The sequence below is a fragment of the Spea bombifrons genome, chromosome 9 (assembly GCF_027358695.1).
Source record: "Spea bombifrons isolate aSpeBom1 chromosome 9, aSpeBom1.2.pri, whole genome shotgun sequence".
In the NCBI taxonomy this organism is placed as follows: Eukaryota; Metazoa; Chordata; class Amphibia; order Anura; family Pelobatidae; genus Spea; species Spea bombifrons.
In genome coordinates this window covers 23,314,502-23,386,204 of record NC_071095.1, presented here as the reverse complement: position 1 = coordinate 23,386,204, position 71,703 = coordinate 23,314,502, and the positions used below count along the sequence as shown (strand labels likewise).

Sequence of the window (71,703 nt, the reverse complement as noted above, 5' to 3'; positions counted from 1 at the left end):
CAATCAATAATCTACTCTGACGTCGCGCATCATGTACACTGCAATAGGAAATACGCGTGGAACACGCAACCCCGGCACGCTTCTCCTGCATTGAGGGGCCAAGCTGGCCACGGATAATGCGTAAGAAACCCTGGTGCTCGGTTACATGAACATCTGTGCCGGTAAATACACGCGTGTGAGAGTCATGTGTGTAAAGTATCGTACCTGTAACACGCCAACACTCCTGGGAGCCTCGAAGCACTCGGCGGCTGCCGGCAGATTAACCAAAGAAGCTAAGTACTTACCGGTTCCACGCTGAAAAAGAACATTTACAACCCAAACAACGCCAGAAAAGGCTTTATTCACTAAACAAGTCGCATCAAGACCAAGCAAGAAGAAACGTCACGGAGACAGAGCGGGATTTTATTGGACACGGTAAGAAAAGAAGCACAGCGGAGATCAAATCTTTATTAGAACCCTAAAAGAGAGACCTCAGAACGCCCCCCCCAATGATTAAAGGTTATATGGAACATTAGTGCACATACAGGTGCCCCCCCCGTTACAATGTTATTCCTAACCCCCCTCCCTGAAGCCAGATCAGATACAACTACAAACATTAATGTATCCTGACAGATTTTATTAACCCCTTCAGCTATCATCGTTTCCTCTCAGAGACCAAGCAGATTTAATATTTGGAGCCCATTTCCCGGGTAAGAAATAACGGGTTACACTCGAGGATCAGCGGCACTTCTGCGCGGCCCCCGTGACAATCGCTGTCCGCGCCGGGCTGCATTCACTTACTGTTTCTTCTGTATTGTACAGGGGCGCGCACGCACTGAGCGGCCACCAGGAGGCAGCAGAGCAACGCCCGAGAATCCAGCTGTTCCCGAGGAAACCCCGCGACTCATTTAACATGCCGAGTGTCTGAGGCAAGTACCGCGTGTAAACACCACACTACATGTATGTAAAATGTTCAACAGCAGCATACAACACACCCTCAAAACCGCTTTTACTTTACCCTTTAAAGCATTTCGTTATAAACTGGGGGTTAAGAAAGAGAGAGAAAGGCATTCTTAAAAATCTCGTCTATATCTTTAGGCAGAGGGTGAAGTCTGTTACATGCGGAGAATCCAGAATCATCAGAATAAAATCACGGAAATGTCATATGAAGCTTCGGTAACACGTCCCGAATCCGGTGCGCATGTTTAGTCCGTGTCCTCCATGCTGAAATGGTTAATTGATGACAATCCTACACTAGAGGGAACTGGCAAATATAAGCCAAGACCGATGCACACGGGTACATCTGCAAGTGGCGTGTATACGATCCTGTGTGATCAACGGACAGACAGCCTGAAACCCAGACGGACCACGAGAACAACAACAACAACAACTGCCCCCAGAAGCCGCTCTATTGGGATCTCAGAAAAAAAACACACAAACCACAAAAACCACTAAACCATGTAAAATAAAGATGATTAACCATTTCAGCACGGAGGACAAAATGACTTACACAACATATACATTCTTGCCTTTATTGGCTTTATCAGCAGAGTACACCTAATACCACCCTCAACTCAAAAGAGCAAGGAGGTCCATGTCTGGACTCACCTTTTCAGTTGAGGAGAATCCCAAGAGATTCCCATAGGGTGAAACGCCAAACAAAAGAGTAAAAGATCCTCACCAAGAACAGAAAGCTGCTTCATAGACTGTCCTAAGGTGCGTCCCCACTTGGGAGCGTCTCAATTTGTAGATGTACAAGGCAGAAGGCCTTTACAGAGAAAAAGGCAGTCCAAAACCCAAACGTGAGGCAAATTTCCTCTGCATGAGGGAAGCAACAACAGTTGTTGGCAGTTCTCCTACGCCATAGATATTTTTGTTATATTTGAGCAGAACTCCCCTCTTTTGACATTCCCTCAGAATGAGGAAACACAGCACCTACAGCAGATGCACTTTGACTTTGTTGATCTCATCATCAAAACACAACCAGCACACCACTAAGTACAAGAGATCAATGAGGTCCCCGTCTGGACTCACCTTTACAGTTGTAGTGACTCTCAAGTGATCCACAAAAGTTGAAACGCCAAACAAATAGAGTATGAGCTGTTCCCTAAGGACAGACAGCCACTTCATAGACTGTCCTAAGAGGCATCCCGCTTGGGAGCATCTCAAATTTTATATTTTCTGCCATTAAAAATAAAAATTTCCATCTCTTCTTGGTGAGGATCTCATTTTGTTGGTTTTCTTGGGCAGAGGAAATGTGCTTGGCGTTTTGGTTCTGGGCTGCCCCTTTGGGTGGGATCAGAGCGATATGTAGATTGTGATCTGTTTCATCTGTAATGGCAGGAGAGAGCTAGGACAGGCCATGAAGCTGCTGTATGTTCTTCAAGAGAATCTCATATGCTTTCTGTTTGGCGTTTCACCCTCTGTGATCATTTGGGGGGTTCACCCCAAGTGTAAAGGTTAGACCAGGTGTGGACCACCTTGCTCTCGATGGTCTTTAGAATTCCAGCTCTATGTAGGAACACTGGGCCCTGATCTTCTGGCAGGGAGTAGTTATAGCACCGCTACAATAGTTTAAGAGGTATTGCTGGCTGTGTCCTCACATATCAAGTGTGTGGAATGAGTATGAGATGCCTGTGAGTGTGATTAATATTTGGTGTATGTTTGAGTTGCCTGTGAGTGTGATTTGATGTTTGGCGAGTGTATGTTGTTATTGTGTGGTATTTTTGATTGATGTTTCAGTCCAAATAATATATGAAACAAGCTATTAAACAGTTGCGTGTTCTTAGTGTAGCATCCTGATATGGATCTTCGCACGTTATTGTTTCAAGAGAAACATCAACTGTGTCCTACTGATGAGGCTAATATAAGTTAAAACCAAGCCGGATTTAGTTGCTTCCATTGTGCAGAGGAAGTTTGGACACAAGATGCTCCCAAGCATGGAAACACCATAGGAGAAGCTCTGTTCTTGGGGAGGATCTCATACGCTTTACGTTTGCTATAACTGGATACTCCGCACAAAATGACTTACACAACATATACATTCTTGCCTTTATTGGCTTTATCAGCAGAGCACACCTAATACTAACCTCAACTCAAAAGAGCAAGGAGGTCCACGTCTGGACTCACTTTTTCAGTTGAGGAGAATCCCAAGAGATTCCCATAGGGTGAAACGCCAAACAAAAGAGTAAAAGATCTTCACCAAGAACAGAAACCTGCTTCATAGACTGCCCTAAGGTGCGTCCCCACTTGGGAGCGTCTCAATTTGTAGATGTACAAGGCAGAAGGCCTTTACAGAGAAAAAGGCAGTCCAAAACCCAAACGTGAGGCAAATTTCCTCTGCATGAGGGAAGCAACAACGGTTGTTGGCGGTTGTCTTGTGCCATATATATATTTTTGTTTTGTTTGGCATTTTGGGCGAGAACAGACTGATATGTAGATGGTGATTTTTTCTCTGTAATAACACAAAAGAGCATACATTTAGGATACTCCCAAGCAGGAGGACAGGCTATGAAGTGGCTGTTGGCTCTTCTTGAGCATCTCATGCTCTTGTTGTATCGCATAGTAGAACCCCCCCCATCTTTCTAGAAATAGATATATGCAATTTTTTTCACTACTTTTGCGTGTTTTTAAGCTTTATGTGATTTATAATGTATGTCAGAAGTTGCAGACAGACAAGTAGAGATACTCCAGTATGGAAGCAGCTAAGGGCATATTAAGTATAAGTCTCATGCCAGGACGGTGAGGTTAAAGGGGACATCCCGCCAGACCTTTATATCCTTTTGTTAATGTCCAAGGATTCTAAATAATACGTATGTAATATCTGACGCAGAGTCTAATAAATAATTACTTTATCGTGTATTTGAAATCTTAACCTGCCTTTGATCCTCTGCCGTTGGAGACCTGGAAGCCTCTTGGAGATCGAACGATTTTAAGATGAAAGTTGTAAGGCCCGGGGCTGCAGAATTTGTAGCAATACGTCATTCCTTTGAAAAAGTTGCATGATGCGCTGACCAATTCCTCATCCTACTTCTTCGTTAAAAGGAAAACATCATCGATGTTACCTGCGCCTGTGACATTCTCTTTTTAGAACCTGTCTGTTGCCTCTGCAGAGAGTCTGCATGTTTTTTTGGGTCACCTGTCCAGACGTCTCTTTTATCCGATAGTAATTGAGCTTTAACCAGTCTCATAATCAACAGACGGATAAAAGCTCGTACCCTCAAGATTACGGATACCAGGCCAGAGCAAATTTTATCCAGATCATAGCGAGATAAAAGGGAAAAGACAATCCATCTGCAGAGTGTAAAGCTCCTTTAGATGGAGAGGGGGCAGCAGACACACAGAACAGATGTGTTTAACCCTTCATTTTAGCTGCACTTTATAGCACTCAACCTGTGCCAATCCCTAGCACGGCACCACCATTCAATTTTGCTTAAATTTGTTTTGTATTTTTTTGATGATATACAATTGATAACTCTGAGCGCAAGAGAGCAAGGAGGTCCATGTCTGGACTCACCTTTACCCCTGAAGGGTGAGATGCCAAACAAAAAGAAGATGAGTTCCTCACCGAGAATATATAGCAGCTTCATAGCTTGTCCTCTACCTTTCCATCCCCTTTTTTTCAATGTCTAAAAATCATCCTCGTATTTTTATTTCCATTGGTCTGAGAATGAAATCCTCGATCAACCGCAGATGTAAAGCCGTTAACCTAGGAGATTGTTTGCTAAACCCTGACCTTTAGGACCTTAGTTTCCTAAAACTCAAAAGGGAAAACAAGATGTAAAGTTTCAAGAACTTTCAGGACCTCCAAGGTCTCTTCTTCAGATGGAGGTCTCAAAAGCTTGAGTGTCGCGATCTCCTCCGAGGTCGACTGATCAGCGTCTTTGTCTTCTTGACCTATTTGCCTTTGTTCATGCAACCCAACTGCGGAGTGCTGGCTTTAGCCGAACTTGATACTTTTTTTTTTTTTATTGATAAACATAGAAGAACATGTCATATTTCATAAGCTTTTGGGACCTCCAACGTCTCTTCTTCAGATGTTTATCCAACCCACAACCTTAGGATCAAACCATCCCTTCCCATGGGTACTTTCTGAGTTCATATACATCCTGTAGACAGCCTGGTTCTTAATCATTGTTTGCCCAGATCAGTCTCCTAAAATAACCCAGCACGTCACAACGACCCCTTTTTCAACATTTCTTTTAGAAAAACAACTTCCTCTTTTTGTGTCTGTCAATGTCCCTTCAGTGTCACTGCAGAGGAACTCACGCGGCTTTCAGGATTTCTCAATAATCGCGCATCTGGTGACCGCAAGCCTGCAGACTCTTTATTTAGACATTCACGCCTCCATCTCCCCTCTGCATTGAAATTCAGGAAGCCCTTCATTATGGAAGTGTATCCTCCGTCACTCCTACGCCCCGCTGAGTCAGGAGCTGGATTCTGTGCTTGGAAAGAGGACAGCTTTGTTGCTGAGGCTAAGAAAGATACCAAAGGGGGAAACTTTTACCCAGAGGGGGGGGCTAAAAATAAATAATAAAAAGAATGGTATCATCTATTTACGTTACTGGGGGGTAGTAGATAAGTGGAACAGCCTCCCAGCAGAAGTGGTAGAAGGAAATACATTGAGGGAATTTAAACATGCATGGGATGGACATACGGCTCCTGAAGTGAGGCCAACCACTCGATTTAGGTTCGAGAGTCTTTACAGAAGGAGAAACAGACAGACTAGACGGAGGGCAGGGGCTGATCTGCCGGCAGATTCTATAAACAATGGGGGAGAGGGTTACTGAATGTCCATTTTAATAGCAAATCCAGGCGGATAGGGGGCAATATTAAGACAAAAGGTGACAAAAATTAGGGAACTGTACAAAACATTTTAGGAAAGATGGCATGGATGGGGCACAAAAGCGAGCGTTTGTCTTGGGTAACACAGGTTAATAATGAGACAGAAGGCGTGCATTTAGGCACAGATTCACTAAATGGCAGCAATTTAAGGGGATTCTTTTCCAACGAAACTGTATATTCGTGGAGTGGTGGGATCCCCCCCCTAAACAGGGGTACCTATGTTATATTTATGCTGCTTCCCGGCTCGATCCTTAAGGGGCATCTGGTTACCTTCCTGCCATTAGTATAAAAACACTTTTTAAAAAATACTTGTTTTTCCTACTGAAGGAAAATAAATTGCCCACCCCGTGCAAATATCTAACGACTATTTGAAATATACCAAATAAGAATAAGGATGGGGGGGTTGAAGTCGTTAAGCTGCGATACGAAGGAGTTAAGCTCCCTGTGGCCCCACAAGATGCCGGGGGAGCCCCTGTGTATCATATTAATGAGGGAGAGGTAACATTATCCCAGGGCTGACATCAGCTCCCAGACTCAGCGCAAGCGACTACTTCCAGCCCTTATATGGAGAAGAAACGGAGGCGGCCAGCGATTGGCTCCCTGGGCACTCAGACTAGGGGGGGGGGGGCTGGCTGAACAAGGGGAGGAGGAGAGCTCAGCACACAGCTGAGGGGGAGCTCATTTGATCTGCACCTTCATTGTGTGGCTTTCTCTTAACCCTTGGGAATCCAGAGAAGTGAGTTGTCCAATGGTTAAAAGATTTTACCCCACCCCCCGATTTTTTTTCAGTTTTTTTGTAACCCCCCCCAGGTTTTGAAATGTTGATCTGCTTCCCCTTTAAAATAATCACAGTTTTCATTTAATACAATGTTTTGTAGAGAGCAATGTAACAATTGCCCAGAGGGACCGCCAGACTAGTAGAAGTCTATGGAGGGAGTGACTTAATGAACTAAACAGGACTTCGTTAGCATTGCCATAAACTGGTTTATTGTGGCACTTGAGTAACAAAACATGGCTCAATATGATGGTGACTTATAGATAAAGGAGGTTTATTGGAACAATATGCATCACTGTACAACACTGTATTTAAAGGGACACTCCGGCCATCGTATGCGCTTTAATGCATATGGTAGCCGTGTGGTCTCTTTAATTTGCCCCATCCACCATCCCCCAATTATTCCTGTATGTGTAAATCTGTATCTGTTCGATAACAGATTTGTTAACCGCCCCATATGTGAATTGTAAAGCTCTTTGCGCTTAATAGAGTAATACTAATAAAAATTATACGGGTGTCAGGGACATTAAACTGTCCCTTTAATACTCAAAACAGAAAAATTAGGGAAATCTGAAAACACAAAGAGTCACATAAAGTAGCAGATCCAAAATATGTGATTTATGCCGACAAGGTTTGGGAACATTGTAGTTCTACGTTCATTAATATAGATTATAGTTTTAAATTTAGAATAGGTTCACACGGTCACTGCGTATCTGTGATCCCAGCTACGCCCCCGTGCGACGTGTGACTTAATAGTGATTTAAAATCCCGCATGTGACCTTGAGAGAGTCCAGGCTATCGACTGCAGTCCTTCATCAGTCCGATGTCTAATAATAGCCAGTGACCAGTCTTTGTTCCCGGAGTCCTTATTGGCTAAATTAGAATGTATTACGGTCACGCTAAATAGGTTTTTTTTGGGGGGGGGTGAATGAGAGTGCATTAAAAAAAATGTACTTAGCCTTTGGTATCTCTATACATTTAATTGAGTGAACATAGAATAAAAACGCTGCACAGGTTTTTCAGATCTCAGAGGTCTCTTCTTCAGACGGAATGGCACGCTAAGTAGGGTTGCCTTATCAACCATTTTCCCTATAGAGCTGTCCCGGGCAGTCCAATAACGCATTCATTAGACGTGAAGAAAAAAAAAAGATTTGCCTTAAGGAGAAGCTGCAGCTCAACATGGTCCTATAAAACACACTCTTGATTGGCTGCTAGTGTATATACAATTCCCACTGTGTGAAAAGCTCAAATGGCCAATAAAGCTCAAATGGCCAACAGTCCCAAATTTCGTAGAATAGTCCAGTCAACTCCATGATTTTCAAGCCAGTTGCACGCGCACAATGCCTAAATGGGGCACCAAGCAGGAACACGATATGAGAGATAATGTAGATAAAAGTGGAATTATTTTCACCACACGCTACCACCGATGTAAAATTGGTGGCTGAACCCCAATGTCGGTAATTAAGTATGTTTTCTGATTATATGAAAATCAAGTGGCCGTGTTAATTAATACCCTTCACGGGGAGATTTCCTGTACCATGCAGGAAACACAGGCACAGATTTAACCAAATCTTTGACAAATTGCCCCCGTTCTTTGGTTTTGCATAGAGCAACAATAGCGCATTCTAGAACTGTGCCCCGAGGTGTGTATTGTTCTATAACACAGACTGTACTTCGGGGGAAGGAACGGGATTAAAGGTCCCTCACTTTGGGGCGCATCTCATATGATAAGCGGGCAGCCATATTACTTGTAGAGACCTGAGATTTATTTGGAGGTGACGCAAGAGGGGTGTAAGAGCTATCTATACATATATATATATATATCTATATATCTATATATATCTATATATCTATATATATCTATATCTATATCTATATACCTCAGTTAACCCCTAAACTCTGGTGGCCAGAGTGCCCGGACTGCCGTCTGGCACACTGGCCAATGGCTGTGCGTCTCCAGATGGCCGCGCTTACATCATTTGTCGGCCGCCGGCCTTAAAGTGTCCGAGTTGCTTGGTCTTTCCCAACTGTTCACCCAACAACGACCAGAGTTGGGTGAACTACAAGTCTATTTGTTTACCGCCTGTTCTTTTGCCTACAAATTGCTGGATTTGTAGATTGTAAATAAAGTCATAAAAAATGTCCCCGTATTTCATTTAAAACAATCTGTCCATCCGAGGTCAGGCACGTTCTGCTTAATGAGCAGACTCCATACAGACACAGACATTAAAATACACAAAACGGATCATTCTGTAAAATCCCCATAGCTTTTATTTATTTTTTTAATCACAGTTTTCTTTATATCATTTCTGCTATCGGCGGAGGTACAAGGGCAATTAATCCAAAAAGCCAAAAAATGAAATTCAGTGCAGAGATCTTCCCAAGCGGAAGAAGAAGAAGAAAGTTTGACACATCGTACCAACTCTTAAACAGAAGAGAAATAATATACAGAAGAAAAAAGTCAATACGATGTCACCGAGTCCATTACATTAGCAAAATTTCCATCGGATCCGAAGGTAAGCACCAAATGTCAGAAGGATCTTGTGTCACTGATCACCTTACAGGAGCATCAGAAAGACCGGGGCACGGGAAACACATGAAGCCGCACACGGATGTCGCACGTCAACCCAAAATTTCCAAGAAGACACAATAAATATATTTCACCGATCACCAGCGAGTGAAAACATTAATATTTTGTTTCATAGAACTTCTTTTATCATCTTTACAACGGCAATCAACTTCCAGTCTAAAAGCTCTTTATTGAAAATTATCAGCAGTGAGTATGAATGCGAAATGAGTAGGAACAGCCATTTCTGAACGTCAATTGAAACACCGGGATGTTTGGCCAGTATGAAATAAACATGGCCCCTCTTAGAGTCATAGTTCAAAACGGACTTTGACTGCTTAGCGGGTGCGAAATGACTCAGGTCCAGTATAAAATTCCCTTTGCTGAGACATCAGAATGTAAAACAAGTAGGTCCATGGAATCTTCAGGGACAAAATATCCGTTGAAATGAACAATGCATGCTGACATGAAATGGGTAGGAATTGTTGCAATGGGTCTTAATACCTTTTCAAACCCTACACTCCTTTGCTGTGTCTTTTCAGAGCGAACAAACTAACGATGAAAGAAAAGGTCTAATTTTAAAACGATAATAACGTTATATCTGCAGAATTCAACTTTTTTCAAGAATTGTAATGCCTCTTGATACATAGAAAATATCAAAATCAGATAATAAGTAATTGCCACTCTTCGATGGTGGTGGGGCTTGTTTACTAAGCCCACTTTGCAACATATCCAACACTTTTTGAATATAAATGTTTTTTGTATTTAGGATTATGGGTCCTCAGTCCTATCAGAGATCACAGTTTAAGTCTCTGTGGAACTCCCAAGGAACCTTCCTCTGATGGACACACACCTGGCTTTGTGGTACTTGGTGCATAATGAATGAATTAAGTTTTCCAACGTCCTCCCACCAAATCCAGGTGCCCACTGTATATTTTTGGGGGGTTGCAGCCATCTAAACTATGTTATAAAGAAAGGAGGAAGAACACGGCATATTTAAACATATATGATATCGTTTCCGTATACCATAACAGGATGTAGGGTCTCGATGCCCCATAGCCCCCTCTCTCACACTTTTTGTATAACATAGGAAGTGAGAACACGATTGTTGTTGTCTGCCAGATGCATATTATTATTTAACAGATACCATCTTCCAGTTAATATTTTTTACAGACAAACTGCAGGAAAAAAAGGTTTTTAGGGAAATACGTACATTCCATTGTCAACAAAACTCCCTTTTCCTGGCTCTTCCAATAATTCTTACCTCTTCTAACCATGCATCCCATTAATGTCAGGGAGAAAAGGCAGCATTTGAGGGGATAAGTAGTCCTTTAAAATGTGTTTTTTACATTATCCTTTCAAAAAAAATTATATATAATTTTTCATATGCCAGAAATCACAATTGAAAGACGTTAAAAAAAATAAAATAATAAACACATTTCCTTGGCAAATTATTTTTTGTCTATATTTTCACTTTTTTAAAATTTTAACCATGGGTTAATGTACAAAAAAAAGTATGGATGGGTTAACATGGAGGGTTTGTGGTGGCCATAAAATTCTCGCTGGATATGAGAAACAAACAGAGAATCGCGTCCATTCTCGAGAGGAACGAAACGCGTTGGCACATACCTTCTGCCTCTAGAACTGCAAAGACCTATAATGGGTTAAACCAAAGGTTTCTGTCTAATGCTCTGGTTCTACATCATTGACTGAAGAGGGTTGGGCCATTCATCATGTAATTCTTGAAGGCCCTCCAATTGAAACGTGAAAAAGTACACAGCACCAGGGACACCATCAGTTTAAAGAGGTCTGAAGGCGACAATGTTCGCCACTTAAAGATCTCAGCATTCATTGTACAGCTCTCTCTAGAGAGAACCAAGATGATTTCACCTGGTTCAATGACTGATTCACTTTAAGCCTCGTCTTTTGTGTTAACTCTTTTCCATCTAGAGGACTCAAACAGCGTATTTTTGCATTGTTTGGTTTTAGTTTTCAAGCAAAAAAGGCCTAATAGTCAAACAAAAATCCTGGGAATCTAGATTTTTTTTTAATAGCTTGATTTTTTGTAATAGTGGAGATCAGTCTGAAAAAGGATAGACGTCGAATGTCTACACCTAATCCCACCTCAGAAGCTCACATGAAAACTGTCACCATCAGCATTCTAGAACGCAAGAACTTGCCACGTATTTCCTCAACAAATAAGAGACGAGGTATTATATAAAATGCACGCGAATGCCACCTTAACTAAAAACAGGAATATTCTTGGAAGACAACAATAGTCTCGATTAAGACCTTGGTAAGAATGCAACTTCTCTATGAGTTACTTCCAGTATCCAGGAGAAACAGAAATACTACTTTCTCAAGAAAGAATTTTCATGTCGATAATGCAATATAGGTTTATGGGGAAAAATGTGTTTCCAGTTTTTACACCAGTACAATAATCAGCCATTATTTAACCTAAAAAGGCTATGGGGGACCTAATGAGTCGCGACTTTAAGGAGACCCAACTCAAAACCTTCATTCAGATTGTGTGCCCATGGCAAACCAGTTATCTTAATAAACCCTTTCTCTCTTAACAAACCATGACTACAGTGTATATTCGTCAAAGCAACAGTTAGATATAGTGTAGAAACTCTATGGAACGACATAGTCCTTTCTGTTGGACAACCACTTCTTTATTGACACATGCAGAGTGACTTCTGAAGGATCGAACAGTATATAAGACCTTTACTGAGCTGTAGAATGTTCAGTTCAGTGCATTCCAAGCCATTGGGCTTTGGTGAATCACATTAGGAAACAATAGGCTTTCCGACTGTATAGTTCATAGCCTGAGGTTTTTTTTTTAAGGAGAGATGGTGCACAATTTTTATATTCCATGAACAAGAACCACCTTACAACAAAGTCTAAAGGCTCTTGTTTTACGAGATCCCTGTACTTTTCTACAGTACGTATCACCAGTATACAACACCCTAAGGATGTAAGGTTGACCTCAATTAGATGAGGCTCACTTTGTTGAAAAGTCTTTGAGATCTGACGGGGTTTCTTTGATTAGACTATACATATCTCTTGAAGAACAATGTCCCTCAGAGTTAGTGGACCTAGAGAGATTTCTAGGTAACCCATCAAGAGCTCAGCCAAAGCTCATTGGACAGCTGATGGCTCAGATGAGTGAACAAATTAACAATATATTCAAGGAATTCCAATACACAGAATTCTACTCCTCGTAACACACAGAAGACCATCTTTTGACTATGTTTAATATTTCCCTGTGTAGCAACCAAAAAAGAAGGTTCACGTCAGCAGTATTTGGAGTTTGAGAATATTTCTAACTGTGGCCCACAAGCGGGGTGGGGCCCAGTAAAAATCATAAATCAGTTCATGAGGTCAACACTTGTCCCATTAGCTTACAATTTTCACATTGACTCTGAACTTAGAACCACATTGTTGAACTAGTCAGGTTAACTTAGAGGCCACATATAGTAGAAAGTCATCCAACTTGACAGTGCAAGAAGAATAATTAATTGGGGGGAAACAACCAAAAAAATTCAATAACCGAGTCAAGTCTTACACTAAATGTACAAGCTGCTCCCGATAGCTTCAAATGCTCCAGAGAGTTTATTGATGTATAATTACTGAAGTTCTAGAATGGATCAATGTATTGTCAATGTTTGGGTTTTAAAATACTAGTAATCTTGGGGGGGGCGTAAATGTTCTTAGTTATGTTCTAAAAGAATTTAAATTACCTTTCTAGAACAGGACAATACCAATGTCTAAAGAGGTCCACCTTAAACCCCAATATATAACCATTATAAAAAGTAAAATCACTAGAAGAGGTTTCAAGCACCTTGATTAAAGATTGTTATGGAAAACCGTGGTCTCCCCATTTTCTTGTTCTTGATGTGCAACCAAAGAATGTTAAAATAAAAGATGGAATATTACGGTAATTAGTGTAACCAACCAGGCTCAGTAGATGGTTCTTCCCCATTTGTCTTCCTAATTTAGCCTTTTCTATTTGTGGCAGATAACATACAAAACTACAGCTGGGTTTGTGTGTACAGAGAGATCAAGCGGCTGAAGGAAGCACCAAATGTGTGGGTCAAGCCAAGGAAGGAGATATTTTTGGAATAACTTCCACTCCTTAAAGGGGTTAGCGATTATTTAATCTAAAAGTTATATAGAACAAGACAAATTTAACTTGCCTATGTTTCATTGCATCAAGGCATTCTACGTTTAGGTAATCAGGGTGGCTTAATTGAAAATTAAAACTGGAGTCATGGCGTTTTACCGAGGGACCTGTCCATGGACCAGACAGTACACAGATGGGAATAAACTGACAGCTCTCATATGTAACCGAGCAATCAAACCAAAAATACCCAGTACCATTAACATTTACATATAATTTGGGACTTTGATGTTCATGTAACGAACTTGGAAACTCTTTGACCCTTTTACTCTCACCCATGGCATTTCAAAAAGGTTGTCATATGATGTGGCTGGATTTGGGAACATAACCAAAGGAATTTGTGTTTTTTTTCTTTTTGATTTTTTAATAAAATGGATCGGAAGACACACATTTGACAATAAACCTAATCCCGCCATGAACGAGGCAGACCACGGCTGGATTTTGCACCCTTGCAGCCCTTTTCCTCCAAAACTAGCTCGCCGTACTGCATGTGGATACCGACTACAACAGTGTCTCGCCATCCATTTAAAATGGCATCTCTGACCAGAGCGTTACCTGGTGAAGAAGCTAGCTTAGAAAAGTGCATAGTTATACTCAGTACTGGTTTATGCTACAGCTTATATACACGTATATCTGAGAAGAGGTTAACCAGAGATGAAATCCCTTGACCTTAATGGTATCAAGACTGCATAAGGCAGCTTAAGGAGTAAGACAAGGAGAAATGCACGGGTAGACGTTAACTAAGCTGATTTGAAAACAAGCAACGTTCGGCTGGGTTACTTTGCCTTGTATTGGATTGCAAATACTCAAGTACAGCAGTGAGTACCACAAAATTCCATCCAGTTATCCACCGCCTGCTCCAGCGTCCCCCAAAAAACACCCATTGTTAACACTGCAGATGCTAAGGACCCTTGGCTGGACTTTGCAGGCAGGAGACCTTATAGTAGATCCGAAGCTCATCCGCGAGTTCTCTGCCGCTATCGTCAGCCCGCTGCATTTTGCAGCCAGTGCAGCTACCCCCTGCGGAAAAGAAGCGTGCAAAGCCAAGGAACCCTTGTGGAGACAGCCCCACCATCCTTCTTCTGGGCACCTCAGCTTCTTTTGGTCCTTGGCTTTTGCTTGTTGAAGCCAGAAGCAGGTTGAAACAGGAAATATTCCCTTTTTTAAATTTTATTGGAAACTCGAAAGCGTTCGTAAAACCCGCGTCCCTCACATTAGACTTTTCCTGTATACATTACTCAGTTTTTGTTTAGGGTCCAGAGACTGCTGCTCTGCTTGTCTGTACAGGTCTCTCAGCTCCTTAACTTCCTGCAGGACCTTTCGGGCTTGTCTCCAGTTAGAAGAGGCTTCTCCCAATAACCTCTCTGCCTCTTGAAGGACGTTTTCAGAGTCCACTTTGGAGGGTTCTTTTCCCCTTTTTTTCCCTTCCCCACAGTCCTTCACCTCTGTGAGGAGTTCCTGAGTTTTTTCAATCTTCTGCACAATAAGTTCCTGTATTTGGGACAGTTTTTCCTCCTGAGGTGCCTTTTCGGACGCTGACCGTTGGCCCGAGGAGTCAGAACGAGACAAGATCTCCTCCATGGAGGCACATTTATTTTTTTCAGAATATGACAGCTTTTTGGGGACCTGAGGTGTGTAGGTTGTGCCCTTCCCAAAGGAATCACGATGTACCCCAAATTTGTCCCAAACAACTTGTTCCCTCCCACGAAGGTTATCTGCCCTTCTATTATCTGGGCACTTAAAGTTCTCAGAATCTGACCGGTGCCGGTTGGAAGCCAACTGTGCCACAGACTTGTCCAAGTCCACCCTAAAGCTCTGTTCACAGTTTCCTTGTTCCTCTGGGGATGCATCTTCTTCCTGTATAAGGTCCAGAGTGAGCATTCCGTCGGACGTTGAGGTAGATGCCTACAAAAGGTGGAAGCACACATTAGGCATGTCAACACAGACTCATAACAATTTTAGCTGCAAAGACATTAAATACATGTTTTATACCTTTACATTTTTTTTCAGTCATGTCTATTATGATTAGATAGACACCCCCCCCCCCCCACTAAGCCACTTTCACAAAAGGAGGGAGAGCTCTGGATGGCCTGCACTGGGAAGCTCCCAGCTAGTTAATTCACCAAACATTCTGAGAATGGACGGGAAGCGTTTACACCGCATGTAGACCTCGTCTGTGTTCAGCAGATACAGGAGATCAAATAACAACTCGAACCTAATTTAGAAACATTTGCCTAAGACAGCATTTTACCTGAAGTGCCTTGTGAGTATGTAAAAACAGGGAATCCGATAGCAGATGAAAACAATTGCCAATTGCAACCGAACAAAATTATGGGGTCATAGAGCTTGTGTAAGATACTCACTACTGCCATAAGGTGACCTCTAGTTGGAGGGCGTCTGGAGTGCTGAATTTTTGCCCTATCCCGGGTTGGATGAGCAAGGTAGCTGTCTTCTTCGACCGTAACCTGTACGTGGCAGAAGGCAGAGATGCCATTAACCAGAGTGGTCCCACCTAACCAATTCCCTTTATAGTTAATTTTCCTGATAAGGGAGAAGACCAATAAATTATTCTAAAATGTTAAGTAGATAAAAAAAATGAATCCCCGTTTACCCCGTTTTTATTTTTAGAATTTTGTGGTGATGAGTTCAGCAGCATCTGGGTACTACTTGTGCGTTTCGCTGCTTAACCTGTATAGCGTTCATTGTTTACAATTATTTTTCAAGTCAGTCCGGGAAAACAAAAATATTTTATAAAAAATAGCAAACATTTAAAATAAATCTGAGTTCTTTATTATGATAAATTGGTGCCTGATGGGGTTAATATAAATCATTATACAGCCCAGACATGTTGTCATCTCTTTGCTAGAGTAGCCTTAATTAGAGCAGCCGTTGGCTAGATGCCCGACCACGGCCTCCGTGGAGGATGCTTACCTCGTCTAAGATACGATTCTTGGCTCGAGTGATTGCAGAGTTTAAGGTGTTGATCCAAGACTCCTTCTCCTCTGGGCTGACGGCGAGAAAAATCAGATTCGGAGCCTAAAGAAAGAACACAAAGATATTAGTCATTCTGTTCGGAATGATGGTCCTGGGCGAGGAGCAGAAGCGGGAACCAGAGAGATTGTCAAGAATGTATTTAGAAATGTCTAAATCGGCTCCTATTCAACCTGGCATGATACCTCTACCAGGTACTTGGCATAAGAGTTCCATGGCTTTATGACTTCCCCTTTAAATAAAGCTGTTTATTTTAAGTTCATCTTGTCTCTTTAAACTGAAGGAGGTCGCTTTGAAGGTTGTTGACATCTGGCTCCAGTAACTGTAACAGCTGGTAAAATAATGAAATACACTGACCCCAGTGTGCCCAAAGCCTCCGCTTCCCATCTGATAGCTAATTAAAGAAAAGATGTGATGTTGGCAGAGCTAAAATTTACTGAGATTGCAATATTGTTGTGGTTAGGAGGCCACTCCAACACCTTCCAGACGTAGAAGGACAATCATAGCTATTCAATGTGTCAACACTTGTGAACCCAAAAAACCCCAAACAGCCTATCATTAAGGCTGATCTGTCGCTATCACAGATTTTAGAATGAGTTAATTTATAAAAACTACATTCAGCGAGTGATTTATTTGTAACTAATTACTTTGGAGATTTGGAGTTAAAAGTGAACCCCGCAGAAGCAGAGATCGGTGACAGCTTTATTTATTCAATTTCCTGTCCTGAAGTTCTCACCCTTCTCCTCCCCAACCATACAAAGGCTGTCTGAACCAATCAGCAACTTCAAAATAGCTATAGCTGACCTAATCTTCCTAACACAAGGGGAAGCTTGAAAACAAAATGGATCCCTCACCCCCTAGATACTTACCGTGTTCCCCGGTTGCTTGGATCTCACCAGAGAGAACCTGCTGTGGTTCTTTTTGGACCGACTCCTCGACTTGCGCAATTCCTCGCACTTCTCGTAGTCACTGAGGTCAAAGACTTCTTGCCCGTTCTTATCATCCTTCCCCTAGAAGAGATAGTAAAGGAGATTGTTTGGTATTTTATTAATAATTGGCGCCTTATACACAGATGCAAAGTTTGACTAATGTTTGGTCTCCTCAAATGCCATTATCACTGCTAGGTCTTGATAAATATTTGAAGATTTACCAAAAAAATAAGTAATTTCACTTTCCACAAGCAACCCAGTAACATTAAATAACATAATTATTATAAAGTATTATTATTATTATATACATTTCCAGGTTTCTATTATTTTACAATGATTTCCATTGTTTTTTTTTATATCTAACCTTCTATGAGGTTTCTGCTTTCACGCCATCGGAATCCTCATTAACAAACCTGTGTGTGGTCCTGATGAAGGATAAATTCTCTATTCAACGGTGTGTGGCCTGGAAGGCAGTTATCATAAATCCCTACCTTGCCTCCGTGTAACTGCATAGTTTCCTTACAATACACCAGTGTCTAAAAACATGTTTACTCGCCTTGTTCTTGAGTGGAAATATAAAAAAATGCCGCACTTAAAGGGACAGTTACCCCATAACAAAAATATGAAGTTTGGACTAAAAATGCGATATATATATATATATATATATATATATATATATATATATATATATATATATATATATATATATATTGGTTGCATCAACATGCTTTATTTGTACTCATTTGCAGATTTTAACATACTTAAAAAAATATAATTAAGTGGAAGAAAGAGCTGTGCAAAGAGGTATCCTGTATATGGGGAAGCTGCATTTTCTGGACAGATGTCATGATTCTTGTGTTGGTGAAACATGGGGTGACTATCTATTTCGGGAAGTCCATGTGACTGTTGGGCTTTCATTGAGGTCTCACTTCTTCCTCATTTTTGAAACAGAAGATTTGAGCGAATGAACCTTTTCCCCATAAAAGGACAAAAACTATTTTACGAATAATGTACATTCTTTAGGGTAAATTATCTCATAACCACACAAGCAGTGCTCGTTCTAATTACTAAAATCTATAATGCTAATAACCGATATACATCACTAGTTGGCTTGCATATCAAAAGATGACAATATTGCAAGAGCTGCCATTATAAAAAGTCCAAAAAAATGCATTCTTCTGGCCAAAGGAATGGTAAATAGTTATAGAATAATGTATAGAGCAAATGTATAGATCAAGAGAAAGCCAATGTGGCTGTGGTCTCCTACCCAAACTGCGCATGCTTACTGTGTAGCATTTGCCCCAACTGTGTCTCTCTGAGCTATAGAAATGTTTTTGGAAAGTTTATAAGTTTTGAAGTTTTATCATCCCTCTGCAAGATCTTTGCTGCTAAAGTAGGACAAGCCTCTTGCCGCTGGAGTAGTTACAAAGGCCTCATCAGCATGCAAAGTATTTGGGGATCTCTCTACGGTCTGAAAATGAGAACAAAGCTCCTTCCCAGCCAGACACAATCAAAGCCTTCCCGTAAACGCCAATGACACGCTATCCCCGTGCTCTCCATACAGAACAGGTTCTTCATCATGGTGGGTGAGAGAGCCCAGTCAATGCTGCAGGGGACAGACCCCACCGATAAGGTGTCCACGTTCATTAATCCTGACACTTCCTGACCCTTACGAAAAAATTACTGCAGTTTTTCTGAAGTAATACTGCAGTTTTTTGGACATGAAAAAAACTGCAATACTGCACTTTTACTGCAGTATTACTGCACATTTACTGCACTTTTACTGCATTTGTACTTCACTGTACTGCAGTTGTACTGCAGTTATTTTTGTACGGAAGTACAAATGCAATAAAGCTGCAGTAAATTGAAGTACAACTGTAGGTTTGCAATATAAAAAAAAAGTGCAGTAAATGTGCAGTAATACTGCAGTAAAAGTGCAGTATTGCAGTTTTTTCATGTCCAAAAAACTGCAGTATTACTTCAGAAAAACTGCAGTCATTTTTTGTAAGGGGAGGTTCTAATACTATTCCTGTCTCTACCCCCTGTCCTAGTTTTGCTTTCATCTCCCCCTTCTTTGTATCTGATTAGCTTTGTAGTCCTGACTGGACCCCCCAAAGATGCAGAGACCCCTTATGCCGTTTTCGAGGGGGCTCCAAAACTCTTACAGTGTGATGCACTTGCCTGCTATCCGTTTGAAAGCCAAATATGTTGCTGGCTTCCAAAGGGTTAAAAAAAAAAAACCAGAACATGCTATTGGTCGGCCTTGCAAATGACCGAGCACCTCACCTCTACTGCAAGACCCCCTTACCCTGCGTAATTGCACTGCCCACAAGCCTTTAATGCATATGATAGCTGAGCGTTACCATATGATGGTCTTTTTTGCATTCAAATGTATAGTCTCTATACATTCTCTCTGCTTCATGCCCTTCACTCAGCTCCTTTCCCCGGCAGGAGATGTGTCCGGCCAAGCGCATCTTCTACCCAAGCCTATGCATGCGCGACTACTCACCTCCATCCAACGCCTGCTCAAGTGAGATTTAAATGGGGGGATGAGACAAACCCCCAATGTGCATGCCCATTTGGCGCCCCCATTCATTTCAAAAGGAACATAATGCTGGGCAGTGACTGGCAGTCTCCTTTTCCCCACAACTTGTTATAAAACCCATATTTGTGACCATAACAAGTGTACTGTAAATATTTTTGGGGGGCAGACTATAGTTGGGGTGCAACCTACATTCAGGCCAGTGCACTAAATCCGAACCTTGAACTTATCCTGTAAACACACCTGACGCTGAAACACAACGAAGCACAACATTAAGGCAAGCGTAATCCAGGAGCTAACGGGTTATGCTTAGAATTTAAGACCCAGGGACTTTCTAAAACAGGTTTTTCAAGAAAAAGCCATGCCACATGGATATTTTTGAAAACCAAATATTATTTAAATCCTTTATAATTAGAAAAGATTGTATCTGCAGGGCAGAGTTCTAAATTACAACCAATGAGAATGGAGAAATATAACCGAAGACCGTCCATTTTTCCTTGTGCCCACCATAATTACGCCCCAGCCTCCTGTATGCACAGACACCATAAACCCCTGTATACGCAGCTTATTCGTAACACGGCATACGTGTAAATACATTTCAGTATTAACATAGTCTGCGCTGCATTCTGAAACATGCCTTGTTTCCTGGAAACCGTATATAAAAAGCTCAAGATGCTGTCTTGGTTAACCCACAAGTGTCTGACACACCAGTCTATCTATTAAGGGGTTAAACCAGCAGCAGATGTTGATGAGGATATAGGAGCTCTGGATCTGACCCCAGGGAGCAGTCATACCCAAACAGTCTGCGACATCCAGACATTCCTTGGGGACTGCATTGAAACACAAAATGCCTCTGAATTAACCCTCTAACTGCCATACAGGCTTCACTTAACCCTTTAGACTACCCCGTGTCACCCACACCATATCAGAGGTGGTTATCAGGTAGCTCTCCAGCTACTGCAGAAATAAATCTCAAACGATCCGTTGCCGATTGCCCTCAGCCTGCTTTTTGCTTGCTAAGGACGATGATGAAAGTTTTGCTCTCGATTGGCCTCCTCTTAAAATTAATATTTGGAGCCGTCTGCGAAGTGTATACATTACACAGAGCTGTGTTTGTCCCTGATATTAACCAGAAACAATGTATACACGGTTTCTTTCGCCAAATATAAAACCAGAAATGATACAATGTATGAACAATGCTCTCCAGTTCCTTAACTGTTCTATGAATTATCTGTCTCTCAATATTTCATACCCCTAGGCCAGAGCTGTTATTTTTTGTTAATACAGTGGGCACCCTAACATTAGGAAGCCCAGCAATGATCTGCACAATGAAACTATGGCGTAGTTAGCTGCAGAGGATACAACTAATGAGGGTGAAACAGTACTTTGGAATATGATGGCGCTATATAAATCAATAAATAATAATAATTGCTGGGGGAGGACATCTTCTGTCTAGCTCTTGACTTCTAATTGGGTGTCTAGCTCTTGAAGGAATCATGGTCGCATCCTGGAGAAGAAACAGAATCTCCAAGAAGGGTTTCTTTCGGAACCTCAGTCAACTGGTGGATCTACGTTATTGGGACACCATCCCAAAACATATTTAATATTGGTGGATTCAAGAACGAACCACATGAAATCCTTACAGCACAAATGAATAGTACTGAGAGAGAGAGAGGTCTGTCTTCTGAGGCAACCAAGAAAGTGTTCTTGGCAGATTCCAGACCACAAACATCTGGTCGAGGGACAAAAAATTCATTTGATGAAACCAAGTGTGTGGTCAGTGTCTCATGCCAGACAGGAAGAGTTCAGACGGAAACAAGAAGCTAGAGCTTTGTCCCTTCAGAAATTGTGTGAACGACACGACACGTGGTGTTTAGAAATGAGGGAAGATAGTATGAAACTCAAACAACTCGCAAAACCTCTCAGGGAAGTGGGCACCGAATGCTGCATGTGCTGGTTAAGGTTCTGATACAAGAACCCCTTCTGTATATGATGAAGAGTCTTCAGATACGAACTGGGTGGAAAGATTTTCCCCTGGGGGCTTGTGTGTGAGAACAACTTATGCAACCTCAAACAAGCTATAAAAGCAAAACATCAGAGAGGACCCATGGAACTAGGCCAACTCTGAGATGCTTCCATGCACTCCTTCCTGCGTCAGCGTCAGCAAATGCTGTAAAGATTACCCAGGAACGTACAAAATTCCACATTCACTCATCAGCAGAATGGTAACACCTGAGCGGACGTGATATGACACAGAAGGAAGGATTTCCTTCCTATGCGTCCAATAAACAATTTATTGTCGCATATAGTATATCCAGGATGGATTTTCTACACAGACAACAGGAGATGGATAGAGGGGTCATGGTCACACCATGGCGATACGCTCCATGTTGGACAACTGGTGGCCAGATGTTCTTCTGGCATAACCTGGTGGACTTCTCCATGCCTCTTAATGTCAAGCAGAGACTTGTGGTGCAACCTGAGTTACCTTAGAGGTTGATATCAAGGGAACTAGGTTTCTGTCCCCAGTAACCTCCACCTTCAGGCCATGAAATAGTTAACCTTGACCCTTACGTACATTAAATAAACATATTTAACCCTTTGGGGAAAGAAAATGATCCATGGTTTGCCTATAAGGTTTTTTTTTTTCCTGTTTCCAGGCAGAGAATTAACATCCCCTCGGTAACTAGGTCATTTGGAAAAAAAAGCACCGGGCCGACATCTGAGTGCCCACGACTATCTATAGCAATGTGTGCGGGCAGCTTAAAAACACTGACTGTTGTTCTGCAACTCCCAAAACCCTTAGCCAATAATCAAACAGAAGCAAACTTTATGCGGATAGGCAATAACATCTAGGCTACAACTTCCATAAGCCCCAGCTCGCTCTTGGTGGCGAGGAACAATAAAATAAGTATCATTTTGGAAATCATCGAATATGTTTTTATACAATTCATATTACACTCAGCCAGCCAACCCCTGGCTAGTCAGCAACTGTAAAGACTACGCTGCTCTCTGAGAACAACTCCCATCAGCCTTCCTGAAATGCTAGTGATACTACCCCTTTAATAGCATGAGATATTAACAAATTTGTTGTTTCTGTTTACAGATGCAGGGAAATAGAGGGTATCTAGCGCCTGTCTTTCTTTTTTAATTAGTAGCTTGTGAGCTGGAGAAGAAAAGGAGCTGTTTTCGCAGCTGTTTTTACACATATTCCCAGGGCTCAGAGGGAACGTGCATCTTTGCCGTGGGACCCCCGGGCTTCCCTTTGAATAAGGACTCTGATTTCCAATAATCCTCTTAGAATCCCACTCGCTCTGATTCACCCACCCACGTGTTCCCCCAAGCGCCATACCCATGCTGTTTGAAAAGCTACCAAGAAACAGGAACGTAGCACCTTTCCGCTCCTTGAACCCACCATCAGGAGCACACTTCCAACCATTCCATGACAAAAGGCCAATGAAACCATTAATAAGTGCATTAAACTCGGCTCCCGTACTGTAACTTATACTAATAATCAGGACATTTTGTTGCCTTTCAAGTCTTCAAAATGCCAAATTTAGTCTTTTTTTAAAGGTTTACAGAAGAAGATAAATAGCTCCATACCGGCCAACTGCCCAGAATGCCCACAAATGGGTTTCTACTTCCTGACCTTACGTGGTCCTTGATCAGATGTAAAAGGTAAGAAGCTCATAAATCATTAGTGTTTAAAACAAACAAAGACATGTGGTGACCATTTTTACAGCCTCCTTTGGTCCATCTATTTAAGGGTGAGAAAAGTCAGGTCTCAAATCAGGACAGTTGGGAGCTATGTAGTGTTTTGCCTTGAAGGAATGGAGAGCTTGTCTGTGGTTTTCTATTCTATCAGATTTTGTACTATAACATATGGACATGAGACCTCCTCCTCCACGCCGATTCTCTGGGATATCCTCGAAAAAGGGGTAAAAATTGCCATCCTGTGAAGGCATTTGGCCCTTCATCTAAGCTTTTCTGGAAGAGGGAAACCCAATGAATAAATAATAATTATTATTATTATTTATAAATAATTTTTTATACATTTGGAGACAAAACACTATCGAGGAAACATACTCCATTTGACTTACATCAATAGCCGTCGATGCCTGAATATGCGTGCCCTCAACCTAACACATAAGGGGTTAAAAGCCTGAAATAATTGTTGATTTCTAGAAAAAAAATAGAAACAGACAATTCCCAGAAAACCGATCCACTGGGATTTTTTTTTTTCTGGAAGGAAACACACAGGGGACCTTCTCAAATTTCCAGTAGCTGCATCACTAAGTAACCCTATAGACTAGATCCACGTCTGGAGACCATCGAAAAAGGTATCTAATCTGTGAAAAGGGGGTTGTGACATAACATATCAATATTTCATGTCAGAAAAAAAACAACTTAAATGGTTCCTTAAACTAAAGATTCTAAACCCCTAATGTTAAGGGTATTTTTATCCACAATAATGTATATCGCCTCTATCTTTTTTTCATGCCTGGAGCTGGAATTGTCTGAAATCCAGGCCTAAAATGAGTAATGTATGCATTCCGGGGGCGGCCATCTTCATTTTTGAGGAAACAACAGACTGTAATCCAGTATTGGAAGTGACATCTTGTAGATCACCAACATTATCATGGTTGACCTTGAGGGACTTGTGTTTCTTTTTCCAAGCTTGGTTACCATGTATTATCAGAGAACCTACCTCACGTGAGGTCTTTCAGAAAGCCAAGATGGCTGCCTTGGTGGCAATTCTGATACGGGTCTTGAAATTGGCCGTGCTTTTCTAGTAGGCTACAAAGACAACTACATGACAACCACAGGCTACAAAGACAACCACAAGACATGTACAGGCTACAGAGATGCTGCAGGAGCAATTGGGCAGCTCCCTATTTTGCCGTGATACCAGTTTATATAACAGCTTGATATAAATATATATATATATATAGATAGATATATATTTGTTACCGATGTTATCCGCAGGTCTGCGGGAGTGAATGGGTTAACATTACTCTTTAAAATAGAACAATCAATTTTCTTCTAGAAACCACAGAAGCTCGCAAAGTAATTTGATCTCCTGCAGGGATCGCTTAACGGCAGAGGTTATCTGAATCCCCCCTCTAGGACAGGAAAGTACCAGTTATCAATCTGTACCTGGAACACCTATATTCACGCAGACCACCCATAGAGATCTCCTAAACAACATCACCAAGGACACAGATTCCACCCCCCCCATATCACACACGCAATATTGACCAATACAGATGTTTCACGTGGGTTCCGATGGTAAATAAGTACCACCAGCTCCTCCTGGTTTGCCCATTCTCTTATTCACCCCAAAGCCAACACTCTCCACAAAGTCTAATGCTTGTATCAAATAGTTCTGGATTTCTTACGGGTTTTGCCCCCACCACATTTGCTGGAAATCTACTCTGATATCTACTACTCTTTCCACAAGTCAGATCAGTGTTTTCTTCTTGAGCACATACCCTCTAACTCATCTGGGTGCTAGACCCCACCACGGCTATTCTAAGATTGCATGTTTACAATCAATTTCTATTATAGAATCCTGCTTGTACTTTGACGGGATTCCATTCTAGAATTCAGATTTACTTTTAATGTATAGATTAATAGAAATCATGGTTATTTGGGCTGAGGTCTCCAAGGTTGGTTGGAAGATCTGCTGTTCTATGATATGCTACAAAAAATGGAAAATAGCTGAATGAACAGTATTTGATCATTTCTGAGCTGTCCATAGCATAGTTTTTACAGATATTAGGAATAGTTAAACCATAAGGAAAGTTAGGTCACTGTCATAACAGCAGTGGTAGGTCCTTCAGTAGCGCTTTCAATGGTGGACACCATTTCTCAAGTCTTAATGTCACGTGATGTGTTTACAAACATGATACCTTAGGGCAGATTAATGACAAAGGGTTCTGCCCGTGGGAAAACCCTCTAAAAGCACAGGTTTCACGGCATAGGAAATTCCAAAAATACCCGCCAGTCCACGATACCTCTTTCTCTGAGATGTAGAGTTGGTCTCCTTTCACCATTACATATCGGTTCTTCCAGATCTCCCTGAAGATGCCTTTTCCGCAGTACTTCCGAATCCAGCCCACTTTTTCTGGCTGACTGGGAGGCTGGCTCCCATCTGACGGGCCCTGAGCATCAAAAAAAAAAAGGGTCTTAAAAAGAATATTGCCTAATCCATAGGGGCCCCCACCCCATTAACTATGTATGAGTAGCGAAGGGATATCATGGGGGACACCAGTTACCCAGACCATATCCGCAGGGGCCATCAGCTGATTCATTTCTACATAAGGAGGGCCAGGCACGGCTCGTGTAGGGATTTACAGCATTATACCGGCATATGTATGTAGCGAAACGTATACCTACAATTACCCTCAACACTGCAACCTATTTGAGAGAGGCATGTTAGGTTCCTAGTATGCATTTATTTATAAAGCGCCATCATATTCCGCAGCGCTGTACAATTGGTAAACGGGTCATAACAAGTAGGGCATCACATAACAATTGGTACTTAGAGAAACAAAAGATTAGGAGGGTAATATGTAGCGGCTGTGTATATCTTTGGCCCTCAGTCATGCAGGGAAATCCAAAATAAATTACTAGAGAAGAAAATACATATATATATATATATATATATATATATATATATATATATATATATATATAATAAAGCAGAGAAAATGTTTATTTCATACCAATTAATATATATATATATATATATATATAAAATTTTTGCATTTGTATATTTATAAACATTGTACATTGTATGAAATAATAGATAAATAAATATAAATATATTGGGTAGAGGCAGCAGCACACGATACAGCGCAGAAAAATTTGTATATTTATAAACATTGCACATTGTATCAAATAATAGCTGTATATATAGATATATGTATAGGGTAGAGGCAGCAGCACACGATACAGTGCAGAATAATTTGTATATTTATAAACATTGCACATTGTATCAAATAATAGCTATATATATAGATATATGTATAGGGTAGAGGCAGCAGCACACGATACAGTGCAGAATAATTTGTATATTTATAAACATTGTACATTGTATCAAATAATAGCTGTATATATAGATATATGTATAGGGTAGAGGCAGCAGCACACGATACAGCGCAGAATAATTTGTATATTTATAATCATTGTACATTGTATCAAATAATAGCTATATATATATAGATATATGTATAGATATATGTATAGGGTAGAGGCAGCAGCACACGATACAGTGCAGAATAATTTGTATATTCCATATCTGGGGAGATCAGAGGGGTTTGCATTGCAGTTACATTGTATCCAGCAGCCTCTTTTTTTAAATGGGGAGGCAATTGGGGTAATCGGCCTCTTACCCTCTTAGCGGAGAGAGTCTTCTTCATCCTGCAGGAATCCGGGGTGCGGAGGCCACGGTGCGGTATCCAGGGGGATAGCGATGTGTTGCCGGCTGAGAGTGCTGAGCCCCGTGTCCCCCTTTTCGCCCCCTTTGCCGCAGGCTCCGGCGCTGTATATTGTTCCAGTTTGCAGCTCAGACAGATCTGGTTTCCCGAGGTCCAGCCAAGCCTCTTTAACACTCGCAGACAGACATGTCCACACGCTCGCTCGCTCACAGCACAGCTATGCACTGCCCCCTCTCCGGCTGGGTCCTCTCTCCCGGTTCAGTAGCTCCATCTATAGTGAGTCACTGTGATGTAAGAGCAGAATACATTTTAACATGTGAGCATGTGAGGGTTACTCCTTTGTTTCTGCCTTACACCCCCCCCCGCCCCCTAAAGCTGAGAAGGGTGGGCTGGAAAAAGCATGGGGAGGGGGGTCTGCGTCTGTCTGTGGGCAAAAGCCCACCTCATTCCTATAGATTTCCAGGAAGCCATGCATTCCCGTCACCGAATGTGCTGTCCACGGACCCTCCGATACACGTCACCCCGACGTCTGAAACTGTTTTCTTTTCTTTTTTTATTTATAAGCCACCAACATGTTCTGTAGCGCTGTACAAAAACGGTAGGCATAACACACAAGTAACAGGCGATGTAGGCCAACCCAGCTGAATGTGACAATACAGGCGGCGTAACCCCTTCAGTGCCAGAATATATATAAGGGAGAGGCTCTAAACCTGCATCTGAGCATTTATGTCAAGATATTATTTGTTGCAATTTTAATATGTTGTAGCAATAGCTTGCATTCTCTTATCCTAGTCACATCTTAAACCGCAGGCTTTGGGGTGCATTCTTACTCTCGCCCTTTTTAATGGATAGAGAGAAGGGGTCGGTGTCCCCCGGTTTACTTAAGTTACTATTTGCTCCTTCTGCCAATACATGCGGCATACGGGAAATGTCGCAGCAAGTGCCCGGTGTTTGTGACGCGATTAGGAAAGGCCTGAGCTGCGAGTGAAATGATTTCTTCTTCGTATATATCTTTAAAACAATGCAGTTTAATTTTCAGGATCTATTAATAGACGGGGTGAACAAACATGAATCACACAGAAACAGCTGCTCCTCTACGTATAATTACTAACTGCGAGCAAACCACGCTCATCAAGCCTCAAAAATAAATTGTGCCTGTTTCTGGCTGGCTGAACATGATGAGAGTCACAGCCCAAGTACAGCACCTTGTGTGCCAAAGACCCCTAGAAAAAGGGGATACTTCAGTATTAGCCCTAAAAAAATTGGAGTCTTTTGACGAAGGCGATACCTTTTATCGGGCTAACACAGAAAAAGCGAGCTTTCGAGACCTCAGCAGTCTCTTCTTCAGATGGAACATAGTGCGCATTCCTGCGATTCAGCTTAATCTTTGGGGGTTTTTAATCACATATGAGGATTTTAAATCGCGGAGGGACTGTCCCCGCACGGCTCGGAGTCAGATGGCTTAATCTGAACACAATGACCTACATTTCCTGTAAGGGGGGTCTAAGTTCTAGCACCTAAGTGACAATTCTTACAGCTCCTTTTCAGAGCCCCTATTGGCATTGTGCACCGGGGACAGGGACCCGATACCGGACACTTCCTGGGTGTCCCTGCACGTCAATGAGCCTCCGCCGGCCCCTTATTGTTTCAGAATTACAGGAATTTCCAGAATGACCCAAAAAGTAAAATTAAATTCCAGATTTTTTGTCTACTGTGGAAAAAAAAAGCCCCATCAGGCGATGATTTTGCTTCACTTTACTTTATTTCTAGGATTCCTTAAAGCTGCGGAATTGGTCCGCGGCTGCTTTACTTTCCATTGGACCGTGAATATTTATCTCAGCCTATCCCCTAAGGGAACCACAGATTAAAGATTAAAAGAAATAATAATTTTTTAAAAAAAGGAAAAACAAAGAAAATTGTGTATATTTCTGTAAATAATTTTTTTTTTTAATGCAGTTCCAAACTTTGGAAGACATTTTGGAAATCATATTTGTGTATCGAGCATTCATCCGCTGTCTTTCAGAACTGGCGCAGGAATCACACCTGTGCCCTCAGCGCTCCTCGCACACACAGACCCTCGGCTGCCTGCCTGCCTGCCTGCCTCTAATCACAGCGCTTATCTCGATCATCGGATGCAGTCATGTTTTTATTATTAACTTAATTAAATCTTAACTTCCTGTTCTAATATTTGACCCTGCCCCATTAAGTAGCCCCCCTCTCTCCTAAAGTTGAAGCTGATTGGTTGAGGCTTTAAAGGGCAGGGTGCGGAGAATCGAGGTGATTTCAGGACAATAAAGCGAATGTGATCGTAACTGCGACCGCAATCAACTCTGCTTATGGAGCACGGCCCCTTTAAATCAAATACTTCCAAAGCAGAATAATTATTAATAATAATAGCAATAATTAACCATTTCTTTTCTATTCGCCGTATTGGAGCGACATGAAGTATTCCATCTCAATCTTACTAAAGCAGATCCGTAGCTTCTCCTTAATTCTATAGGTTACCTTTCTCGCCGGTAAACCCCTATCAGCTTATTTGTAGATTAAGCTAAGCAACATGCATATTTTAAACCCGCATTATGTGTAGACCATGGGAGAAGTCGCCTTAACTTCCTGTTTTTTCCTCCCCGTTGACTTATCTCTCTTCCCTATTGTTAAGTCGCTGGACATTGATTAGAAAATGGAGGTCCTGTCACAGGAGGGCCGAGCAGGCCCTGTATAATGCATCGTTAAATCAGAAAGATAGCGTTCACGCTCCATAGAAAGAAACACAAAAAAACGATTCTTCTTTATTCTTTTTACCCTAAAGCCCATTACCTGGTCTGGGTATATTTACTATGGTTTTTTTTGTGTGTTTCTGGGGATTTTCGCTCCCGCGTCCTTGAATTCTGTAAAGTTCTGTGCCGCTGTTTCTGGGCACGGCGTGGTGTCTACGTTGGATTCGACGTCTTCTCCCCGGTGTGTTTTGTGAGGCTGCTTTGTGTCCTCCCTGCTGTTCTCACAAAGAATAGACCCTGGGAATTTGGAACCGAAACGCCTCCAAGTTTTGTTTGGGAACAAAGGCAAGTAGCGGCTGGAGCTGCCGCTCTGCGCAGAGAAGCTGCCTGTTCATTCGGAACAAATTAGACCATGCGCAAGGACTCAACAGGCCAATGCATCCACGTAGGAGCAGCCGGGCAGCGCCATACTTGTCAAAAGTCCCAAGTGAGGCAGGACAGTCCCAACAAGGGCTGGTACAACTGATGCTATTCACGTTATGGCAAGTGCAACAGACTCATTGCATGCTAAGGGGCCACAGCACATGCGCAAAGGGGCATACATTCATTCTACACCCTTGTAACTTCCATATGGAAACACTGAAGTTACAAACACAAGCGATAAAGCAGTTTAAAGCTGCCGGCACCGTATCATATATACACTAACATCAGCCTTTAAAACGAATGGAACGCACAGATAATTTATTTTACTAAATACAGAGACGTCTCAAAGTAAAAAAAAAAATCTTAAATACAGAAAAGATGTTGATGTAGTGCTGGGGGTTGTCAGTTTTGATCCGTGAACCATTTGTGTAGGTAAAAGACTACATACTGGTGGGGAACTAGTTTCTTAATGGAAACCCAGACATTGTTAATGGGAAGCAGACGGGCAGAGGGGGAAGTTAATGGCTCAGACATGAAGTGATGATCCGTTGCAGACCCCACTGCGGGAGGGAGGGTCAGGAGACGCAGACCCTACTGTGTCATTCTGCCTTCATCGTCTGACCGATGACCTCGGCGCTCCCTGCGGACCTTCCGAAGCTCGGCTCTGGAATCCTGCAGCTTGGACTTCCTCCAGAAAACTAAAAGAGAAGAGATGAGCATTGTGTAACTTTAAGTCACAAATCCTAACAATGGAACTGCACCTTTATATTGCGGCATACCCCCCAACGTTTCAGGTGGCCAGGGTCAGAGGAGCGGACCCCCTGACTTCCTCAGAATAGAATCGCAAGGTTCACCCCAAATGGCCCTTCATGCCCACCGCCAGCAAAAGCGGGACAGCAGGGTGGCATCTCAGGACAGTGCCTCAAAACCAGGACTGTCCTGTGAAACCCAGGACACTCAAGGAGGTACCTTGAGTGGTCCACAGCTCCCTATGCTCATAGCATTAGGATATGAATTTAAGAACATGCCCCAATATGCCCACCTCAGCCAAAACAACTGAATAATATTACTAGAATATTCTGTTTTAAAGTAAAAAAGAAATATGTAACATCATTTAGAAAACATTTACCAATACAGTAAATAACAATAATAACCATAATAATTAATAAAAATAACCATAATAATAATAACCATAATAAAAATAATAATAATAAATAAAACATTGCGTGGGAATACAACCTGAATTCCATCGCTACAAAAATAATCACAGCTACGGCTGATTTTCTAAACACTGAGTAATTCCTGAACACAGAGCTAAACGTGGAAGAAAGAAGAGGAACATTCCATTTGTTTCCATGGTGACGACTCCACATTTAAGTTTTCCCCCAAACTTTTCCTTTTTTTTTTTTGTTTGATATCTCAAGTATTCTTACTTTCATAGTATATATATATATATATATATGTATATATATGTATATATATATATATATATATATATGTCAGAATATATTTCAAATATTTTAAAAAAGAGGCATAAATAATGTGGGGGGGGGGCTCAAATTGGTGATTAGAAATATATATATATATATATATATATATATATATATATATATATATATTTTTTTTTTATTTGCGTTACAATTGTTTCTCCCCGATGGAATATTTTTGCAACTTGCCCCAAAACCAAAGGTCTTGAGACATGCACGGAATAGGCAAATGGCGAGACAAATGACTGATTAAGTTATGAGTCGTTAAACAGGGGCGACTAGATGGGCCGAATGGGGCCGATCTGCCGGCAGGTTCCGTATTTCTTGACCTTTTAATACTGGGGGGGTTGTGTGTTTTATTCTGCTCCGTAACTCAGAGAACTGAGTGGAATAGGAGCGTCTGTGTCCTGTTAGTGTGTGGACAGACTTGAGCAGGTGTGAGTCTTACAGACCGATCATGAGAACATGCTACTTTTACCACTTATACATTGACCGCCTTACGGGATGAAGCCCATCTAGTTGGGTACGAGCGACGGCACTCCCGGCTATACGCGCGTCACGCTCTCCCCGCTCACAGAGAGATTGCGTAAAGCTGATCTCGAAATAACAATCAGGACACGGGGATTAGGTTCTTCTTATGCGGACAGCTTGGGTTATTAAAAGCTAAAATGCTCTTGTTTTTCAGGAGATCCCGACACTAATCCCCCAGGGAGGGGCAACAGTGATAGCGATAGCTCATAGGGGAGGGATAAGGGGTTAAACCAATGGAGACCCAGTCATGGCTAGAGGCCTTATCAGGATGGGGTTCCAGTTCTAGCAGCTCATTAAACCGTACTCAATTATTCCATGGTTATCAATAAGTAATCTATTAAATAGATCTCTTTCTATCCATTCAGTGAACTGTCAGCAAGTGTATAGATCACGATCCGACAAAGTGATGTTATTCATTCCTCATCATTTTGTTGGGTATTAAAGGGTCTTCTGTCTATACATCCAGCTAGAAGAATTGTGAGCAGATGTATAGATCAAACCGATGTCACGGGGAGAGAGGACAATATATAAATGCTCTGTTCTCTTGATTTATACACCGGCTTGTTATTCTTATAGCAGAGTTCATCCATTCTACCAGAACATGGCTTGCCGCTAGGATATGTTACGAGGATAAAATCTTTAAAAAATGGTTCATTTGGGGAAAATCTGTTAGAAAAAGACAGTCCGCGGCCGGCAGGCAGAGCGCGAGTTAAAAGGTAACGATAGGCTTTTGTGAGTTTAAAGTTTCTACTCTCCATGCAAATCTTGCCACATGAGCCGGCCGAGTATGTAAATAATTGAGGGGTTCGGGAAGGGAGAAGGGGCAGCTGTGTGTTTGCTGGGGAGGTGGGAAGGTAGCTGCCGGCTGTGATGATACCTTCCCGAGGTATAATGTACCCCCCCCCACAGTAGTAATCTATAATTTCATTTTGCCTCTGTCATCATTACTTAATTTGCCAGGTGATATAAAAGCCAGAACTGATAGGCTGTTGCCATGGAAGCAAAAAAAAAAAAAAAAATCTTAAAAGCGTCTGTGTCGATTATTTTAGCCATGTGACCTCCCATTGTACAGCGCTTGGGAATATGGCAGCACTATATAAGTAAACACAGATTTTTTTGCCCGCCGCGTTGCTACGTCTCGTTAGGATTAGGTTCCGGAGACGGAAACCGATCGTTCCTTTACCAAGCAGGCGGTTTCAGGGTTTTCAGTAAGACGCTGACCCTTATTCCGGTTTTGAATGATACATTGTGTTTCTCTCAGCAGCAGCGGGAAGCCAGCGACTTCCAAAGAACAAAAGAGCTTTCTTAAAATCCCAAGGACTACTTCGTGAGATCAGATTCAGTTCTATGCCGAATGTAGGTGCCAGTTATAAATTAATATAATATATATAATATATCATTGAAGATGGCAACCTGCACGGGAATAAGAGGACGGGCGCATGCTGAGACCGGTGGAGTTATTTAGATACCAGAATAAATATTTTTACAAGATGCAAATAATTCTTTGCGTTCTAGGAATTAGTGCAAATGTTTTCAGGGAAAGTTTCCATCTGCTGAAGTTGAGGCACCGAGGGCTGACGCTCCGAAGGGGTAAGAGTAGCCGCCCGTGGCCTTTGGCCCGTTTAGTGACACACCCAGAGCCTCAATCCTTTAACGTAAAGACGCTCTGGGACTACAACACCCATAATACTTGGTGGCTAAGTCGTTTTCTAAGTCTTATGGGAATTTGCCAACAGTTTAAAATCTACACCCTGTGCGACCCCAGCTCTAGAATACAAACCCAGTAATGTTTCCTTTTAACTCTTTCCAAGTAGCATAGATAAACTCGCTTGGTGTTCCTCCATTTCAGATATCTGGTAAGGAGACACCGTCCTTTCCTGGTAACACCTGATGCCTTCAGCAGCACCCAAGACGTGTTGGCGGTTATATTAAACAGCGCGCCCGTTTGAACTCTTGGCAAGTTATACTGTGTGCTTTGGAAAGGTCTGTTTAGGTTTCCATTGCCTGTGATGAGACGGAGGGGAGCACCGGTAATGATAGAGGAAAGTTCTCACATGGAGGAGGTCAGAGGAGAAGTAAGGTTCCTATAAGAACATGTTATCACTCCTTCCTCAGATAAACAAAGAGACACTTGGGTCTCCCCTCTTCTCTTTACGATATCACTGAAACTCTTATTTAGAGCACAAAAGAGACATATAGAATACCTTAAGTGACTATCACCAAGGCTTTGTTTAAGTCTACTTACGTTCAAATAGAACATTGATTGAGATGCTTTGAGTTTCAGGTGTTATGGAAGACATTTGCTTATCACGTGTCCAGCCTGGCAGACCAAGGACATGTCTCCCAAATGTCTTTGGCCCTCCTCGGGCATAGATATCCTGCTTCCAGGAGTCAACTTTCTCATGAGAAGGGAAATAAAACGCAAGGAACCCTCCAACTCTAAGCATTTCCCTTCATTGGTTGAACTTTCCCATCTTTAGCCGGAAGAGTAGACAAAGAACTTTAGAGTAACGCGGCTCACCAAGAAGACCAGAAAGTACAAACACAAATGGGGTAAACTTATGGCGAAACCTAAACCTCCAACTCATACTCATCAACCACTTCGGAAGGAGTCACCCAAGTGTAATCGAACAGCGCAGCCCACCGGCCACTCACCTCTTGGTATTGTGGATGGTCGTCCCGCCTAACACGATTCGGACCCCAGGCGTTACCCGGTTGAGGTTATAGACTGTGAGAGCTTCCTCATACGTGGCCCCTCCGATCATAAACACGATGATGTCTTGAGGCCTGCAAGGCAGATGTAGAATTATACTGAGTTAACCCTCTATGCTTGATAGTACGTATAAAATAAAAGGGAGTAAATGGAGGACTATGCATATGTTGTGTATATATAATCATATACATGATCAGAAGCCACACGGTTGCCATTGCAGCAGTTTTTACCCAGTTCTAGAAATCTGAAATATTTTCTAGACTCTAGCGAGGTATAACTCTTCTAGCTGGACACTTATTGATGACTTCCCATCTTATTATTACATGATGTGGTTTAATTGTTTGTGGGTTATGGAATATTAGATGAGAAAACCGGAATCACAGTGCTCCAATGATACACGGCACTATCGCGCGAACCCCTTCACATGTAAGCGGCACCGGACTGACCCGCGGGGTTCACCCACCTGTCCCGGAGCGTGCTGGGTCCCACATATGGATACAGATTGTCTTTCAATTTCCCCTTGATGAGCTGATCCAAGGTGTCGAGGAGGAATGGCTGGTGCTGAGTGTACACGTTCTCCACGCCCTGCGGCACAATCACACACAACCGAGGTTAGCGGGACTTTGGGACAATGTTGTAACAATAAATACAGCGGTTCCCTCTACAGATCATTGCAACTTTTAGCATGGTCTTGGCTAACCAAGTGTCGTTTTAGAGGACTGCTTCTTATTGAGACCCCGATAATATCCATGCCTCAAGAATTCAATCAGATCCCACCTAACCACAGTTACAAGTGATGATAGGGGTTTCTTGATTTAAGATGCAAGATCCACATGCCTTCAAACCCTTGAAAAACTGCTTGGTGATTGCTACGGCGTCCTTCGGACTGAAGAGTTCATTTCCTCTTATTCTCTTTCCACCGAATTCCACCACCGCGGACACCAGCTGTATGAATTAGAGAGGGACAACAACTATGATAGCTATATGTGAAGGACCAGAAGAATCATGGTCCTGGTAACCCATGAGAAACGAAGTGTTAAACTTCTAAACAGGGTCAGGCTCTCATGAGGTGCGGTGGTCTTACCCTGCGGTGCTTCTCAGACACGCCGCGGTTTCTGAGGTCGGACATGAGACCCTGAAGACCATTGCTGCTGTGTCTGTCGTAGTGTAGAGCGTACAGCATGACGAGTCGGGTGGCGTCAAGCTCAGATAACCGCTGGTTCTGCAGGAGACGTTTCACATTCTGCAACAAAAAATACAGAAGTGGAAGCCCTGGTCAGGTGGAAAAAGCAACGTTATGGCGTTTTTTGTTGTCTGGTCCAAGGGCCATCATGTCTAGATGGCTTCATTATCTAGCAGAGATACAACAAGAAGTTTAACACATAGACCTCCAAATACTCTACGCGTGAGGTTTTGATTTGTAGAGCACAAGTGAACATTCTGTGAAGGAACTTCGATGATATGACTGGAACAATTATTGGACGCGAGATACTACCTTCTGGAATTCTGACCCACGTATCTGGAACAACAGCCTAAAGTCCCTTGAAAGGGGTAAAGAAAGAGGGTGATGGGAATAAAAGCTACACACAGACAGAGGAGGAGAACTGGCAACTACAGAGCAGCCACAAGTCATGTTGTCTCCAAGGAGCCGCAATAAATCACGGCACTTAATTCATTATGCCCAGGAAGGACACAGAAAATACTCACTGCTTCCATTTTTAAAGCTTATTGCGATAGTTTCTCATGTTTAAAAAGTGTATTTTTTAGATTTGGCTAAACATTGACAAAAACGAGACAGTTTCAGATGCTGGAGGGTTTACTGTTCCGTAATGTAATCGGTATGTAAAATCCACTTTGTCTGGATGACACAGATGGTCCAGAAGTGCGGGACACACGGTGCCTATGACGTCCCACTGCGCATATCACACAGCCAGTCTATTGTCCGTCTACCCTCCAACCCTGATTCATGTTCACGGACACAATGGTCGCGTCTCAGGCAGAATGATGGACTTGTAAACACAAGAGTGTGTCATCGGGCACAGCGACCGGGCAGCCTGGCGTGATACCATCAGCACGAGTAACAGTGGCTCTTTATTAGCTCTGTCTCAAAACAATTAGAGAAGTCATTCATAAGAACCATGAGGAAACCATACTGACCTTCTGCTAATTATCTGAACTAGACCGGCCTACTTGGAAAAGTTGTACTCCGTGTGAATACTATAGGGGTTAAAGGGTATTTTTTTCTCCACAATATTTCCATGCATGGACCTTTTCTCCTCTCTCTAATACAGATTAGAGCTTTAACAGAGTTGGACAATGCCTTATGGAGGCTTCCAGTCCAACTTTGTGGTCCTTTCTGTGATCATATTATTTCCTGTTCTAAAAAACATATCAGAAAGCACCAGAAAAGGTACGTGGGCATTAAAATTACCTTTTTCTTTAACATGCTATGTCAGTATGTTACTGGAGGCCATTTAATAATAACATAGGGATCCATATACATTTATACACCTGTGAACGCCTAGCCTGTGATGTTGGTCTGGTCTCACCTGTGGAGTTGAGAATGTCAAGAGGGTCATGCCTGTTCCTTTAAGGTCGTATGATTTGATACAAGCAGGGTAATTCAGGAAATTGTAATAATCGCTCAAGGCACGTTGTAGTCATCACCTGTAGCGCGTTGGAATGGTCATTTTGAGAGGCCAGTTCCTGTTCAACCTCGGACACCTCCATAAGATGCCGTTCGCTGACCAGACGGGACAGCTCGCCCACCACCGTCACGTGCTTCGACACTGTGCCCGACATCTTCTTAAACTGGGGGTAATTCTCCACGAAAGCCTGGATAAAAATAGTACATTTTGGAGAGTTGGATCAAGGAGATCACGTTCAACACCTGTGAATGTCGCTAAATGTTTCATAGGAAGTTGGTTGAGCATCTAATCGCTCTTCTGATTAACCAATCCATCAAACACTAGAGAGACAAACGGGCTTACGCCTTTTCTGACGGTTTGAAGCGCTTCCAGACGTTCATCTAACCGGCTATTATTGCTCTATTACGGTTTGTATAAACTGCAGCAAATACTGAAGACATTCTCCAACATGGACCGGTATAAGCAAGGTCATGTCTGCCACCTGGTGGTGGGAAGGATATCGGGCAACAGCCCTTTCATTAAAAAATACATAAAGAACAACGAAAGCAAGTTTCAGCAGCTCCGCTGAAGTTCCACCAGCACCTGATCAAACAAACGACGGATTCCACAATGTGGTATAAGAGGGTATTTCTGCCGCAATTTATCACAGCGACTTTCTTTGATCTACGCTCAACAAGCACTACTGGAGGGAATGTGTCAACAGGAGTATCCTTGAGGCAATATGTCATACCGGCCACTAAGAGGACGACTACCATCTTTGCTGCCTTTATTACCTGAAGAAGCAACCTTTGTGGCCTTGAAGTCTCAACCTGTAAATGCTGGTCACTGAAAGTATCACAAAATTCTTTAAATATACTTATCTGGGGCAAATAGAGCAATATCAATTTGTGGGATGGAGCAGATACCAATTTTGTTCTCTACCTTTTGAGGGCAAAGTGAGATTTTTAAGCCCATGCGTTCATTAGGGAAATAATCTCAATGACCTCTCACTTCAGTGGTGTCTACCACCCCATACCACCTGCCAGTTCGATAAAAGCAACCCTTAGTTTCACATAGCTCATAGTACGTTTGTTTTTATTTTAGGGCCAAGATACTGTTCCTCTTTTCTAGATTTTAGTTCTCCGTTGTTCTGCTTGCCCTACCTTCATATCTGAGATGGACTCCAGTTTCTGCTGGCCCTTGGGTTTCTTCCTCTGAAAGTCCTCCATCAGGTTCTTGATGTTGGTGCCAATCTCCCCAAAGTTCAGGTACATGTTCTGGGGAGAGAAATGCTCTATTTAGAGCTTCAAAGAGGCGTAGAACAAGTACGCTACTGGGGACAAGAAAATCAAGAAGTCCCTCCATTAAGAAGAGGTTGCAATCCTACAGTAGCACAGCGCCAGGCTAGGTTAAGGTTCCTTTACCCACAAGCTCATCAGGATTTCGCAGACAGGGTACAAAACTCCATGAACTATGGCAAGTGTATAACTTGGTGGCTAAAGGCTAGAATTCCAGGGAGCTGGAAAATAGGTTAGTCCTAAAACTTCTAACCGCATATATGATGTTAATACGGTTCCTTATGAGCCAGGGGTTGGAACAACCATATCACGTCTCTACAGAGCGGTTAATATTATACTCACGTTGGCATAGAACTCATCGTTCTCTGCAGACAGCACCACTTCTTTGAGATCCCGGCTAATGCCCGGCACGCGGGACAGGTCGATGCGGTTATTGTTGATGCCCAGGAGCTCGTGAACCATGGCTTGGTATGTCCACTGTTTCCCAGAAAGCAGAGGAAGATGCATTAGGAATATTCAATGGTTACCCATTCACCATGGTTTCAGTCTGAACACAAGCCATTAGTTGGGACAGACCCAAAGTCAACCATCAACCAGGGAATTCTAGCTAAAATAACATAAATAAGAATAATGTGTGTCAATAGCCATAATTTTAAGTCAGAATGATGCACCGTGCAACTTCATTACCAATTTGCCAAGTGAGATTAGCTTCAGTACCAATGGACGCTTGCGAGAAGACATCATACCAACCTGGTTCAAGAGCGGCGTGATGGCATCATCGGAACGATCCAGAATCAGCAGTAGCGGCGGGACCTCCGTCCGACGGAAATCAAACAGCTCATATTCCTTCGTGATCACTTGCTGGGTGACACAAAGTGTACAGGATGAAGTTTATGGATGGTCAGCAACAAAAACATTGAAGATCCTTGTTACAAACAACAAGGATCTTGCACAACCTTATTTGAGGGCCACAGATAAATGTTCCCATGGAGTTGTTAAGGACCCGGGGCAGTATTCCACAGACAATGGGGTGAATATTGTCCTCTGCACACCTTAACTCCTTCTGCCAGCCTCTTGGCCATGTCTGAAGACAGCTGATATCGGATCATGGGACACTTCTTCAGAGACAGAAGGAGCGCAGTCAGACCTTGCGTGGTCCTCGACAGATGAAAGGGATCCCAATTCCGTCCCTGGAACAGAGAAACATTAAAAGGAACACGGACTTGAAAAACGATGGATCTTCTCCTTGTGGACCAACTAAACAGTCTGATCAGATGACTTTAGAACACCGCAACGATTATCAGAGCCTCACCTGATAACAGCCCACAAGGTTCAGGGAAAACAAGTGAGGGTTCACAGCGATATAATCCCCGTAGAATTCCTGGAGAACGATAAAGAGATTGGACAGATATCGAAAACCCAAACACTACACACCCAACCTGCGCAACCACATGACTGATACTAAGCAGGGCTATGCGTGAACCTGGGACATGGAGCGCACATCATGAGCGAGTAACAGGAGTCATCATAAGCATTATTCTCACACAATCTGCTCCAAAAAAATAAGGATTCTCAGTAATTATCAGTATTTTTAATTAGCTTCATTGCTGGGGCGCTGTCAGGCGGTGACATCAAGCGCCACAACCTGGAATACACTCGAGTCTCCCGTCTTCCCTAGAACGGAGTGCCCGCTCAGCTGCTGGCAGTCCCACTAAACAAGCATTTTCCAGGCCTAGGGACTGTGATTCGGGACAGTGGGCAGCTACGACATTAGCGGCAGAGACCAACTCACCTGTACTTCGGAAACCACCTCCTGCTCGTCGGCTTCCGCCAAGGACTTAACGTCACTCTTGCTGATAACGTTGCTAAAATCTAGAAAAAAACAGGATGAAAAAATATATTTTTGTATGTTATTATTTTTTTTTTTTTTTAAACAATATTAATATACCCCCCAACTACCGCTGGCGAATCAGGATGCTGGGGGCGGAGCCTGGGAGGTAGCGCGTCACTGGCAGTGCTGCCAATGTGCAGTATACATTCTCTGGTGTCCCGCCGAGCTCTACCTCCAAAAAGCGGGACAGTTGGGAGGAACTGATTATTTTATTAGTCGGGTTGTGCCATTCTATACTCACAGAGGAAATAGACGCTGTATTTTGGTCTGCGAAGCTCCTTGATCAAGTACTCGACGTTTTCCTTTAAAGGAGGAAAAACGATTTTGATTGACAAACACAACAACATGCAAAGGAGGCTCATCGCCAAATAAACTTCAATACTCAGTCTTGTCTGCCGTGGACGATATTCCAGGGAAAACCCAAGGAGCACCAGACTGCGCTTACTTCTCTGTTTGTCAAAAGGGTAATAAATAAATGGAACAGCCTCCCAGCAGAAGTGGTAGAGGATAATACAGCGAGGGAATGTAAACATGCATGGGACAGACATCCGACTCCCGACGTCAGGAAGAATAGGCGGGCTAGACGGGGGCAGAACGGGGCCGATTTGCCGGCAGAGTCTTTGTGAAATTACCTTAGTTGGTCGCAGAAAACAAATGGCCTTCAGATGCTTCATGCTCTCTCGGTTGGCGGAATCTATATGTTCAAAAAGATAGACTTCTTTCTGCAGGATCTCGGACTGGGTGTACACCATACTGACCACGCTGGTCTGCGGGAAAACGGGGAGGAATTAATCACGGCTACTCAACCGGAGAAAACACTAGCCACAGCGGATAGGAGGACTTCAAACATACTCGGAGTGGAGTTATTGGGCTGTTTTCCGGACGCGCTGAGAATTTGCTCTAGAAAGGACATGAAAAACACTTCCTAGGCTACGTCACGATGTACTTTACGGAGAAGGTGGTAGATAAGTGGAACAGCCTCTAAGCAGATGTGGTAGAGGGAACATGCATGGGATAGGCATTTGGCTCCTGACGAGACCAAGGACCGATTTAGGTTTGAGTCTTTACAGCAGGAAAAACTTGATGGGCCGGAAGGGGCCGATCTGCCGGCGAATGCTGTGTGTCTCCGTAGCACATCTTTCGTAGAAATTGTTCAGTCATCGCACGGAGCAACGTGGAAATAATAAACGATGCCGAATTCTAAGCATAGCATAGATGTATACGCTGCAGGAGTTTTTACTGTTCAAATATTTTAGCTGTAGTTTTACTTAATGCCGTCGCTGACGCAGAACCGGTGCTCACAGCAATAATTACACCAATCATAATGATTAAATTAAAAGGATTAATGAATAATACATTATTATTATTAATCAGAATAAATAATAAATCAATCATAATAATAGCATTTATCCATATTAGCACAATCAATTCACTGCCGATTAAATAAATTACAATAAATTAATAATAGTAATGCATTTTTATTAATAATAAATTAATAATAATAATAATAGCATTTATCCAGATTAGCACAATCAATTCACTGCCGATTTAAATAAATTAAAAGAATAAAAGAAGAATAGTAATACGTTATTATTAATAATAATAAATCAATAATAATAGCTTTTATCCATATAATCACAATCGATTCCATATTAAATAAATTAAAAGAATACATGAATACTACATTATTATCATTAATAAATTAATAGTAATAATAATAACTCAGTTTAATTTATTCTTTACACTTGGAGATTATTAGCTTCAGTCAGCAACACCCCTCCTCTACCATTTCATAAAATGAGGTTAAAATATTATATTTTGAACAAAATAATTCAATGAATTATTAAGACTGTTATGAGAGTAAGACATTTACCTCTGCCTTGAGCAGGATGAATAACACATTTCATAATGATGATGATATATTATGTACTATTATTATTGAGCTATAAATCTTAACCCCTTGCATACCGTCTCCTTGTCCATCAGCAGGACCTTCATCCCAGGCCCGCTGTCCTCTATCATTTTGGACACATATTGCTTGACTGCGAGGACCACATTCATGGTTGCCCCTGCAGTTTCTTACAGCTGGAAAATGACAACAACAGTCCCACTTCCGGGTCCAGCCGCACAGCATGACGGGAAGCACGCCTCCGCTCATAGACATTGGTGCGGCGCAAAGCCTGTCGGGAGCTGTAGTTCTTTCTACATTACTTTGTGCGTTGACTCCTGGCTGAGCCGAAAAGCATGCCGGGTGTTGTAGTTCAGTTTCCGCATTTACACTTTCCTGAGGGGTTATTGGCAGCAAATTATAAGTAAGCGGCTTCTATTTGAATAAGATTTTTTGTCATGGAAATGTGAATACGTTTTTATGGAAAGGAAAGCTTTAATTCACGAACACTTGGAGGGCCCCTTCTCCTAACGCCATAATTTATAATTCCTGTGGTTTTTTGGCTCCATGCATACAAATTCTATGATGTTTCACGGTGTAGGCCCGGTGAGTGAAAACTGACACCAGGGAAGTGAGCTTGTTCCTACGAATTATATAGAATTAAAGCAGGCGATATTTACGCACTGACTGGATCCATCATGTGTGCCTTTCATTGACGTTGAGTGCAGTGGTGTAGCGCGCCCCCTTCCCATGAAGTTTAGACTTATTCTAAAGCAGTAATTAAAGCACACACTGTCCCGTTATGGTTTTTAGTTTTTAACAATATTTGATTTGATGGGGTAAATTGAAAGATGCACACTTCCCAAATGCGGCCTTTTAACCCCCAAACAACCTGACAAACCTGTTCTGAGAAATATATTATATATCGTGTGATTACAGCCACAGTCACCCCCCCCCCCAAAAAAAAAGCAGCCCAAGGGTTAAACACAAAGAAAAATCAAATCCTCCACCTTTGCCTTGCCATATATACATAATATGTAATAAATAAAATATAATAAATACACAAAACATAATATATAAATAATAAATAGAATACATAAAACAAATAGATATGAAAATAGTATATAATAAATAATATATAAACAATATACATAATATGCAGTATATAAATAATATAATATATATATAACTAATATATATATATTACATTTAATGATTACTGATCCTGCAGTGTTTAAAATCCATATTTTAATATATGATTTTTTTTTTCTTCTGCAGATTCCAAGACTAAGCTGTTCTGCATCTCTAGAAGGCGATCAATTTCCGTATTTGTGTGAGACGCAATATGTTTTGGCAGAGCCGTGCGACACCGGGAACTCCACAAGCCAAAAATAACAACGGCCCAGCAAGCAGTGACAAGGTAATTGCTCTTGCATCATAATTGCGTAATATTTAATAAGGAAAAGCATTTATTACACTGTAGGGTTGGATGTCACAAAAGACAAAAGTGCAGGGAGCAGCCAGGCTACAGCGACATCTGTGTGTCCTTATCTTACTGCACTGTGCGTGGTGACACACACAGTAAATACGAGCGGCCTTGGTCCCCAGGAGAAATATTTGTAACACAAAAGTTTAGATACCCAGGGGCAATGCTTCTTGGGTCCTGGGTAACTGCCACATTTGCCCCGGAGTTTCTGGGTACCCTATGATGTGGGCTGATATCTAGCTTCCTCCTCTCCTAGCCTGATATTATGGTGGTCAGTAGTTTAGGTCTAATCTAGTGCAATAACCCACCCCTCGGCTCTAACATGGCAAGGGGGGGGTCCTTCTCCAGCGGAACACCAGGATATGATAACATTTCATGCATTAGTACATGCACATGTAGGGGTGGGGGTCAGCCACACGAATGGTCTAAAAAAAGGAATTGCCCCGGAGAGCCGGGAAAGCAAGGATCCACCCGAGGCTCCGTGCGAATCTCGGACAGTCCCCGGTAATGCTCATTAGTATAAATGGACCGGTTTCAGGGGGGATCATTGATGTCCCCAACAGGTCCTTAAAAGCTGAACCTCTCGGCTTGGGCCTAGTGCCAACTTCTTTTGCCTACCCACCACTAGCCAATCCCACCCACGGCTCCCATATTGAAGGAGGCGGATGTTCCATGGTGTGCTTGCCGGGTGGGAATGTCTAACTAGGCAAGTTACTCGCACCGGTTAATTGCCCAACGAAACAATAGCTGCAACCGCCTATAGCATCTGTTTTTCTGGTGACACTGGGTCCCAACCAATACCGGTACATGGGGGGGTAATCCGTTTACGTAGGAAGGATTTACAATGTCCAGATAAGGGGCATCACACTCCATGCTGTATAACGCAGGGACAGCCACTGACACCCGTATATCACTAGGCCCCAATTGTGGATCTGTTAACTCTTTGGGTTCCCTTTAAATGCGCCTCCTCTTCGCCCTGGAAATTTCCTTGCCTCCGGTACTCTGCTGCTAATGTAAATAAGACGGAGTAATTGCTTGATAAGATGTGATCCGTCTTTCTCCATGTGCCGGAGGCCTGTGACTCAATCATTCAGCACAGTCCTCTCCGCCGACAGACACCTGACTCGCGGAGTCACTCACCCGGCAGCCGCGTTCACATTGTTTACCGAACGCAATGTTCTAACCCGGTTCACCGATTCACCACATGTTACCTAACCCCATGGAAAAGCAATATTGTGCATAAGAGATTATTTTGTGCTTTAAATGGCAACGACCTATCGGTGCCCGCTTTTCCGTCACATGGCAATTAGACATTCTCTGAAACATTATGAACGAGGCAACATTTTTCAGAATTAAACATTTATTCAAGCCTCCTTTCTCCACCGGGTTCTTAAGGTGGTGTTCCGCCTGAACAAACCAGTAATTGCCCTCTCTAGCATGTTAAGCAAATAAATCTTAACAGATCTGTAAGAACCCATCAGTGCCCACTTTTCTGTCACATGACAATTAAGCATTCCCTGAAATATTATGATTTAAGAATTTCCCGGAAAGGCACTTTTAGGGTGATATTTGGCAGAGTAGGTGGGACGGCACCTTTACTGTCTGTTTGTTTGTTCTGGTTTACTATTAAAGTGTTTGTAGAGAAATATATCTGCATTCATCAGTATTGTTTACCATGTCGCGCAGTAACAAAGTGTGTACAAGCAGTACACGCGATACCTGTGTGTGATGTCACGGGACTAGAATGACAAGCAACACGCTGTTAACATGATTCACTACCAATACACAGGTTCCTGCCACCCCAGGGCTTGTCCAAACTCGACAATAACCGCTCACAAGTCATTCCCCTTTAACACTTTACGTAACAGGCTCTTGTGTAATAAATACATATACTCCGTCCACAGAGAGCTGGAACCGAAGCACACTCTTCCGAAGCGGATTCTATTATTGATGGGATTCTACTATAATATTCATCGGCTGCAGACCAGGACTCGGCAGGTAAGCACCCAACAAAACTCTATCCTAAGAAACATAGAACCTGTCGGCAGATCGGCCCCATTCGGCCCCCGTCTGGTCTGCCTGTTACTCCTGCTGCAAAGACTCAAATCTTAATCAGTAGTTGGTCTCGTCTTAGATTCAGGAGCCGTATGTCTATCCTGCGCATGTTTAATTCCCCTCTGCCATTTCTGCTGGGAAGCTGTTCTTCTGATCTACCACCCTCTCAGTAAAGGAAAGCTTCTGTTTACTATTAGTCATAATGCTGTACATCAGTTTGTATTTCCTAACGTTGTGATTCCAATAATGTTTATTTTTTCCGTCATTTTTTTTTCTAAAATTGATGAAAAATGTCAAATATTATTTCACTGCGTTTTGAAGTCGAAGTCTGAGTCTGATCGAGAGATGTAATATATCAAGGTCCTGCTCGGTAGTTGGCCTCTCCGTAGACACTGAACCATAACAGCTGTAGTTGTTACAGCCCACATACTTATTTTTGGTAGGATTATTTGACAAAATATTATTTTATTTATTATTATTTTAATAAATTAAATTTCCTTTATATATATATATATATATATATATATATATATATATATATATATATATATATATATATATAAAGGTAATTTAATTTATTAAAATAATAATAAATTAAATAATATTTTGTCAATATTATATATATAATATATATATATATATATATATATATATATAATATATATATATATATATATACATATATATCTAGCATAAGATATATATATATATATATATATATTAATATATATATATATATATATATATATTAATATATATATATATATATATATATATATATATATATATATATATATATATATATATATATATGCTATATTAGTACCTTATATTCCATGTTCCAGTCTAGTAACGCGTCGATTTACGGTATTTGTATTTGTAGTAAAATCTCCAGGCCCCCCCCCCTTTTCTGCAAATATGAAATAATAATAATATTATGAAATATTTTGAAACAAATTGTCACTGAGACGTCTCCTGGGCTCGTCGGCAGTCATACGAGGGATCATCTAATAAGTGTTGATGACATGCTGATGGATAGGACATGCTGACGGCTGATTGGTTGCATTCTTGGAACGCTTTCTTACTGCAGCGTCACGTTCTAGCGACGTTAAATAACGGAATGGTCTATATGAACGTTTATGGATTTCTCCATCCAAATTGGAGTGTAAGCTCTGTAGCCCAGAGGCCATGTTCAAAAGAAAGGTTAATAAGCCATGTGTACTGTCAGGTGTCTTAAACTCCGCACCAGGGCAAACTGAGAATACTGCCACAAATTACCCCCACGTTCCGCTTTCAGGGGCCCGTCTTTCTGGAGCGGAACCAAACCGCTTCCTTAAAGAATCGTTCAGAACTTCAGAGGCTGCCGTCAGATAAATTGCCTTCAGTTCAGAAAAATTGGTAGGCGCACCTACCCCAGCCACATTGTGCTCATCCATTGTACAGCACTACTGAACATGATGGCACTATATAAAAAAAATTATAATAATAATGGGATGGAGAATGCCCTTCTTTGTTCCTTAATCAGTCGTTGGTGTCGTCTTAGATTCAGGAGCCATCTCACATGTTTACCTTCTCACTGTATTAGCCTATACCACTTCTGCTGGGAGGCTGTTCTACTCATCTACTACACTCTCAGTAAAATTAACTGTCCAGATGCATATAACCCCAACTGCATACATCCAGATGTAAAATGAGGGGGGACCAAGCATAACATGAACTTGTAACTCATGTTGATTTTCTTGCATTGCCTAATAAACAATAAAGTATCGCACCTCTTAGATGCACAGTCTGCCGTTTGTCTACTATAATTATCTATTTTTAGTCGTGTTATTTCTATAGAGAATTAGCATTTTGTATTTATTTCTATAAAATCAAATCATCAACGTTATCTATTATATAGTCCTTGGTAAGAACCCTAGAGAGTAGCTCCTGTCAGACTACAACTCCCATGAGGCTTTGTTGTGACACCTGACGACGTCACTGGCTTGTGAGTCCACAGCGAAGTAACTACAAGTCCCGTGGTGCTCCGCGGCCAACCAGGAGCAGTTCGGCTGATCGAGGTCAGAGCAGGGGAAGCCGGGGCCGGGTGGAATCTGCGGGCTGGTGACTGGCACCGTTCGGGGCAGGCCCCAGGAGATGAGCACTGCCTGGCGGCCTGGGCATGACGCTCCGGGACTGCTGGGATACTGTGCTCCCCGTCTTCGGCCTAGCCTGAGTGTGAGTGAAGCAGGCGGCTGGAGAGTGTGACTACCCCCCGGGAACAGCATGGCATCCAAAGGTAACTACTGGCTGTGCTGGGGTGGAGTGGGGAACTCCTAGGGGTCGGGGGCTGTTCCACCGGAGAAAGTAAAGTTCTGTGCCCAGGAGACAGAAAAGGGAGCCCTGTGCCCACTAGAGGGGGCTTTGTCCCCACGAGGGGGAGCTAAAGGGTAACTCTGCCCCTAGAGAGGGAGCGAGGAGGGAGCCCTGTCCCTAGGAGAGAGGAGCTCTTCCCGAGGTAAAAGTAGAAAGAGGAGAGCCCTGTCCCTAGGAGAGAGAGAGGAGCTCTGCCCTGAGGTAAAAGGAGAGAGATAAAGAAGAGAGCCCTGTCCCTAGAAGAGAGAGGAGCTCGAGGTAACAGGAGAGGGGAGCTCTTAGGGGTAAAAGAGAGAATAATGGAGCTCTGAGGGGAAAAAAGAGAGAAGGGAGCTGTGGAGGGGAAAAAGAGAGAAGGGAGCTCTGGGGGGAAAGAGAGAGGGGAGCTCTGAGGGAAAAAAGAGAGAAGGGAGCTCTGGAGGGGAAAAAAGAGGGAAGGGAGCTCTGGGGGAAAAGAAAGAGAATGGAGCTCTCCCTCTGAGATAAAAGGAGAGAGAGGATCTCTGGAGGGGAAAGAGATAAGAGTTCTCCCTCTAGGTACAAAGGGAAGAGAGTGTGGGGAGATGGGTGCCCAGGAGAGGTAGTGAGAGGGGAGCCTTGCCCTGAGAAGGATGAAGAAATATGCCCCAGGAGAGAGCTCTGTGTTAAGGGTAAAAGAGTAAAAGAAGCTCTGCCCCAACAAGAATAAGAAAGAAAGTACCATAGAGAGTAACAAATTGAGAGGGGGAGAGCTGAACAGAGAAAACAAGAGAGGAGTGATGCCTAAACAGAGTGAGCTATACACAGAGAGAGAGGGAAGGGAGCTTTGAGATGAAGAAAGAGCAAGAGAGGAGAGCTCTCTGTCTAAACCCAGAAAGGAGAATTAGGGCCCATCTGGATGGTGTAAGAAAAAGGAGAGAGAGAGAGATGAGCTCTGAACTGAGGAGAGAGCAAGACACGGGGTTTTGAACTAAGGAACAAGAGAAACAGAGGGAAGTGCTGAACCGAGGAATGAATGAACGAGTGGGTGAACTAAGGAACCAGAGTGGGAGGGGACTGCAGAACCGAGAAACTAGTGAGATAGGGGCTGCCGATCCGAGAAACTAGCGAGAGAGGGGAGCTCTCCTCCGAGGAACTAGCGAGAGAGGGAGCGCTGATCCGAGGAACTAGCGAGAGAGGGAGCGCTGATCTGAGGAACTAGCGAGAGAGGGAGCGCTGATCCGAGGAACTAGCGAGAGAGGGAGCGCTGATCCGAGGAACTAGCGAGAGAGGGAGCGCTGATCCGAGGAACTAGCGAGAGAGGGAGCGCTGATCCGAGGAACTAGCGAGAGAGGGAGCGCTGATCCGAGGAACTGGCGAGAGAGGGAGCGCTGATCCGAGGAACTGGCGAGAGAGGGAGCGCGGATCCGAGGAACTAGCGAGAGAAAGGGGGGAGCGCAGATCCGAGGAACTAGCGAGAGAGGGAGCGCCGGTCCCAGGAACTAGCGAGAGAGGGAGGGGAGCACTGCTCCGAGGAACTAGTGAGAAAGGGAGGGGAGCTCTGAAGTGAGGGAAGGAAGGTCTGTTGGTGATGCGTGTGATAGTGGGTGTGAGTGACTTCTTCTGGCACTTGGTATTTTATCAGTCAAATAAAACAATGTTGGGAGGTCACCCTGCTGCCGGTGTGCTCGTTCACACGAGAGAGAGACGCAAAGTATAACTTAGATTTGCTGGATACAGTCTGCAGGGAGTGCTGGATTTGGTTTTCCCTGGAAATATCTAGCCCTGTGATGCTTGCAAGTCTTCATTTAGACAGCCAAGGTCATCTCTTTTGTGGCAGAAAGCAGTCTAGTGTCTAATGGACTAGTGGAGGAGCGCACGGTCTAAGAAAACATGAAAGCTCCTGCCTGTAGTGTTAAATTAGAAATGTATTCTCCGTAAAGCGTGAGCAACCGCCAGGTATACTGAAGATGCTTGGCTTATGTTGTTGGTCGCCGACCGAGTAGTAGTTCTGGACTGCTGCTTTTGCTACAGTAGACTTTCTGCTCTATTTTTGATGATCTGCGATTGATAAGGCCGTCCGTTGATTGAGTCCCCATTTTTCTGTACCATGTGATTACAAGGCTCAATGTTGTCCAGTTATGTTGGACTAGGAGTGTTACTTATTCCCTCCTGATAGGATGTAGGCTTGATCTCACCCGTTGGTGTGATGGACCTCCAGGTGTGATGGACCTCCAGGTGTGATGGACCTCCAGGTGTGATGGACCTCCAGGTGTGATGGACGTGTGGAATTCTAGTAACGGGAGGTAAATGTGTGACTGAGCCGTGTCATGATGACTCCTGGCGACCTCTGATGTTTACTGCGGGGGAACTGAGTTCGTTATTGGTGTACGTGTCATAGACGTGGGACGACTGACTTCATCAGCCCTTATCACCGGGAAGGGTGGAGGACGCTTGTTGACGCTGTGCTGTGATTGGATAACGTGATGTTTTAAGCTTGAATCTGGAATATCAGGAGATGTATTTGTGCCTTAATATAAAGGTGTCTGCGGCATGCTGAGTGGGTCCTGGGGTTTTGGGGGTGCAGATGTTCTCTTCCCTCTGCCAGCCTCAGTGTGAAAGTGATGGGAGTTAAAGTTACCGGTTCGTGGATTCAGGACAGATGTCCGGTTATTATTGACCTCTTTCTGTCCTGATTATCTGAATTATCAAGTGACCTCGCTGTACGCTGAAGTGACCTCGCTGTACTCCGAAGTGACCTCGCTGTACTCCGAAGTGACCTCGCTGTACTCCGAAGTGACCTCGCTGTACTCCGAAGTGACCTCGCTGTACGCCGAAGTGACCTCGCTGTACTCCGAAGTGACCTCGCTGTACGCCGAAGTGACCTCGCTGTACTCCGAAGTGACCTCGCTGTACGCCGAAGTGACCTCGCTGTACGCAGTAGTGATCTCGCTGTACTTCGAAGTGACCTCGCTGTACGCAGTAGTGATCTCCATTAAAGCTTTTGACCAGCTGTGTTCCCGGTCCAGGTCCTCTCTGCCTCACACCGCTTCCCAGCCTGCGCCGTCAGACGTCTTTCAGGAGGGTCACGCGGGGACAATTAAGAAGCATGCTAGGCAGAAGCTGTGTGTTTTAAGCCCTGCTGTATGTATTATTCATAAGCGTCCGCTTACATACCGCAGGTAGTCGCAGGCCTGGACTTTAATAAGCCAGCGCAGCGAGGAGACCTGAGATTGTCTGTAGCCTCTTTGGACGTACCTTCCTGAGTGCTCTGTCCATACAAGCGTAGAAGCATCTGTCGGTTCCCCTGACAACGCGTCAGGGTGTCCTTCGATGGCTTGTAGAGGACGCTTGCATTCATGTGAAAAGGTGGAACACCTGAGGACAGGAATTGGTTGGCTCTGCTCTGCTGCCCTGTTGCTGTCCTCCGTGGTGCCATAAGCTGATTTATGGTTCATTTGGCTTTGCAGTTATTAAAGGAAAGGCAATGAAGTCTAATTGCCACGGCCTTCGTATCGGATACCGGCCCCACCTCTTTGCTGGGCAGAGCAGCTGGACTCCGTTCTGTAATCGTCTCTTATCTCTGTTGACAGCATTCCCTTGTTTGACTTTTTGACCTAAATAGTTAACTGTCGTGCTTTATGGACTACTAACAGTGCGGTGGATAGGTGGAACAGTCACCCTGCGGAAGTGGTGGAGGGTAATACAGTGGGGGGTTTAAACACACATGGGGTAGGCATATTGATCCTGAATCTAAGACGTGACCAACGACTGATGAAGGGTTGACTGTAGGAAGAATGGGCGGACTAGACGGGGGGCCGAATGGGGCCGATCTGCCGGCAGGTTCTGTGTGTCAAGGTGGCCTGCAGACTGTTCGTTGGTGTCGGAGAGTTCATTTTTTTTATGGTGTGAATCATCTGCAGATGATGGAATGTTTTTCATGCAGCCGTGACATCATCGGGTTAGGAGCTAAATTTTGCCATGACTCAAGTTTAAAATGTCTGCACCCAACAAGACCTGTCACCCGGGAGTATGTATTCAACTGGGCTGTCGATGCTCAAATAAGTCATCTTCTTGGATAGGAAGGAAAGTGCAATCATTTTATTAGTAAATACAGCGCATTTGGCCAAAAACCTCTGAAATTAGAAGCCCGGTAAATGCTGTTCTACAGCCCTGTGTAAGCTGGTCTATGTTGAGCCAGACCACAATGTCACCTGAGCTTCACTAAGCTCTCTGGCGTGAGTTATGCATGTGACGTAGTTTCCCATCTTCCTTCTCGTCCGTTCCCCTCTGCTACGTGATGGTTGAACGTGGAACCCGGTGGGGTCACCAGGTGTGCCTCACCTTACGTTCCCTCATTTCATGAGCTTCTACCACTTCTTCTGGGAGGCTGTTCCGTTCATCTACCACCCACTCAGTAAAAGTAAACCTCCTTGCATTCCATGTAAGCCACTGATTGCTGTAAAGTTTGGCTTCCCGTATGTACGACCTTCAGTCTACAGAAAGGTACAGGGTTCAGAGGGACTCAGCCGGAGCCGCATTCTTTTCAGCACTTGGCCCACACGGCCGCTTCCCCGTCACTAAAACTCTGGGCATAGTGAATAATAAAAGGTGAGGCCGGAGGGAAAGCTTATCTTCTGTGCTATCAACTCGTAAAAACACGGAGGCGGCATTCGTGATCTGGCTCCCGGCACGTCCGTGGATGATGTCATACGTATGACTGCGTTTGCCTCATTATTGTGTCCGTGCATCACGCTGCGGCCCGGGCCGGTTCAGATCCTCGGCCGGCCCTCTCCTTTAATACGCGTCTTGTGATGTGATAGAAAAGCGTATCGGCTTTAAGAAAGTTGACAGGGACACCCCCAAAAAAGTGAGTCTTCCCATAATAATATAACAACATCAATAATAATATAACAATAATAACAAGCACAATAATTATCTTTTTATTTATGTAGCGCCAATAATAATAATAATATACTGTAATATTAGTTTTTATTACAGTTATTATTATTTGCTTTATATAGCACCATCATATTCTGCAGCACACATTATTTTATTATTTTTATTGCTGTTTTCAAGCATTTTTTGCCCATATTTTTACTTTAAAGCGTAATAAGTATGCCGTTTTTCCCCTGTGTAACTCTTCCACCGAAATGTTTCACTGGCGCTACAACATAACGAAACGAATCCAATCGCCGCCGGCTCGTATCAATTCCTCGATACTTAAGATGCAAAATGTTTTCTATTGTTTTGCGTAGAGATCCGATCGGCTCGGCCCACATGCTTTGAATGTTCTGTCACCCGATATAAATAAATAAAAGTTTTCTCTTTTATTTCCTCTCAGCAGAGGCCGGTGTCACCGCGCGTCGGCGTAATAAAATCACCGCGTCCGCAAACCTATTTATAATGGGCTATTTATGTGAGAACGCCTGCTTATTTTTTCTGTCTGGTTAGCACTATATCTTTATCGTTGATACGGCAGGCGGAGGATGTGGTAGCGTGACGATCAAAGGGAAAGAAAATCAAAAATATTATTTTTTATTTATTTAGGTTTTTTATATATATATATTTTATTTTTTTTTAATGTTTTTATTTATTGTTTTTGCACCTGTGACGGGCTGGTTCCTGGAAAGCCGTTCTAGGGTCTGTTTGAACTTCTGGCCGCTCTCTTCCCTTGCGTGGATTGCGTTACAATGTTTGGGAACTTGGGAAAATAACAATCCGAGGTAGTCGTGTGACGTCGGGAGCCTCCATCCATCTGCTCCGGCTCTTCATTCTTGGATAGGTTTAGTTTATACAGATTACATAGCGCTGCACCGTGCGGGGTTATGGGGGGGATGGACGGCTGTGTCCGGAATGGGATGTAGAAGGGAAACGTAGAATTGTATAGATTGCTGGAAATTGGTAAACCTGTAATGGAACCGACCGTTTCCGGGAGCGAGGGATGGGGGACAGACTCCAGAACCCGGGTCATGCAATGCATGCAGGGGGGGCTTCGACCTTCCTGGGTCACGGTCCTGCCCCAAAAATGTAAAAAAGGGACCGTCAGATGTCCTCTAGAAGAACGTGAGTAACCCTAACCCTCAGTGAATACTTTCAAAAGCCGAAGGAGCCGTATAAATTAGGGAGCGTACTGTATACGGTATATATATATGTATGTGTGCGTGTGTGCGTGCGCGTGTGTGTGTGCGTGTGTGTCTTTGTGTTTCTGGTTGGCAGTGCATTCAAGGCTGTTGTAATAAAAGTGACTTTTAATGAGCGTCTCAGGAGACAGTGCCTGCGTGTGTGCGTGTATGTATTCGTGTGTGTGTGTGTGTGGAGGGGGGGGGGGTTAATGGACACTTCCCAGAACAAAAGATGCGTCTTCAGACAGCCTCCTGGGACAGGAGAGAAATCTATGTTGTGTATGTGCAGAACACGCATGGCGTGGATGTTTAGCAGCAGGAACGTCTGGCCATTTTTTCTCGTGGACCTGCCATAGGCAAAGCCTGGCCGAGTATTACATTACATGCCCTGCGCTACGAGCACCGAACGCGCATGTTCGTAAAACGCGCCTCTGTAAAGCTAGCAGAATGGGATCGGGTCCCTAGCTGGTTTGGGTGAACTTTGCCCTCTGACCTTCCAGCTCCCAGCATGCCCTGCAAGAGGACCTCAGTTCCTTAATCTGATTGGTTAGCGTAGAGCGTGCACTCGGGAGCTGATCCCAGGCCGGAGCGCGAACTCAGGAGGCGCTGACCTTTTGCTGAATTCTTCATGACCTCGTGGTTCTGTATTCCCGGGTCATCGTGGGTGTGCAAGATATTTAAGATTTATTCCACCCATCTGGCTCTTTATGAACTGGAAACTCCCGCTATTACTATTCCGCGGAATTCTTTTCATCTGGAGGCTGAATGAGTTATAAAATAGATAAAACGTTTTACGCCAATCAGTTAAAGGGGGCATCGGTGGGCAAAACGGCGTCTCCCCGCGATCAGAAAGTACAATAAAAAATAATATTGCAGCTAATGAGCGGCACGTGGAAGTGTTAGTGAAGCGAACAAAAGCATGACATACAGAGTATCGGGGCATAGAACTCTCCGGATGTGGGTGAACCACATCTCCCATGATCCTCTACTGAGCACGGCTGACCTGGCTTCTTAGGACAGGTGTAGAACACGCGGAGATAACGCTGCGGGTTGCGGAGCCCTGATAAAGTTGGCGTGTGGCGTCCGTAGTCCGTGTAATGGGCCTTCGCAGACTCTTTGGTCCGGCGGGCCGGGGTCTTTGTCTCGGCTGGCAGAGAGCTGCAGGTGGAAAGCTTATTGAAGACACATGTTCTAGCCGGAGAACAATAGCCGTCATGCGGTCACCGAAGCTATTCTTGGAACAGACAATTCATTATGTCCGCTTGTGCCGTGTGCCAGGCCACAGAATACACAAGTTGTAGAATGCATGGGTCGAGCCTCCCCGTGGCGCTGCTTTCGGGATTTAGACCCTGGCATTCTTTGGGGCGAGGGAGTTTCTAAGCAGCTGACAATGCCAACAATACTAGGTGTGGGCTGCTGCGTTCCTCCCCTCCGTCTCATTTATAATAGACCTAAGAGATCTTAATTTAAGTCCGTTGGTATTTTTATCGAGATTTTTATGAGCAACCAGGCATTACTCTTTAACTGTCATGTGACCCAAAAGCAGCCACTAATGGTTGCCATAGAAATTAAAAATCTTTGCTAAACGCATATGTGGTTAAAGCCTCCAGAAAAAAGATTTCAATGAAAGGTTTGCAGAGTTTTATTTGCTTAACATAGCTAGAGAGCCCAATATTTATTTATTTACAATAATACCCCTAATAACTGGTGCAGGACTCGGCCCTTTACCTGTCCAAAACATAACACATTCCCGGGTAAATATAGCAAAATATTTTTAGAAACATGTCACAAATAGACCTTTTTTTTAATAATTTTTACAGCAGTTGGTGTATTTTCCGAACAGGATGTTTTTAAACAAAAACAACTTTTTTTTTAATCTGTCTTCACACTTGGAGTTTTTTATACTTTGCTTTGTTATTAAAAAGAGATGATTTGTAATAAAACACGCTACATGTTGCAGTTTGCGAAAGGAATGCAAATAATAGTCTGAAGTAGCAAAATAAATAATAATAATAAAAAAAAAAAAAAATTTTTGCAGGATAAAAATCCAGGATAGACTAAGAGTTTCCGATTGGAGGGGAGACGGGAGAGAAACATTTACATTTTATTTCATAGGAGGAGAGATGTCAGAACAAGAGGTCCCAAAATCCTAAAACTAGAGAGTCAGAGGCTTTAAAACTTCATGTAAGAACGTTTCCTTTACTGAGAGGGTGGTAGGTAAGTGGAACAGCCTCCCAGCAGAAGTGGTAGAGGGTAATACAGTGAGGGAATGTAAACATGCATGGGATAGACATACGGCTCCTGAATCTAAGACGAGACCAACGACTGATTAAGGCTTCAGTCTTTACAAAAGGCGACTAGACGGGGGGGGCGAATGGGGCCGATCTGTTGGCAAATCGGGTGTTTCTACTTGTGTTTATTTGCTGCAAAGCAATGGCTTTCACAGAGCAGAGGGAGTAGTCGGAGGCGCAGGTTGTGGGCTCGCGGGTCTCTCCGTCGACGCTCTACCTGTAGGAGGCTGAACAATGGTCTTCTTCTGCCTGTGAAATGCGAGGCGGGGACAGAACAAAAAAGCCAGTCTGTCACCGGGATAGAGATCCGCTGCAGACAAACTCTGTTATTCCGCCCCGCGCGCTGGCTGCCTCGTGCAAGCCTCAGCCGTGACTTCTGTGCGTGTATGTTCGGGGCGGTGTGCCCGCCGCCGCGTCTTGTTGATTAATGGGGCGCGTGTGCATTGTCTCGCTCTTAGATTGAAGATTAAGCTTTCATCCATGTCCCACCGAAGAGGAGTTTCCAGTCACATGACCCGGGGGACATGGACGGCGTCCTGTCACATTTTGTTCGATCGACTGGGGCGGAGCCGGGGCTGGCTAGAGATCTCCTGGAAGGTAAGCGAGAAGCTAGCCAGCGCTGCGCGTGATCACTAACCTTCTCCTCTACACACTGTGTGACCTGAAGTGACGGAAATGGCCGGTTTGGCTTTTCATTGGGTGGAATATATAGTTGGTTGGGACGAGTGACGCCGCTCCGCATGGAGTACGATCTGAGGATGCTTCATATTTTTGTGTCTACATGTTCTTTTTGGATCCTGTTTCTCGGCGCTCACTCCAGACTGCCGCGTTTCTACACTTTTTAGTAAACCGATTGGGTGGCGGAGATTGCATCACGCGTAGAACTTTGCACCAAGTAGCTTCCACGTCCCCCCTGTGGCTGCATTGTTTCAGTGGCTGTGATTTCCTGGCACTGATTGGCTGCTTTAAGCAGCCAATCAGTGGAGTGGAAACGGGACCCCAATGATGTGCAGATCTTTATTTTTTTCTGGTTTAATGACTGCGTATTAAAGTACTTACATGGGGCATTATACCCCCCCCCCGCGCATACTCCTTTTAATAGGCCTTAAATATACCGTATATACTGTATTGGCAGGTGTTCAATGGGACTTTAAGGCTGGGTGGTCTTGGAAGGGTGGTCTAGTGCTGGTATCCTGATTGTCAGCAGCACATCACAACACGCGTACAAGCAGGGGGGGGCAGCTTCACATTTCATGACAGTAAAATATTTAAGAAATTCAAAGCTGCTGTATACTTCCCTAAGGCTCGGCGTCCGGCGGCTGTATGAAGTATGGCGGGTCACGGCCGAGCACTTCATTTATCTTGCGTAGTTCAGAAGGACTCGCGGTTACGCTGGGCAGATGCACTAAACCGCTCTTTAAAAACCAGTTTTATTCTTTTGGTGCCTCTTATTTTTATTACATTATATTGGTATTATGTCTATTATTTTTATTACAGTATATTGGTATTATTTCTATTATTTTTATTACATTATATTGGTATTATTTCTATTATTACATTATATTGGTATTATTTCTATTATTGTTATTACATTATATTGGTATTATTTCTGTTATTTTTATTACATTATATTGGTATTATTTCTGTTATTTTTATTACATTATATTGGTATTATTTCTATTATTATTACATTATATTGGTATTATTTCTGTTATTTTTATTACATTATATTTGTATTATTTCTGTTCCTGTTGATGTATTTTTCTCCTTGGGCATTAACCCAGCGCTGTATACAGTGATAAGCCCCCCAGCACTGTATACAGTGATAAGCCCCCCATCGCTGTATACAGTAATGAGCCCCCCAGCGCTGTATACAGTGATAAGCCCACCAGCACTGTATACAGTGATAAGCCCCCCAGCGCTGATGCTTTATGGCGATGCTTTCTTCAAAGACTGGCCTGACTGGGTCATTAAGACCAAGCCATTCTATTGTTTCCCACATGCAGCATGGTATGGAGCCAGGCACAGAAAACAGAACTAGTCCTACAAATGGCCAATATGCAGCTGCCTGAAAACACTATATTATTAAATAAGAAAGCATAATATCCCTGGAAATGCATTTTTATTTATTATTTGCTGGGGTTCCCCTCTTAAAATGTCCTCTTCACAGCATGCGTACATTATCGGCCAGAAGCACGGGGGCCGGCCATCCACGTAAACATTTGGCCTCCCGTCCTAAGCGCGATGAGATGTTGTCGTAGCGGCTTTGGAGAACGTCGCGGTCTTGGTGACGCCCACCATATGTACAGATATATAAACCCGTCACCGCGTTCTCTCTGAAAATTTGCCCTTTCTCTAGAACTTTTAGCTCTTTTTCAGTGGCATTTTTTTGTTTACCACATTCTTTCATAACTCCCACCTATATTTTGGGGCTAAAACAGGGCGCCGATCGCATGAAGCAGGAACGCAGATCCGCAGATCCGCGCTTGCCAAAAAGGTTTTGGGTAACGTTTGCCCGGCGTAAACATGTTTACATCCTGCCGAGATGAACTTAAAGGGACAGAAACAGCTTCCGATTAAAAGGGATTACAGTAAAAAAATCTAATTATCAAATAAATTCATATACAAAGTTTCTAGTGTAGTCCGGATAATTTTTTATTTATTTTGTTATTTATTTTTTTTGGGGGGGATACATACTTTGCATGTTACACGGCTATAGTTTTTATATAAAATGTTTTGAGATGTGATATCCCGATCGAAAATATCTTGTGTGCATCGGAACATCGGCTGCGACAGCTGTCTGCTCGGCTCTCGCCGCTGTTTGACAATTCAAGAATTTCATAAATGCTGCGCGACGGGGGAGGGGATTGTTTGGTGAAAACATAAATCGGATGACTGACATTTTTGTGTGTGTGTGTAAATAGAGATTTTGATTGCGGTTGTGTCAAACAGACTAACAGAGTATTTTTAAAAATATATATATTTTTATTAGGTTAACATATATATATTTATATATTTTCTGATGTACGGAGTCAGTTTATTGATGGTCGTTAAAATCCTTCTTAAAACCAAATAAATATCTTACTACATAAGATCAGCTTGATGGAAAGCGATGCCTGCTTTTCTGCTTTGGACAATCGCGTTCTATTAGATCCATTAGATATATAGACTACAGAGGCCCCAATGCATTTTACTGCATGCAAATCTGTGCAGGCGTTATTAAGCTATAGGAGTTAGCCAATGAGACTTCTTTCCTATTCAGCTCCTCCCCCAGCTGCCTCTACTGACAACAGGAAGCATACTTAAGTACACATCTCGCACAAAGGGAGCCAAACGCGTGCTAGCGGAATGCAAAAGAACCTGCTAACAATGCGTGTTCCTGTAACCAAACATAATCTAATGTCGTATTGTTCCATCTATCCTGGATATGTTTGTTTTTCATGGCTTGTATGTTCCTGGTGCGTTTCAATTCTGTTATTAAACCTCTAGGTTGATTGTTAGAGGTTTTTTGGTTTTCTTTTTTTTCCCTCTTTGGAACTTAACAGTTCTACCTGATATCGGCATCTTTTTTAAACTAATGAGCACTAATGATCTTCTGCTTGGGTTCTAGGTAAAAAATGGGACGTAAACGCTGCGCTTAGCGACTACGATCAACTGCGACAAGCAAACGCCGGAGGCTTGGGGCATACTTACAGCGAGGGTCGTAGCTTCAAACCCCCCGACACGGCTCGACCCATGAGGCCGGCACTTCAGCGGCAAGATGATATCGTCCAGGGTAACGACTTTCTGCTTTTGTCTCTCTAGTGCGATGCTGGCCCGGCGGAACCCCTTTACTCACCTTGGATTTACTCGAGATGAAGTTAATGAACCCTTTTGCGAGGATTTAGCTCTGTAGGAAAACCATGGCAAGGGTGCCTCAGCCAATCTGATGTTCCTCTGTGATCACTGCTCCGTGGAAGCTCCGAGAATTCTAAACAGAAAATTCTAATCCTTTATTCTCTTTGTAAAATCCGTTCTGATTAAGTATCGCTGAGCATTTGCTTATGGCTGCTTTGTTAAACCTCCAGCAGGAATATGTTTTAGAGTTTATCCTGGAAGCAAAAGGATACGTAGCTGTCTGCAGCGCTGGGCCAAATCTCCTTGAAAAACTGCGATTTTTGGCGTTCCCTCACCTAAAATTCAAAAAAATAACCTACCGGAGTTCGAGGAATTCTTTAATTAACACTTTGTCCAAAAATCGTCCTTCCCTAAGCAGGAGGTCATGCGCTTGTGGCCTTTACGGACTCTTCGGAGTTCCCTGCCGATGAATTTCTGTTGGATATTAACTGCCCCTGGACCTTTAATCCCACCGCTCGCAGTCTCCAGGTGCAGAACACGTCACGCACGTGTTAGAATTACCATAGAGCTGTGATTTCTGAACAGCGCATGTGTTTATTATTTAAATATTAAGTGACTTAGCAAGCAGATGCTGGCCTGCCAAATGACCGTTCCCTCCTAAGGCTCTCGGATTGCCTAAGGTAGTGACGTGACCCAGAGCAAGGTCGTTTGGATCCAATGTAATAAAACATGGTCTGGTGGATAGGCAACTTCCATAGATGTTGGATGGTAGACAGAGCAATATCTCAAAATACTTCATAATTCTGTTTAACAAAGCTGTTTGTGAGCTTTCTAACTACGAAAACTAAGGAAAAGGCATCTGTGGTCAAAATATTCAGGTACACGTTCTGTGCGTTGCAGCCTAGGGCCGCAAGGGGCCGTAAGCTGCTGCCATTGTTCACAATGAGCAAAACACTTGCAAAATACATTTTTATTCCATTCTAACCTCTGGTCCTCCTAGTGTATTTACTCGTCACCCCATGTAGACGCTTCCCCGGCAGCGTGGCATGGCCAGTAATGAATTTCCGCTTCTCTTCTGTTTCAGAAAAGCGCCTGTCCCGGGGAATTTCTCACGCCAGCTCCTCCATCGTCTCCCTTGCCCGCTCCCACGTCTCCAGCAACGGCAGCAGCGAGCAGGCCTTGGAGACCCCCGTGTGCACCTTCCAGCTCCCCGACTTAACCGTATACAAGGACGAGTTTCGGAACTTCATTGAGCGGGATTTGATCGAGCAGTCCATGCTGGTTGCCCTGGAGCACGCCGGTAAGCAACGCTCCCAACTTAAACAAGTTATATTAAAATATACTAATTATTGTTATAATTAGTTTTATTTTATCACCTAATAGGATATATTTTTTTTTATTATTGTGATTAAATATTAACTGTAAAATATTAAGAGCGGATGTAATCATTTTTAACGTCTTTCTTACAATATAGGGTCTTCCTTTTCAATTGATACAGAAACATTGTGAAGGTGAATAATATGTATTTCTGTATCTCGCCTTTAAGTCTCATTATATTTATCGATGCAGAGAGTTTCTGTCTCTTTGACGACGCTCGCTCTCTAATGGGAGATTCCTCGGGGCTGATGTCACCCTTGTTGTGACCAACCTAGGAATGGAGCCAACACGGCTCGGGCACATTTAGCCCTCAGAGAGGAATTGTTTCTGTTGTGTTTTTGATGGGAAAAAAACCTTTTCTAACTCATCCTTTGAACGTTATACCATGAATGGGACTTGGGATTATATAACTCTATATATATATATATATATATATATATATATATACACACAGTATATATATAATGTTATAATGTGTTGAGATGTCCCTCTACACATTGTAAGATATAGTTAGGTATTCCCAGGTAACATTTAGGGTAAAATATTTCATGGAGGCATCGATTGTTTGGCTTCATCTTGAAATTGTAAACACTTGGAAACCAGAAAGACGCCCTCTACCCAAACCAGCGGCCGTGTTCTCGAGGGCACACTCGAGTTTGTGATAATTACCCAACATGGGTTAATCGGAGTATCCAGGCGACCTCCTCTCTCCGATCGCTCTGTCGCGGCCGGCACCGCTCTGTGCTTCGTTTGTCCCCTCGCCTGGAACGCGTCCACTTGGCTTAAGACGTGTTGACTGAAATAGCCTGTGTTTCTGAGGAGCTATTGTCCTCGGGAGCTGCGTACCAGGCCTTCGAAAGTAGATTCCTTCCTCGCTATCTACAATTTATCTTCTCTGGCCGAGGCCCAAGCTCCTGTCTCCTGAGATTTTCCCCCCTCTTTTGTTTTCTTATTTAAAGGGCTTTGGCTGCGTCGCCAAATACAGAAACCTGCAAAAGCGAGCATCAGAAGTGGGGTTATTTTAGAATTGATCATTTTCTGGGGAAATGACGGCGTGCGTTTCAGATCCTGATGAGTGATCGGACAGAAGCGCTGTATTATTTGCTGGATATTTTAAGAAGAGAGCCATTTTAACACCTTTGCCTTTCTACTATCTTTGTCTCATATTAAGAAAAAGGGAGCTCCGTTTTAGCTTCTATTTAACGATTCGTGTTCTGACTTAAAAAGTCCAGAATCGGCCGTGATTTTTGTTTGGTGACCTACAGCGTCCTCACTGGTTTCCAAAGAATAGGACTTTGCGGAATGTAACACTTTTTGAACTCAATTCAGCATTAGATTATGCCGGGTACTCTTAGCTGTCCAAGCCCTTCCTAGAAACGAGTCTTTATAAAACTTCAAGTAACATGTTGCCTCCTTCATTGTCATTCGACACAAAAGCAGACAACCTCTTATAATATGTCTGTTCTTTATGTGATTAAACATTCGGAAGAATGATGGACCATTTCACGGTGTTGGAGTCGTTCTCCTTTATCGAATCCTCTTGTATCCCAGCCGTCTAGCTACAAGCACTACACGGCTTATATGCACCATTGATTGAAATAACCTTCAGGGTGGAAGACCCCTTCACGTTATTTGGACCAATCATAAATGTGGAGCAACCATCATGGCAACAGTGTTCTTGGTGATTGCTCCTCTTGGCATGAGAATTCGTCTTTATCAATAACCTGATGGACAGGCTGTGATTAGTAGCAGGCGTGCGGCTTCTCTACCTTAACGCAGAATTCCCTTCTCTTTTTGGTCAGGTCGTCTTAACTGGTGGACGCAGGTGGACCCCAGCTATCAGAGGCTCCTACCTTTGGCAACCACAGGGGATGGAAACTGCCTTCTTCATGCAGCATCTCTCGGTAAGACCAGCGAAGAATAAATCATTATATACCGGTGGAGGAGATCTAAAGGTCCGTGGGGAAACATACACTGGCTGCGACGGCTAATCGGTGAATCCGAGCCCAATCCAGTTAGTGGGGCTTGTTGTGGCATGGGGGGGCGATTGGGTGAACATGGAGGAGTTCCCATAAAAAAGTAGCGGACTGATGGTGGGAGGAACAACCCTTTCCCAGTCCAGTCTGTAGAGGTCACCATCGCAGGATGTTTTTGAGCGACAGATGATATCGGAAAAGGACCAGCCGACTCAACTAGTCTGCCGTTTTCGAATCACTTTTTATTAAGTCTTTAGGGAAAGCTCTATGCACTCACCAAATATAACAATCCATCTTGTTTTTTTTTTTCCTCCCTTCCAGGGATGTGGGGCTTTCACGACCGAGACCTCATGCTTCGTAAATCCCTCTACAACTTGATGGAGAAAGGGGCAGAAAAAGAGGCCCTCAAGCGGAGATGGAGATTCCAGCAAACCGTACAAAATAAAGAGGTATGAAATAGCACCAAATCCAATAACATTTCTGGGGGGTCTGTGCAGAGCATTTCACCTGAAACAGTGACATCTTTCTATAGGTTAGTCGACGGGGAGCACTGTAAACATCTCAGGTTGTAAATTGATTTATACCAATGCATTTTCCTCTTCTAATCTCCTTTCAGTCGGGTCTTGTGTACACGGAGGAGGAATGGCAGAAGGAATGGAACGATTTAATAAAGTTGGCGTCCAGCGAGCCCCGAATGCATTACGGGACCAACGGAGGGAACTGCGGAGGGTAAGAACTACCCTCGTATTAGTACTGTTAATTACAGCTTTGTCGTGGGTGGCGAAAGCCAAAGAGTTAGATGTTTATGCACAATCTGGGAGTGAGTTCCTTCCTTTCCTTGGATTAATGAAAAGTGTTATTTTTTTCTCTTGCATACAAAACAAGAAACTTCTACCCTTCTGCCAAGGGGTCGCCTAAAAAGTTCACGTTTATGTTAAGGGCCACATAATTGCTTTTAGAGCCAATCCCCTGACAAAGCTGGACAGAAAATAATTAAATCTAGCTTGGACTAGTAGCCACGTTAGTCCAGTAAATGTAGTGTGTGTAAATACACAATAATTAAATGTAACAGCCTGCTTGTGTACATCAATAATCCGGCCCCTACTGTTTTGGTGTGCTTTGTGCACCTTTTGAACCTCAGTTTGCCGCGTTTGATGAAATATTTACTGGCAGGGACAGCTGGTCAAACCCTTTCTATTATTCTGCAGCGTTGAAAGCTCGGAGGAGCCCGTGTATGAGAGCCTGGAAGAGTTCCACGTCTTTGTACTCGCTCATGTACTCAAGAGGCCCATTGTGGTTGTGGCTGACACTATGCTGAGAGACTCCGGGGGTGAAGGTAGGTGGTCTCTAAGACTTGTTTTGTCCAAAGAGACATGTTTTAAAGAGACCTAAAATTGTTTCCTTTTTTTTTTTTTGTCCAGCTTTTGCTCCTATTCCTTTTGGGGGCATCTACCTTCCTCTGGAGGTCCCTGCCAACAAATGCCACACTTCCCCGCTGGTGCTGGCGTACGACCAGGCTCACTTCTCTGCCCTGGTGTCTATGGAGCAGAATGAGCACAGCAAAGAGCAAGGTAAAACATCAGCCTACATCTGCTTATCCCCGGGGGCCGTCCGCAGCCTGAACACCTCCGATATATGTCGGAGAGCTTGAAATATCGCGTACTATGCTGGAGTGTAGTGTTTGTTATTGGGCTGCCTCAGAGATCGGCTTCATCGCATGTGATTGTTTCCCGCTCGCTCTCGTCATACTCTTGATTACTGTACGGCAGATCTTGCATATCTCGTTGCCCTTCACTCCCGTAGTTGAAGAACAGATAATGCTGTTAGCTAACCAGCTCTACCAAGATTTTATATACCAAGTTAAATACGAAAGGTGTTTCACATACAAAGCAAGTCTATATCATACATCTACAGCATACGATAAGTGGTCTTATAACCATAGCAATCAACAGAATGACACCGCGGTGTGTTATAAGCCCCATCAGTCTTGTTTTCACTTTTTTATATTTTTTTTTGTTGTTTTTTTTTTAGCACCGTTCATCCCCTTGACAGACTCTGAACACAAGTTACTGCCCGTGCACTTTGCCGTCGACCCCGGGAAGGACTGGGAGTGGGGGAAGAGCGATAATGATAATGTCAGACTTGCAAGGTAGGCATAACCATGTCGGATAACTGAAACAAGGTCATCGACAGTCATACCTGGTTTAGGGAATTAACAGCTTCACAAGTTGGGCATGTAGACCGCTACGAAATGTATGCATCCATTGTGATGAGTGCTTTTGAAATCTAATGTTCTATAGGAATCTTAAGGCGCCATCTTGCTTTGTTGGCGTGTTCCAACGAATGCAACAAGAATGGTGTTGAAAGTTCGTAAAGCCAGCCCTCTATTTTAAGGACAGGTTCCGCGAAACCGATCCTCGAGATTTTTAACATTCCAGGCATTTGAGCCAAAATGACTTTTAATCAAAGTAAACAGAACAGGTTTGGACCTTGCAAGCCTCCTGATATCCTCGGCCCTCGCCGAGCGCCTCCTCCCTGTCATCGAGCGCTGGTTTTACTATGCAGATTCGCAATGAAGCTGTTATTATTTTATGGAGTGGGAGGAGGGAGCTCTCTTTTGTGTTAATTTTTGTTATTAAGTGGTTTGGATTTTCTGGCGTTAGAAATCTGATGCCGAGCTCTACACGGGAGTATCCATTTGCTACGAAGTATTTCCTTGTAAACACGTATGGCCTAAGAGTACAATCAGTAATCCGGCGGCGGGTCCCTGCCTGCGAGAGGAAAAAAGCAGGAACCATTATACCCCGGCACAAACGCCTGTCTGAAAGCCGGCGCGTGTAACTATATAAACCTTTGGTAGCTCCATCGGTTGCTTGCGATATGTCCTTCTTTGCCGGAATACAGAACAGACCGTGCTGTCACCTTATATCCCCAGCCTATCAATAATAAAACATCTTCAGCTTTCCTGGCCGCACACTCTCTTGGCGATTGTAACATTATCTCTATTTGTCTTTTAGTAAACTAGTTGGATGTTCTAGCCAATAGGCTGCTTAGATACGGGGACAACCCCCCCCTAGTCAGAATCAGTATGTTAATGACTGTGGGTGGGTCTTGGACATAACTGGGCAGGACATGGGTAGGTGTCACTCTTAGCCACACCCACTGGTCTCTATCACCACTAGTGCCGTGTGTCCTGAGACATGGGTGGTTTATTCCAGTCCTAGAGCGTATGTGGAAAGTAAGAGTGCAAATCATTTTGACTGAAATTTGGGCCCCGAGGGCTTGGGTTGATTCCATGCGTCTCTCTAGAAGCTTTGGATTCCATTACCTCTGAAAAACAGCTCTGGGTTAAATCATGTCTGCTTTCTAATAAGTCTCATACACAACCAAATCAGCGAAAGAACTGCAGTGCGGTTGGTATATATAGAGAGACAGACGTGCCGCTGTTTATTGATCTACGTGTTCTTTTACTTGCAGTGTTACCCTGTCACTGGAAGCCAAGTTAAATTTGCTTCATAATTACATGACCGTGACGTGGCTTTCGCTGCCCTGTGAAACCCAGGTATGTAAAATGTCTACACATGCGCATGCTGAGCGCTACGCTGGAGATTCTTGAATGTTCTGAACTTGTGACGTCGCGTAGAGATTATCCAACTTGCAAGATAGCCGAAAAATAAATTAGACATAAATATGTTTGCTGCCGTCAGTCTATAGATCATTCAAAGTGTGGTTGTTGGGTGCCGCCATCTTTTATTCATAAACAATGATAGTTTGGGATGTTGAGAGGGATAGTCCTCACAGAACAATTTGGCACCATATTCCATGCAGTCCTTTATAGAGTGTTATTAACATTCAGTTTCTGGATCTTTTCCAACAGGCCCCACTTGCCCAACCAGAGTCTCCAACGGCTTCCGCTGGCGATGACGTCCGCTCCGCGGCTGAATCCGAGTCCGATAAAGAGTCCGTGTGCAGCAGCTCTGCGAGCAACGGGGGCAGTAAGTCCACCAAGGACAAAGACAAGGAGAAGGAGAGATTGAAAAAGGAAAAGGAGAAGAAGAGAGCAGATTCGGTGGCGAACAAGCTGGGGAGCTTTGGAAAGAGCTTGGGGAGCAAGCTAAAGAAAAACATGGGTGGGTTAATGCACAGCAAGAGTGGGAAGGCTGGAGCAAGTAACGGACAGACGGACACGTTGGAAAAGAAAAAGAAAGGCTCCTTGAAGGGCAGGAAAGGCAGTAAGGAAGACTCTTCGCAAGGGGACTTATCGACGTCATCTGAAAAGAGCAGTTCCGGCAGACCGCCGGCAGACAAAGCTCAGAGCGATCCGTACAAGTACAGTAATGATGTCAAACTGAGTTTGAACATCTTGCGGGCGGCCATGCAGGGCGAGCGCAAGTTCATCTTCGCCTGCCTCCTGAAAACCAGCGACAGGCACCCTTACCAGAAGCAGATGATCCAGGGGTACCTCGCTGAGGCTGAGGAGCGCTTTCTGGCTGAGCAAAAGCAGAAGGAGGCAGAGAAAAAGGCTCTGATGAACTGCGGGGCAGCAAAGAGGCTGGACGCGGACATGATGGAACCAAAAGCCGACGATATGCTTCCTCTGCCGACGTATTCCCAGGTCAGTAACAGCTATGGACTGCAGGGAATGGAATATGGTGGGAAAGGCGCTTTAACTTCCAGCTATTCTGGGGGTTTTACAACGATCCCCAGACCTACTGTGGTGGGACCGGCTGACGGTTCTCTTCCTCATGGCTACCAGGACGGTAGAAGGCAGGTGGCCGGGGGTTCTTGTAACAACCTGCCTTCTTACGCCACGTTTCCGAGGCACTGCATGCCGACTCGCCTTCACCCCTACCAGCCCAGCTCGTCTCCGCACACGGGCAGGCTTTCTCCCTTAGAGACAGAGCTTCCTCCGGTCTACCCCGGGGAGACCGATCAGACGCATTGCGTCGCCTACAGCAACGGCTACCGGGAATATTCGGACCTGAATACCCTGCCTCGGGCCGCCCCATCCGACAAGAAAAGCCGAATAACGGCGTATAACGTTCAGCAGACCAAGTGTAAACAGCTAAACTGCACTTTTTACGGACACCCAGAAACGGGGAACTACTGCTCCTACTGTTATAAGGAGGAACTGAGGAGGAAAGACTGCGCAAAAGAGGCTTTGATACACAGGTTCTAAGGAATCCAGTTCCACTTGGCATTGACTTTAAATCCACAGAGTGTACGGGCAGGGCAGGCGAGGAAAGGTAGCAATATTACTCTTTGACCTTCACCGCGGATCGTTCAGCGGGTGTCTCGATCCCCCTCTGTGCTGCGACCAGCTCCGGGAAAACAAAATAAAACCTTCGAATAAATGAGGCGAAAAAAGTCCTTACTCCGAGAAAGATTTGTCAGGAATAGGCGTATTGTTGTGAGCGACAGCCGCATCTTCAGATTTTTTTAATTACTGCCTCTCTAGCACTTTAGGTAGGAAAATAATAGTAAAAAAAAAAAAAAATACTTTTATGTTTCCCCTTCCATATTTTTGTGTTTGTTTTATTTAGTTTTGATGTTTTTTTAACAAACATTTTTTATTTAATTTGTGTTCACCCCAAATTCCTAATAATTACAAGATAGAAGCCATTATTTGCAACTTTATTAAACTTGTATGAAAACGCTCTGCAATATCTCTCTCCAAAGCTAAGAAAATAATTCACTTTTTCATATTATTTTTTTTTTTTTTAATGCAAACAAAGCCAGCAAGAATATTTTAGTATATAAAACCCACCTTCCCGCACTGCCTAGGCAGAATATACACTGGCTTGGGTGGAAAGAGACATCCAAGTATTTTATGTTCCGCTTACATTTTTTAGTAAAATCTACCCAGCTTTTCACAGATAATAATCTCTTTTCTTAAAAATGTGAAAAAAAAATAGGTTTCCATTGAAATGTCTGTTCTTCAACAATGGAATGTTTTAAATTTTTATTACATAGTATTATATGCCCCGCCATAGACTTTCATACACAGCTTTTTTTTAACCCCTTAATGACAAAGCATGTACGGGCTCAAAATGCATTTTCAATGCGTGTTGGGACCGCCCATTGTCCTTAAGGGGTTAATGCTTTCAATACAACTAACTTTGTTGATTTAAAAAAAAATATATATATATAATTTTTCAACGCCCCCCCCCCCAAAGTCAGAGCAATAACATTTTGCCCTTCCTCTGCTTAAAATGTTTAATTTCTCATTTATGAAGTTGACATTTTAATACCAGCATCCGCCCCATTTAATCATTTCAATATGAAATAGGTTAATTCGTTTTGGGGGGGGTCCCTTTACGTTAATCCCTTTCCCACCGGACTCGCGGTTTTCCGCGCTACCTCTTATCAGGCGGCTACCGATTTGTAGAAACCTATTAAGAAAATAGACACATCGCTCCATTTTTTTTTAATAAGCTTAGATAGCAGGCTTGGGAAGGTATAAAAATAATTATTTTTGATACTGACAGGAAAGGAAATATGGAATTTCATAGAATTTTCGACATTTTCTCCTCTTTTTTTTTTTTTTCTTTTCCTGCATAAATATTTACGTCCATCTTAGTTTCAGCCGACAATAATTCTATACATTCTAACCATCGCAAAAACAATATAGATAGGATATGAAAGGGCCGGACTATATATATATATTTGTATGCTGCTTGTGTTTTTTGTTCTCTTTAAATTTTAATTTAACCTTTTTAGGCACTTTTTTTCCAGGTATATTTTTTTTTTTTTTTTTTTCTTTTCTTTTGCGATATTAGCCTTCAATTTAGTGAAAGCGTCACGCGATTGAGTTGAATATAAGACCAGTTTGGAGGCATTTGCCAGAAATGTGATGTCGCCAGAAAGATACAAGACATATAAACGCAGCTATGGAGAAATGACCTTTTTTTTTTTACCCATGTAAGTTTTCCCAACGTGCCGTTTCCTTTAATCTCCCTTGAATGTTTACGATAGCATCGATTCAGAGCGTTGGTCTTCTCTTCATCCAGCTAGACACCTAAGCATCAGTAAAGGGGCGCATTGTTCCTCCTCGGGCGGGGGTTGGGGGTCGCTTTGAGGGTTTGCATATCTTTACTTTATATCTGGAAGGATTATTTCTTAGGCTTGTTTAAAATATATATATATAAATATGTATATATGAAAATCTAAGTTCTCTCCTGCTTTAAACTGACGTCGCAATCAGAATTTACTAAAGCCGGAGGTGGGAATTAAGCAGTATTTGCACAAATCTTTCTAACTAAAGCACAAAGGTTGGGGTGTGCTTTTTGGATTTACGACGTTAATTATTATAACAACGTACGGACTTTATCGTGTTTTTGTTTCGCGACAGAGGGGTAACAAAAAAAAACTTTTCATATAACAAACAAAAAAAAAATAATCAAATTTAAAGCAGCTA

At 43.1% G+C, this 71,703-nt stretch overlaps 3 protein-coding genes across 6 annotated transcripts; 1 reads left to right on the top strand and 2 right to left on the bottom strand.

Moving 5' to 3' along the window:
- Positions 1-13,684: 13,684 nt before the first annotated feature.
- Positions 13,685-27,516, bottom strand: PLEKHO1 (pleckstrin homology domain containing O1). The gene is made up of 6 exons (XM_053475491.1): positions 27,207-27,516; positions 25,827-25,973; positions 17,208-17,348; positions 16,279-16,383; positions 15,711-15,812; positions 13,685-15,252 (listed from the first exon to the last, which is right to left on the bottom strand). The coding sequence occupies exons 1-6, from the start codon at positions 27,231-27,233 to the stop codon at positions 14,557-14,559; spliced, it is 1,218 nt and encodes a 405-aa protein (XP_053331466.1). The 5' UTR covers positions 27,234-27,516; the 3' UTR covers positions 13,685-14,556.
- A 3,174-nt stretch (positions 27,517-30,690) lies between these two features.
- On the bottom strand, positions 30,691-43,061 carry VPS45 (vacuolar protein sorting 45 homolog). The gene is made up of 15 exons (XM_053475490.1): positions 42,907-43,061; positions 41,571-41,705; positions 41,180-41,240; positions 40,840-40,919; positions 40,360-40,428; positions 40,100-40,237; positions 39,798-39,908; positions 39,390-39,524; positions 38,913-39,026; positions 37,790-37,957; positions 36,207-36,365; positions 35,960-36,067; positions 35,586-35,707; positions 35,065-35,196; positions 30,691-31,089 (listed from the first exon to the last, which is right to left on the bottom strand). The coding sequence occupies exons 1-15, from the start codon at positions 42,997-42,999 to the stop codon at positions 31,002-31,004; spliced, it is 1,713 nt and encodes a 570-aa protein (XP_053331465.1). The 5' UTR covers positions 43,000-43,061; the 3' UTR covers positions 30,691-31,001.
- A 1,074-nt stretch (positions 43,062-44,135) lies between these two features.
- On the top strand, positions 44,136-69,943 carry OTUD7B (OTU deubiquitinase 7B). 4 transcript variants are annotated; one of them, XM_053475484.1, is made up of 13 exons: positions 44,136-44,246; positions 46,217-46,310; positions 57,555-57,693; positions 60,707-60,871; positions 62,018-62,233; positions 64,113-64,214; positions 64,608-64,735; positions 64,903-65,015; positions 65,495-65,622; positions 65,708-65,857; positions 66,318-66,435; positions 67,764-67,848; positions 68,164-69,943. In XM_053475484.1, exons 3-13 carry the CDS (start codon positions 57,621-57,623, stop codon positions 69,463-69,465), a joined length of 2,580 nt encoding a protein of 859 aa, XP_053331459.1. In that variant the 5' UTR covers positions 44,136-44,246; positions 46,217-46,310; positions 57,555-57,620; the 3' UTR covers positions 69,466-69,943. The 4 variants fall into 4 exon arrangements, with proteins under 4 accessions (XP_053331459.1, XP_053331462.1, XP_053331460.1 ...); XM_053475487.1 differs by lacking the exon at positions 57,555-57,693 and having other exon boundaries at positions 44,137-44,246; XM_053475485.1 differs by lacking the exons at positions 44,136-44,246; positions 46,217-46,310 and adding an exon at positions 48,385-48,645.
- The last annotated feature ends 1,760 nt before the right edge of the window (positions 69,944-71,703 follow it).

Bases quoted from the DNA above. Each gene is read 5' to 3' on its own strand.
- PLEKHO1 (XM_053475491.1), bottom strand. From the start codon at position 27,233: ATGAAGAAGACTCTCTCCGCTAAGAGG. The intron at 25,974-27,206 runs GTAAGAGGCCGA...TTTGATGCTCAG, and splicing joins AGACTCTCTCCGCTAAGAGG to GGCCCGTCAGATGGGAGCCA. The intron at 15,253-15,710 runs GTGAGTATCTTA...CACCTTTTGTAG, and splicing joins GAGGTCACCTTATGGCAGTA to GCATCTACCTCAACGTCCGA.
- OTUD7B (XM_053475484.1), top strand. From the start codon at position 57,621: ATGGACGGCGTCCTGTCACATTTTGTTCGATCGACTGGGGCGGAGCCG. The intron at 62,234-64,112 runs GTAAGCAACGCT...CTTTTTGGTCAG, and splicing joins GGTTGCCCTGGAGCACGCCG to GTCGTCTTAACTGGTGGACG. The intron at 65,858-66,317 runs GTAAAACATCAG...TTTTTTTTTTAG, and splicing joins TGAGCACAGCAAAGAGCAAG to CACCGTTCATCCCCTTGACA.
- VPS45 (XM_053475490.1), bottom strand. From the start codon at position 42,999: ATGAATGTGGTCCTCGCAGTCAAGCAATATGTGTCCAAAATGATAGAG. The intron at 40,920-41,179 runs GTGAGTATAGAA...GTTTTTTTCTAG, and splicing joins ATACAGCGTCTATTTCCTCT to ATTTTAGCAACGTTATCAGC. The intron at 39,525-39,797 runs GTTGGTATGATG...TCTGGGAAACAG, and splicing joins TCACGCCGCTCTTGAACCAG to TGGACATACCAAGCCATGGT.